General features: G+C 33.6%; 5 protein-coding genes and 2 long non-coding RNA genes across 7 annotated transcripts; 5 read left to right on the forward strand and 2 right to left on the reverse strand.

The window, feature by feature from the left end:
• Window positions 1-1,582: 1,582 nt before the first annotated feature.
• On the reverse strand, window positions 1,583-4,483 carry LOC121227903 (uncharacterized). The gene is made up of 3 exons (XR_005925428.1): window positions 3,740-4,483; window positions 2,088-3,479; window positions 1,583-1,885 (listed from the first exon to the last, which is right to left on the reverse strand). It is a non-coding gene; the product is annotated as an uncharacterized lncRNA (long non-coding RNA).
• A 3,001-nt stretch (window positions 4,484-7,484) lies between these two features.
• On the forward strand, window positions 7,485-8,732 carry LOC107947974 (probable disease resistance protein At4g27220). Its single transcript, XM_041111146.1, has one exon. The coding sequence runs from the start codon at window positions 7,485-7,487 to the stop codon at window positions 8,730-8,732; it is 1,248 nt and encodes a 415-aa protein (XP_040967080.1).
• Window positions 8,733-13,887: 5,155 nt separating this feature from the next.
• LOC121227904 (uncharacterized) lies at window positions 13,888-17,195 on the reverse strand. Its single transcript, XR_005925429.1, has 2 exons — window positions 16,798-17,195; window positions 13,888-14,365 (listed from the first exon to the last, which is right to left on the reverse strand). It is a non-coding gene; the product is annotated as an uncharacterized lncRNA (long non-coding RNA).
• Window positions 17,196-40,323: 23,128 nt separating this feature from the next.
• Window positions 40,324-42,301, forward strand: LOC107948682 (UPF0481 protein At3g47200). The gene has a single exon (XM_016883309.2). The coding sequence runs from the start codon at window positions 40,738-40,740 to the stop codon at window positions 42,232-42,234; it is 1,497 nt and encodes a 498-aa protein (XP_016738798.2). The 5' UTR covers window positions 40,324-40,737; the 3' UTR covers window positions 42,235-42,301.
• Window positions 42,302-46,903: 4,602 nt separating this feature from the next.
• LOC121227905 (uncharacterized) lies at window positions 46,904-47,773 on the forward strand. The gene is made up of 2 exons (XM_041110837.1): window positions 46,904-47,324; window positions 47,513-47,773. Exons 1-2 carry the CDS (start codon window positions 46,982-46,984, stop codon window positions 47,524-47,526), a joined length of 357 nt encoding a protein of 118 aa, XP_040966771.1. The 5' UTR covers window positions 46,904-46,981; the 3' UTR covers window positions 47,527-47,773.
• A 2,955-nt stretch (window positions 47,774-50,728) lies between these two features.
• Window positions 50,729-52,066, forward strand: LOC107949340 (probable disease resistance protein At1g52660). Its single transcript, XM_016884044.2, has 2 exons — window positions 50,729-50,816; window positions 51,202-52,066. The coding sequence occupies exon 2, from the start codon at window positions 51,212-51,214 to the stop codon at window positions 52,064-52,066; it is 855 nt and encodes a 284-aa protein (XP_016739533.2). The 5' UTR covers window positions 50,729-50,816; window positions 51,202-51,211.
• A 3-nt stretch (window positions 52,067-52,069) lies between these two features.
• LOC107947972 (disease resistance protein At4g27190) lies at window positions 52,070-54,107 on the forward strand. The gene is made up of 2 exons (XM_041111147.1): window positions 52,070-53,393; window positions 53,533-54,107. The coding sequence occupies exons 1-2, from the start codon at window positions 52,070-52,072 to the stop codon at window positions 54,105-54,107; spliced, it is 1,899 nt and encodes a 632-aa protein (XP_040967081.1).
• Window positions 54,108-56,314: the final 2,207 nt, after the last annotated feature.

Genomic DNA, 56,314 nt, shown 5'->3' on the forward strand with positions numbered 1-56,314 from the left:
GTGGATGTGTTTGGAGAGTGATAGCTTTACGCTACACATTATATTGGTCATATTTGGAAATCTGGTTATCCAATGCAATATATTTTGTACATATGCTTCATAATCACATTGTGGCAACATATTAATGTGAATGCTATGAATTATGCTTTATTGCTCACCATGATTAATTGTGATTGTATGCTTTCTTCTAACTTTGGATATTGTGATTACCTGTGGCAATCTCTAAGCACTCACTAAGCTTGAAAAAGCTCACACTCTTTTATGTTTAACAATATAGAGATATAGCTGAATCGAGGAGGAGAAGTGAGCTGCCAAGTGATCCAAAGCAAGACAATTTAACTTGAGTATGTTTGGTGTGTTTTCAAATCAATAAGGAAGGCAATGTGGGACTAATCTAGAGGGTTTTAGACTTTGAACTGTTAATGGTTTATTAATGGACAATATGGGTTGTTTAAATGGTTTTTAGAACTTTTAAAATTGGTTTGAATGAATGCTTTCAATGGAAGATTTGAGAATGCATGTTATTGGTTGAATTAGTAACGTGTTGTGTACTTGTTTATTGGCTAACATGTAAATTGCAGGTGGATTGGCTTGTTGAGTATTGGGGTAAGTCCAAAATGACATTTAGTATGTAATATATCAATAACACTCTTAGAAATGCTTAAAATACAAAATTTACATTTTGAGTAATTGAATTGTGACTTTAGGGTTGTATGATAGCATAGTAATTTACTTGAGATGTCAAAACATGTTAATGTAAGTCATATGACATGTTAAAATAGGGAGAATAGCATGAAATCTCGATTTGGTATATGTATGAGGGTGTCAAAGTGTCCAACACAAGTATTGAAATTTTCCTGCAAATTTTCAAGTCCATATCGCGATACCCGATAGGATATGGCGATATTGGGTCGATGTTGCAACATGGGAATCATGAGGCCACGGCACAGTGATCAGAGAGTTTTGAGAATATTTGGAAACTTTTGTAAATAAGTTCTGATTTTTACGCAATAAAATTGGAAGCCTTAAACAACATGAAATGCTTTGAAAATTTACATGACTTGGTTTTGTATATTGAAATTTAATATGGTAACTTCAATTTCTTAAAATGGTTTTACTGTATATTTTGAATAAAAATAAAATTTAGTCCTTAACTTTGTTTTGAAATTAAATGGATTTTAAAAGTTGTTTTGCGCTGTAATTTTATCTAATGGTTTAAAACAAATTGCCTAGGACACTCGTAAGATTAATTTTACGAGTTATATGTTTATCATTAATGTTGTGTAAAATGATGATTGTAACCTTGGTCTTTTTCGTTATATTATGATGAATGAAGCATATTTTAGGTTTGGTTGTTTGTTTAAAAATAACTTATTTAAGCATGTTTTGATTCGTGTGTTGGTTGACCGGTAAGGAGAGTCACGTAAGTGACTAATGAGATATTCTGAATTCGAGTCGGTCCATTTCGGTCAAATTTAGGACACCACATCTCAGGTAAATGACAATTGAAATTATTTTTCATTGAATTATTTTATGTGTTTAAATTTGGTCACCCAATTATTATTTAGATATCAATATCAAGGACATTTAAATCATCTAAATGCATATACGTAAACAAAGTCCAAACAACAATACATTCTTTAGGGACCTTCTTCAACTAAAAATAGAGTCCCAAACACTCCAACTGATGTTTAAACGAGTAGAGAATCATTTAGGGATGAAAATGAAAAATTACAAAAAGGTGATAGAAATTGCAAAATAAGACCACACGGCCTTGTGGGAGGGTCTGGATTGTGTGATAGGCCTACACGGCTGTGTGAAGGAGAGACATGCCCGTGTGACTCGGTTAGATGACCATGTGGGTAGATTGTGTAACTCATTGTGCCTGTGTGACAAAATTAACATAATTTTAGAAGCAAAGAAGAGACGGTCATGTGACTGAATGACACGCCCATGTGACAGTGATACATGACTGTGTGATTGAGACACACGACCATATGCGATCGACAAAATCCCCAAATAGAGGTTACACAATAGTGTGGCCAGCCCGTGTGACCTACCCCAGGTCGTTTGACAAGAAAATTTACCTAATTTCTAATGTGGCACACGGCTGTGTAGTTCGTAAACCACCCCAAAATTGGATGAATTTCGTGAAACACACCTAAAAGGTGATTCTCACGCAATAACAATCAATTGACGCACTTCAATTCAACGAATCTGAAAAACTCAATTTTTACAACAAAATAAACCTATAAGAACTTCAATTTAAACCGGAATAAAGAAATCAAAAACCAATATAATACCCAACAAAACAACACTTACCCGATTCGATGCTTAACTAATTGGAAATTCAGAGAACAACCAAACCACATTATGCGAAAATTAACAATAACATGGACCTTAAAAGGAAAAAAATAAATTGAAAATTAAAAGAGGAAGAAAGAAAACATCAAAGTCTGAAACCTTGGAAGAAAAGAAGAGAAACTGATATGGGAGGGAGGAAGAGAAAATGAGCAAAAAAATTTGGAATTTCTTAACTTCTCTAATTTTAAAATTAAGATAAAATAATTTAATTAATCTTTAACCAACCAATCAGTTTTATTATTTTTTAAGGAAATTGAAACAAAAAACAAACAAAAATAAAATAAAACCATTCTCCCTTAGGGCCTACAAGGACTCAAACCCAAGAGCAAAGGAAAATTGATGCTTAACCACTAAACCACTGAACTTAATCTACTCTTAAAACGGAAAGAAAAACATAAGAGTCTATACAAAACCACTAACTTACTTACGAACCTAAACCCTTCTAACCCCAATTTTGGGATGTTACACAAAGTGACGAGCTTTGATCATATTATTCTTGAATTGGATTGTTTGGAGATGGTTCACATGCTTACCTCGAATCATGTTGACACCTTTGAATTTGGTATGTTAGTTTATGATTGTTGCTATTTACTATTGTTGTTTTAACATCTTTCCTTCCTTTGGATTCAAAGAAGTACTAAAAAGGCTGCTCATTATTTTGTCCGAGTGGTTTTATCTCAAGTATCTCCTCGCACTTATGAGGCTATTTCTCTTAGCTTGTTGTCGTTTCCCTCCGGATATTTCTATGATCTCTTGCGAGGTTAAACAATAGAAAATTAGTGTATGGGTGAGCTTCTTAGGTCGAGATCAGTTTTATTGTCCTCCTCTTGTTTCTTTTCTTGTACGTATTTTCCCGTTGCAAATGCCCAAATTAGACCGGGCCCAATGAACTAACACCAGACCCAAACAAAACAGACTCAACCCCAACAGCCCAAAAAAAAACTAGCCCACCTAGCCCAAAAACGAAAGCAAAATAGAAACCCTAGCTAGCATTAGGCGTCGTTCCCCTCTCTGTCGCCACCTGCTTTCCCACGTGCCTTGGCAGCACGTCCACCGCCCGAGGTGGCTCCCTTCTCACCAAAATGGTCAGACCCCCGTCCCATCGCCCGTACCACCTGCAAAATGAAAAGAAACACGCAACAGACAACACAGAGCAGTGATAGCAACTTGAAATCGGATATATAAGGCCGTAACAAAAGTTTGTAAAAAGGGGGGAAATCGATTGTATTTCAAGAGGGATTTTCAATATTCAAAACAAATACAATATATGAAAATAAAGATAGCAAAAAGATTTATAAAAAGGTAGATCTTCGTGCTTTACATACCAAATATAGTATCTATACATAGATAGTCGTATAGAAACATAATATTTTACCTTTTTTGGGCGATCGGAAAGTTGGAAACCGAATGGTTTTCCTGATTTTTCTCAACGATTGCGGGTCTTTTTGTTGCTTGGGGTTTAGATTTGGAGTGAGGGGAGTGAAAGAGGCGAAAAGGGCTTCGTTTTGCACATCCGACCGCCGCGCACGATGGTCATCTGCGACGAATGGGCCGCGATCCGATGGCCAAAAATCGCCTAGGCTGGAGAAGCCTCTCCCTCTCTCCCTCTTTTTTTCTAAATGCACTGATGAAATGAGAATGAGAAAAAAAATTTGATTTTATACATATATGGAACGAAAAAATTTGATTTTATACATATATGGAACGACGCCGTTCTGAGTTAAGTTCAATAACTCAAAAATTACGCCGTTTTATGCTACGCCCGTGTGACTCGACCCAAACCAACAAGATCAGCGTGTTTTAATCTAATGGGATATTTCCCATTTTGATCCATCCGTTTATTTGAGCTTTTCGATTAAATCCTTTTCTTTCTTTTGTTTTGTTTTTAGTTTGACCACAAGATTTTGCTTGTTTTTTGATCGAGTCCCCCGACCCATTGGTTCGCTGCGAGCGGACACGTGTCCAGATATTGGGCTTTTTTCTCGTTTAATCCTCAGATTTCTCGCGCTTTTTATTTTAGTCCTAACTTGTGCGTTTTATCATAGTTTTACACTTGTAATTTCATTTTTATTTCAATTCAGGCCCAAAAATGTTTGATTTCAATTCATTTTGTAAGTTTATTGCCTATTTATTCATTTTAAAACCTTTCTTTTCATACATTTTTTAGTTATCTTATTATCATTTACTTAAGGTCTTTCATGTATTATGTATTTAAAATCACTTCAAATTATTATCTATTTTAAGTTTCTATATTACTATATTAGTCATTTTAAATTGTTTTATATATCATTCTTTTTAATATTTTTATATACGACATTTATTTTTAAACTCCTTTTTTATATAGCTTCTTTGAGATCGTTTTATTATTATTAACTATTAGGAATTCCTAAACTTCTTTCTACATAGATTAGTTATTTTCAAACTCCTATATGCTGTTTGCTTTAAATTCTTTTATACATTATTTTATTTTTGAATATATATATTATTTATGTCAAAAATTTCCTATGTATATTTTTTATTTTAAAGTTCTTTTCCATATATATATTGCTTATTTTAAACTACTATACATATTATCATTTTGAAATTTTTATATTCCTTTTATTTTAAGTTATTTCATACATAACATATATTTTAAAATTCCGTACACATTATTTTATACCATTTTATACATTAATCATTTTAGATTCCTTTTGTTGTCATTTATTTTGAAATTTTCTGTATATTACTTACTTTAAAATATTTTATATACTCATTATCTTACATACATATATATAGTTTTTGATAAAATTGTTTTAATATATATTATTGATTTCACGTTATCTCATAACATACGTTTTTTTTTTCTCTTTTAAACCGATTTATATATGTATACATATACATTTCCATTCAAATCTATTATGTATATAGTTTACCTTTTTTTTAAAAAAAAGAAAGAAATTTTTATATATACTTTTATTATTTAAAATTCTTTCATACATTATCGTCCTTTTAATATGTTATTCATATTGAGTTCTTTATCGTATATATTATCAACTTTAAATAAACATGTTTCTTTTTTTAAAATGTTTTGTATGTTATTTGATCCAAACTCCCTCTATCACAATACCTATCTTAATTATCATTCATGTATTATTGGTTTTTATTTTACATATGTATGTTATTTCAAATTTCAGCATGTGTTATTCTTTTAATTTCCCATGTAATTCTTAAATTGTTTTATATCATTTTGGTTCTTAGTCCCATGTTGTTTTGTATGTTATATGTTTTCTTGTTTTCATATTATTCCATATATTATTGTTTCATAGTATCAATTAGTCTTTTGTGTTGCTATCTTAATTTTATCTATGTTTGACAAGTTTTACCCTGATTTGTTTCTTCAATTAGCTATACTTTTAGTTTTCATTATTTTGATTATTATTGTGTGGATGTGAGCTTATGGATATTGCGTATGTTAATTTGCTTTTCTTTATATATATAATTTTCATTCATTATCCATGTATATATTTTCATGTTTATTCGACTTTCATTCGCAATTGTCGCATTGTAGTTTTCAACTTATTGATCCAAAATTAACAATTCCACTTTATTTCAAGTCAAATTAAGATATTTTGAGTCGATCTTATAAAACAAAGACGATATTTGACATTCAACAATTCGAGGAATCATGCCTTAACGTGTTGGGTTTCGATCTTTCGGTTGTTTAAATGATCAAATGTCCTTTTAAAATTTCATCCGCGTTTTCTAAGGTAATGTTTGATATTTGAAAATTCGGGAAATAGTGCCCTATCGTGCTGGGTTTCGATTTTTCGTTTGTTCAAAATCATCAAGTGTTCCTGTAGAATTTCACTCGTATTTTCTAAATTCTAAACAAGGCAATGTTCGCGTTTTGGAACATCGAAGAATTGTGCCCTAACTTACGGGGTTTCGGTTCTCTCGTTGATTCTAAATAGCTAAATATCCTTTTTAGTTTAAAATATACAGAATTCCAATTGGAATTAAAGACAAACTTGATCTTGGGAATTCATGGTAACGTGTCCTAACTTACGGGATGTGATACTCCGATATCTCGAGATGAGAAAGTCTTTAACGATCGTTTTGAGCTAATTCAAGAATTTTAAAATCGATGTTAATAAAAAGGGTCGTACTTCAAATTCATTCCCGATTTTTAACTTTTGACATTAGGACAGTAAGTAATCAATTCGGTACCAATTTTGGGCGTGACGAGGGTGCTAATCCTTCCTCGCATGTAACTGACTTCCGAACCCGTTTTCTCAAGTTTCGTAGACCAAAAATGTCATTTTAGTAAACTAAAATGTTTTATTAGAACAAAGGTGATCCGATCACACCTAATAAAGATCGGTCGCGACTCCCCGTTTTAATTTTCGTTTTCGAATAAAGTCGATCCCCGTTTTCAAAAATAATGGTTTCGACACCCGTAAAATAAAATTTTCTTTTTATCTAAAAAATAAAAATATAAAATGTTAAAATTTGAATAAACTATTAACAAGCTTTATATATATTTATAAATGTCATCATTCGTATACCATCAATTATTTATTATTTGATATCAAACTATAGAGTAATAGATTTAAGCAATTGACATTGGCATAATGTTTAACGTCCCACATGGCAAGGCCCACATAACATTATGATTTTTAAATATATATTTTTTAAATTTAAATTACATTTTATCACTTATTTTTAAAAAAAATTAAGTCATCTAACTTTGATAAATTTACAATTTGGTCACTAAAATTTATAAAATTATTAACATTTTTTTGAGGTTATGAAAATTTCAATTTTAGTTAGAATTTATTAGTTGGTTGATGTAGTTTGTAATAAACACTTAAATATGTGATGTTTTGGATATCAAATATTTCAAATAATTAACTTTAATAATTACTAATATTCATAATTACACAATTTACTAATATTTAAATAAAAGGATGAGCTAATTGAATGCTGGATTGAGGAGGGATTCATAGATGATATAGGTACAAGACAAGAAATGAAAGACAAGGGCTATGTTATTTTGAAGAAGTTAGAAGATAATTGCTTGTCGGAAAATATTACCAATGAATTTGGTATACCTTGCGTAAAGATGCATGATGCAGTGAGACATGGCATTGTCGATCACAAGTATGATTCCTCGATATATGGTACAAGCAGGCTTGCAATTAGAAGAGTTACCAGAAAAGGAGCAATGGAGTCCGGATATTGAGAAAGTGTCACTTATGAATAACTCCATATCAAAAATTCTCATAGATGTGCTGCCTACAAAATGTCAACTGCTCACAACCATGTTGTTGCAGGATAACCCTATAAAGAAGATCTCAAATTCTTTCTTCACAAACATGCCTTGTCTTAGTGTTCTCAATTTGTCCTTTACAGAGATCGAGAGTTTACCAAATTCCATCTCTGAACTAAACTACCTCACAACATTGTTGCTTCGTGGCTGTGAAGATTTAAGAGATCTGCCTTGTCTTTCGACACTTCAAGAATTGAAAAAGTTGGATCTTACTTGGACTAAAATTGAGGAAGTCCCTGAAGGCATGGATATGCTGATAAAGCTAAGATACATTGATCTTCGAGTGAAGACTCTGAAAGAGATACCCACTGGACTTTTACCAAAACTCGTTCACCTTCAACACTTGAGTTTTCATGAGGAGAATGTAAAATTAATTCTAAAAGCAGAGGAGATGGAACCATTGAAGAAGTTGGAGTGCTTTACTGGACGTTTCAACGACATCAGTGAATTCAATAAGTTCATCTCCTCAATGCAACAAAGTAAGAAAAGTCTCATCAAGTACAAATTACAGGTGGGCTCACATTTTACGTTATTTGGGACTCCTGGAATAGATAAAATAGTAAGAATTGGAGAAGTCCACAATTGGGAAGGTGAGTTAATTATGCACCCAATTGAAATTCAAAAGTTGGATATTTATAAGTGCAACTATTTGAGAAGCTTAGTCGATGATAATTCTTCCTTCAAAAATGCGATTAACTTGAGGGTTTGTAGGATTTTGTGGTGTGAAGGGATAGAGTGTGTTGTTTCCTTGTCCTCTTTTGCCTCTTCTTCCGCTCATCCATTTCAGAGCCTCGAGGTGTTGGATCTTCACTTTCTGCCAAAGTTGAGTGCCCTTATCATGAAAGATGAAGGAATTGGTTCAGCAACAACATCAACATTGGCTCCATCTGCCACCTTTTCCCAACTTAAGAAAATTAAGATATGCAGATGCTCAAGTATGAAGACGTTGCTTCCAAATCTCCAAAACCTGGAAGAAATTTGGGTGCAAGAATGTCATCAGCTAGTAGAAATATTGGGAGCACCAATATCAGAAGTTGAAGAAAAAGGAGTGATGCATTAATTAAATTCCATCTTCCCCAATTGAGAAAGTTGAAATTGTTTTCTTTACCAAATTTGAAGGGCATTTGCAGCAAAAGTGGAGTGATGGTTTGTGGTTCTCTCCAACTTATCAAAGTTGTTGACTGTTATAAACTAAAGAGAATTCCTTCATTTGCTCCCCTTGTTGGCAATGGGCAGCCATTTGCATATGCTGCACCTTCTCTTACCATCAGGTCAAGCACAGAATGGTGGGAATGGTTGGAGTGGGATGACCATCCAAACTTTAAAAATGTTCTTCAACCCATATGGATGCTTAAGGTATGAACTATTTATAGTTTAGTTTATTTTTTCATATTTGATAAACCTAATTTCTCCATATTAATAAAATTTCAGGTATATGTTCGGAAGGAAGAGTGGATAGAAGAATGATGGAAGGAAGAGGTTAAGAGCATTGAGACTGAAAGACAAAGATAAATATGAAATCAAACTGTCTCCACTTTTTAAACATTTTCTTTTTATTCTCTTATTATTCTCTAAAAATTATATATATACTTCCCAAAATAACCTTCTAAATTTTTATTTTTTATATAGAAAACAATAACTTTTTAAAATATTTTAGATATGTACTTCCCAAAATAACCTTCTAAATATTTGTTATTAAAATATTTATATTAATCAAAATGATTTAAGGTGAGAAAAAGCTACGATTATAGTTTTATTTCCAATAAAAGTTAGGAAATTATTGTAAAAAGACATAATAATTTTTAATTTCCATTTAAATTTCTGGAAACATTAAGATTTAAAAAATAATAAATGCTTGTTTTTTTAAAGCATAATATTTATATAAAAAATATATATTTGGATTCATTCATATGTAAACGTAATAATAAAGATCAAACCAATAATGTACTTTCGTAAAAGTATGATATTAGAAATTAAAGGTGGAAATTAAATAAGATAAATTCCTTTTCTTAAGTAATATAAAAATGATAGGGATTAACATAGTTAATAATATTAACATATTTCTAAAATTAAATAATATTTTAAATTATGAGGACTAAATGAGAAAATTAAAAAGGTGAAATCCCTTTATAAAATAAATTAAAAACATTAAGGGGATTATGTTGCAAATAACCCCTCCACGTTTTCGACATTTTTCTTTTTCTTTTCATGTGTGATGGATAAGTTGGAAAATAAAAATAAAAAAACCGAATTTCCTTCTTCTTTTTTTGCTTCATTTTGTTATTTGACTTTTATTTCGAAGTTGAAAGTTTAAATTTTTTAGTTTCAAATATTGAAAATATCATAGGTTCTCAGTAATTATGTAGTTTTTAACGCCAGAAAGTTTACATTTTTAAAAAGAAAAAGTCAAAAGAGGATGTTGTTATTGTCGAGAGAGGCATAGATACAAAGGTTTTGGATAATAAAAAAAAACCTTCAACCTTTTTATTTTACATTGCCGTAATGCCCCAAATTTTATGAATTCTAATTGTTAAGTATGTCAAGTAATTTGATTTGGTGTGGTGGTTAAGTGCCTTGAATGTTTGCTTTAGGTCTTGAGTTCAATTTTTTCTTTTGAATTTTTCCTATTTATTTTGGTATTATGCTCAACTTGAGCCTTAGGGCTTATCTCTTATTTTCATTGAATTGTAACAATGATGAGTTTACTGGTTCAATGGTAAGGCATTAACTTATCACTAATTTAAATTCTATAAAATCTGGTAGGATATGTGTGTATGCATGTCATACGACTTATGATATATGTATTTATGATTTTATAATTATGATTATGCCTATGTTTTGGGATGGGTTATGATATGATGAAATGTTATATGGTAGTTTCTACTGCAACTATGGCGGTTAGATCATAAAATTTCTGTCTAACAGCTCAGTTGCATATTTATGAGTAGCATACTGCCCATATTGGTGTGATTAGATGGGTTGGCTCTTGTAGTCCTAATTGGTGAAATTACTTGGACGGAAATGGTGTGTAGCATTTGGGGGGTATGATAAGAAGATATGAAATATGCTATAACATGATATGAAAACCGATATGATATAAGATATGCTATGATACATTCTAGTTTATATATATACTACAATGCATATGGGTCAAATCATACACTGGGTGTTAAGCTCACACGTTTGTTTTTTTTTTTTTTAAAGTGATCTTCAGACTTGGGATTGAACAGTGACTCTGGAGCTCATATTTCACTCTCTCAATTTAAGTATGCATTGGATTCTCTTATGGGCTTTTCGAACTTTTGGACATTTTAAATTTGTTTGGGGCGCTAAAATTTATTTTGGCATTTATTTTGCATAAGTTTTAACTTTTACAGATACTTTAATCAATACAACTAAAAATGAACCACAGTTATAAGGTCAATTTGCTATAATGCTTTCCATTGCATTTATTGAAACTTGCTAATATGTTTTATCTCACAAACAAAGTTAGTAAATTAAATATGTTTTGGTAAAATTAAAAAATATGGTTTTCTTCAACGTACTCACGGGTTTTCAAAAATGGTGCATCTTTAACGGGTTAATCAAACTTGTTTTCTTTTGAGTTAAAGAGTATTTGCCAAAATGAAGTAATATTGTCTTCACGTGCAATGTAATCTCCACAATCCGATTGTAACATTCAAGCCGAATTTGGGGTGTTACAATTAAAGTTTTAAAAAATAAGTACTTTTTCTTTTATAAGTTAATGTCATTGTAGGGTTTAATGGGTTATTTTCAACTTTAACAGTTAAGCTTCCAAAGTCGATGATCCTATTTAAATATATAAAAAACCTTTATATTTAAAAGATGTTCTTATAAGAAAACAAAGATATTATATAAGATTGTTGCATGCAATTATATTATTTTATGATTCAGGTTATATATGATTGTTGTCTTGACATATAAGCATTTAATTAATATTTTAAATTTAAAAAAATAATAAATATTTTTAATAATTTTAATTTTTAAAAAATAAGTTATATATATTTTTAAAACCTTAAAAATTATTTAAAAAAGGATGAATCATCCATATGACCAATCATACATCATTAACGCATATTGGGAAAGCTTTTAAAAAATTGAACTCCAATACAGCTCTTACATGGTTCATCAAGGCATGGCAAGTAAGTGATAGTTGAAGCAATTTGTGTCATGATTGTCTGTATTTCTCTCATAATTTCTTTGTCACTTTGTTCCTGTGACACACTGCAAAATCTCCTACATTTCAAATTAACTGATGTAAAGTAAAACATTAAAGCCAAAGAGGATCAACTATTACCCTTTCTCAAAAACCTCACCATCAATTCCACCTCTCCTCGCCAACACCTCATTGGTAGCCTTACTCATCATAACCAACACAACCCTTCCTTTTTCCAATACATTTACAAAATATCCAAAAACATTTTACCAGAAAGCTGGGCTGTCGAGTTGGAAATGAAGGATTTTACACCTTCATCTTGGGGAAGCCCTATTTCTTCACTTTGGCAAAACTCTCTTTGGTTGATTATACAAAATGTTAAACAAAAGCACAATTTTTTTAATTAAACCCTAAATGCTAATTAAGAAAACAAGAAATCTAGACTTAAAATGTTTTATTTTCTGCGTGTTTAGAGTGTAATTTGTGATTTTCACACGGTTTGGCACATGCTCGTGTGACAGCCTGTGTGGCTCACTTAGCCGTGTGTCTAGACCGTGTGGAATGGCCCAGTCCATGTGACTCTTGAAACATGTTCCGATTTTTTAATTTTCGCTCATTTTTCTCTCTAATACTCTCCTAAATATAGAAATATAAATTTAAAGTATTAAGAGCATAAAATTCACCATTTACTTATTTTCTTTATATATTTAGCATATATTCAAACTTGGAGGCTCTACTTTGCAGTTTAGGTTCAAATATATGAACCCATGTTTTCAAAGGTATAATTTTTCCATGAACTGCCGGAAATGAAAAGAAAAAACAAATATTTAAAAAATGAAAGAAAAGAAAAATGAAAATATAGTTTAATGAGACTTACATAAATGCCGCTTAGCCGCCGCTGCACTGAAAATGACGAAGGACTAATTAGTTTAACAACAGTACCAGTACGACGTCGTAAGGACGTATTAGTTTAATAATAATTTTAGTCCTCAATTTTTTATATTTTTTGTCAATTTGACTCTAATTTTGTATAAAATTAAAAAAAAACTCAGAATTTTTTATAAAATAGAAAATGTATATAAAAATTCTAGAAAAGTAAAATCTTGAATATGTTCATAACTAAATTGTATGAGAAATAAAGAAAATCATCATTCAATAACATGCAATAACAAATTAAAATCAAAAGGAAAGAAAAGAAAAGTTAGATTATTATATGTTTCCTGAATATTTCTCGAAACTAAATTAGTAGTATTATTAAGTTCAGTTTCATGCCCTTAAAGAACATCTAGAACTGATATTATAAATACTTATGAAATTGAGCTTGATGCCATAGTTTTAGTCAAAAGAATATAAAATATATCATAATTTTTCTTTTCCAAACTCAATTTAAAATTTCATTACATTTTAATTTTTTTTTCAAAACCTAAATTGTAAAAAGAAATTATATTCAGAATTTTATCTTTTCTTATAATGTAAAAATGTAAAAGCTATGCCAAGTAACTACAAAGGTAAAAAAAAAATCAATTTGTTTAATATTTTTTGTATGTTTGTTTTTAAAGAATGAACATTGAATATTTCAATATAGATAATATAGAGAAATTCTGTAGGGTTTAAAAAATAATTATCCCTATTTCTCTCACTTTATTTATTTTTAAAATTTTTATTTTACTTTTATTTATTTTTAAGATTATAATAATATGTAGAACTCTAATAAATAAAATAAAAATATTATTGTTTGAAAGATTCTAATAATATCAAAAGAAAAATTAAACTAATTAAAAAAAAACTCGACTCATATATCATTTTATTATTTAATAAAATTTTAAATTAAATGTAATTAATATATAAAATAAAACCTATCTACTCGGTTACATCAAAATTAACGTTACATCAAGAGCTAGTTATCTTACTATATTGATAAAATACATTACACTTTTAAAGAATTTAAAAGAATACAAATTTAAATATTGAGTATGGCATTATTAAAAGGGATAATTACTAACCCCTAAATGTCAACCAATAGTAAATCAGACGTAAATGATAAAAAGATAATGTTTATCTTAACTTTGTTAAATCCTAAACTGCAAACATGGGACAAATTAATGTAGGTTGTGCTCCTTAACTCTTTATCTTCATTTTCACAGTCCCACAAACTTTGATTTCAACATTTTCATTACCACTCTCTACTATTTACATCTCTTCCTCCTGCAATGGAAGCAGTAGGTTTCAAAGCAACCATAAATAAGGATTTCATAACTGAAGAGCTTCATAATGACAGGGAAGAAGATCGAGAAAGGGTTCCTATGGGAAGAGGGGGTCCAATGATGGGTTGTCACTCATTTCTTCTGAAGTTGAAAAATCCAATAGCTCGGTTTATCGGATGCATTTGGCCGACAAAATGGAAGGCATAGTAGGAAGAGCTCGAGTCAACCATCAGCAGAAGGTGGAAGTTAGAATGGAATCAGTTCCCCATCAAAAGGGAGTCATTCCAGACATCATCAGCTTATGCTTCGTACCTTAAGAACCAAAACATCAACTTATCATACTACGGTCAGATACTGGAATTAAAATTCGATTATCCATGGAAACCTAGGGGATAATATCTGAAGGAAATTTAGATTGCTCGATACAAATTTCGAAATTTCATGGCAGAATAGGTATCTGATCAGTTGAACCGCTAAAGAGATTGAAAGCTTGGTTTAATATTATGTTCCAATGCTATAAATTCAATTTTTCTTCATTAGTTTATTAGACAGCTTCATTATGGTTTGCCTATGCATAGAAAGCTTAGGATACGACACAAAATATGTATAACATAAGAAAAGTCCAAAAAGAGTTGGTTATCGACCAGAAACAGGTGAAGTTTCCACACTTACACATCACTAAAATTTTACAACAATAATGGAAATGTCTTCCTTGTTGTTCCTTTTAATAGCTTTCCAGTGATAGGTGCTAAAATTAACATATTTTAACCTCGTTCTTAATGCGTTTCTTGATGATTATTTGATGTTAATGGTGAATTTTCTGCTCCTAATCATTTGAATTCATGTTTTATACTTAGGAGAGCATTTGGGAGCAAAAGAAACGAAAATCAAAAAATTGGAGCGAGTTACAGGAACCACACAGGTTGGACCATTCTACATGGATTGTACACACGGCTGTGTGAGCCACATGGGCTGCCACATGACCACGTGGTAGGCCCTATCGATTTTGCGAATTGCACTCTGAACAATGGAAAAACATAATTTTTAGGGTTTTTCGAGCATTCTGAGACTTGACAAAAATAAGAAAATAGGAGTGAGCCGTAAAAGAATACTCAAGAAAACAACTAAAAAAACACAATTGAAGTGGATTCTAAAGCAAATTTCCATCAAGATTGAAGGTTTTATTTTGATTTCTTTGAAAATTATTATAAGTTTCTTTTTTACATGTGGTCATACTGTCTTTGTGATGTTTTTATTTGCGATAATGAACTAATTTTCTAAATACTTAAGGGAGATAACCCTATGATGAAATTTGTCGTTTGATTTTTATTTTGCGCTATAAAGACTTAGATATTGTTCTCAATTAGGTGTACTTAATTCTTAGTTTAATATTTATAGGCTATTAATCAATGCTTGATGTGGTTAAATCATAGGAGAAATAGACTATGTTTAAAAGTATATCTAGCGTAATTGAGTGGAGTTGTATGCAATCTTAAAAATAGGACGTCATAAATTTATCGGATTAGAATGAAATCTAATAAGGGAATTCATAGATCGAGTTAATGCGATAATATGGTCTTTAATTTGAAAGAAATTTCAATATTCAACCTAGAGTCAATTGCTCTTAGTCTTGAAGATAGATATTAGCATAATTTAGAGATTTCTACAAATCAAGATACTAAGTGAAAAAATTACGTAATTTAGATTGATAGAGACAGATGAAGTCTAGGTGAATTCTTTCCAGAGTATTGTTTTGCTTCTTGATTGTTAATCGATTATTTTCTTGATTTTTTCTTTGTCACGTTCATAGCTAATTAATTTAGTTAATTTTAGTTTTCAATCAATCATTTGAATTTATTAGTTAAATAATAAAAAGATAGTAATTACTAATACTTTTAGTCTTTGTGAGAACGATATCTTTGCTCACCGTAGCTATACTATTAATTGATAGGTACATTTACCTTAGTCAAATTTTTTGTAAAATATTAATAAAACTTTATTTTTATTAATTTTAATATTTTTGCTTTAAATTTAATTATTACATTCTAATTTTTATTTTTTTTATTTTGACAGATTCTTTTAATTTATGACTAGAGGAAACTGTCGGAACCGTTAATTTTTTACAGTGAAATTAAAAAGACTGCTCCCAGATATTGTATAGAAGTTAGAAAAGTAAGGCAAGATCAACAGATTTTAATAGACGATTAAGAAAAAGATAATACTATAGAGATGGATGATAATTAAAATAATTAGCTGCCTCCTACACCTCTTACTCCTTGTACTATTTATAATTATGCTAAGCCTAATCTGATTGGGGCTGAATCGAGTATCATTAGATTCACTATTGGTGCAAACAATTTTGAGTTGAAGTTAAACATAATTTAGATGTTACAGCAGCATGTTCAGTTTGATGAGTTGCAAGATGAAGAAGTTGAACACAGTCGTGTGGTGTTGTCTATCACCTTCAATTTTTCATCCAATTTTTAGATTTCCATGATTTTTTTTTGAAGTTTTTCATGTTAGACCACACACCTTACTGCTATTGGGATGTCGGCACTAAAGTAGCAATCCAAATTCATGTACACAACATTCACAGCTAACCCAATTAACAACTAATACCAGCACCGGAACAAATATTCTACTCATACCCACTTAGAGTATTCAACGAAATACACTTGGGCAGTCGACCCTTACCAAGAATTCCACAAACCGAACCCTTAAATCAGAGTATTCGAAACACTTACCCAAGAAAAAGAGCGATTCCTACAACACCTAAATCGCCGGACTACTATCCATTCCACATTCGTCACCTGAGGAAGAACAAAAGATTGACAACACGAAAAGGTGAAAAACCGTAAAAGAAAAGAAGAAAACAAACTAAGAGATGACAAGAGAGGAAAAAGGGCTGATTATGGAAAATATAAAACAAAACAAAAGAGGGAGAGGAAGAACAGAGAAAAGGGACAGCAAAGAGGGTTTACAGTAGCAAAATGAAACAAAATAGAAAATGAGAAGAGTGGGAAGAGGGAGATGGCAGAATGGGAGAGGAATTTTAGGGATATTGTTCCTATTTTTTTTTATTTTTTTAAAATCAAGATAAAATAATATTCAAATCGTTGCTAGTAGTTTAAACTTAACTCAAAAAGCTCTACTGCTTTTGATGTCACAACAAGAGAGAAATAAAACTTAATTTCAATTTAAACACTACAAGATTCAAATTTGAGACTTGTAGGTAGGCTAAAGTTTTATAACTAAATTAATCAACAAGTTCATTATTATTAACAAATTAATGAAAATAAAAAATATCTTACACATAAACAGACAAGTGTAGGAATAAAAGCAATAAAAATTCAAGGAAAGAAATTCAAACAAAGAACCTCAAGCAGATACCAAAAACGCTCAACCACTGAAACAAATTATTTACTTGCCACAAATATAAACCCAGAAATTAAAGAATTTTGGAGAATTACATCCTTCTTTTAAAATATTTTATTATATATATATAACAATTAAATTGTAAACTTATCTGGATATAATGACAAATTATAATATCCTTTACCACATTCAACAATAGTCTATTTTTTTTGTAAATTTTATGTTAAATAAACTTTAAATTTTGTCAAAAAAAATGCATAAGCTTCAAATTTAGAGTTAAAAATATGGGATAGTAGTTTACTATAGACCCATCCATGCCTGTGCAGCTTGCATGGCTCGATAGGCCTGACCCAAGTCAAGTCGGGCTTAGTTGTAGTCAATTCCTTTTGAGTTTTCAACAAGTTGTCTAGTTCTTTAGGAACCAAGGATAATCCTTTGGTTTCTACTTGTTTAATCGACTTGAAATTTTCTTCTTTTGGAAGTGTTTTTTCTTTTCTTTTAACAATTGAACATTCACATCATACATTTGTTCCCATTTTCTAAGCATGGTCTTGTAGGTCTTCAAAAACTCTGTCTTCAAATCCTCCATCAAACTCTTCATCGGTGTCTAATTTAGATCGTGAATGACACTTGTTGTAAAGCCAAATGATTGTTTAGATAATCTTCATCAAATTCAAAGTTGCTAGAGGAATCTTCATCACTTTAACTCCAGCATAGGAACTTCTTTTTCGTCATAGTGTTAACACAATCAACTTCAATGTTTCCATAGCCATGATTCTAAAAAAAACCCAGATTTTTTCATTTTTAGTGGGCAAAAAAATTAAAATTAATTCTAAAAATAGGAAATGAGTGATGAAAATAAAAATTACTAAAGTTGGGTAACTAAAATAGGTGAACAATAATATTATCGTTAGCCAAATTAACAGTGAATAACTAAAAAAATAATAATAATAAAGTTAGGTGATTAAAATGAAAAAATCATCTAATAGTAGTGCTATATTTGAGATTTTTTTTATTTTCAATTACCAAAATAAAAATATACTAAATTTGAGTGACTAACTATACAATTTACCCCATAAAAAAACTCATCAAAGACATTTTAGATCGCCCCTTCCTTTAGCTCTCAGCAGTTTGCGACATTGTGAGCAGATCAATTTTTATTATTATTACCAAATATGAGTTATTACAAGTTTGAAGATAAGTTAATACTCGTTTGTATAAACTACTATACCTCTTCGTTTACCAAATTGATAAACGGCTATTTTACTAAATTCACCCAAAAAATTTTGATATTTATAAAAATGATCCAGGTTGAAAAATAATCACCAAAATGACTTGAAATGAACAATAGACTAGGGTTTTGGCCTGTCAATAGCCGGCGTCAACTCGTATTTTGCACCCATAATTGTCTGATGATTGTGTCAGGCTTTTAAAAATTGATTTTTTTATTTTGGCCTGTCAATGGTCGGCACCAGGGTATTTTTTTTTAAATCGTATCATACTGTTATACAAAAATACCAGTATTTAAAAAAAATTGGTGCTAGCCTGCCAATGGCCGGCACCAGTATTTAAAAAAAATTTAAATTTTTTTGGTGCTAGCCTGTCAATGGCCTGCACTAGAATACGAGTTTTAAAAAAATATTTGGTGCTGGCCAGTCAATGGACGGCACCAGTATTAAAAAAAATCAAATTTTTTTGGTGCTAGCCTGTCAATGGTTGGCACCACAATACGAGTTTTCAAAAAAAAAATTGTTGCTAGTCTGTCAATGGCCGACACCAAAATACGAGTTTTTAAAAAAAATTCAATTTTTTTTGTGCTGGCCTGTCAATGGCCGGCACCAGAATACGATTTTTTTAAAAAAATTAATTTTTTTTGGTGTTGACTTGTCAATGGCCGGCACTAGTATTAAAAAAAATTCAAAATTTTTTGTTGCTGGCCTGTCAATGGCTGGCACCAGAATACAAGTTTTTTTAAAAAAAATTTAGTGTTGGCCTATCAATGCCCGGCACCAGTATTTTAGTTTTTTTTTTGTTTTGGTCTTCTAATGGCCGGTACCAAGTTTATCAAATATATATATATGTATGTATTTTATCTTTCATTTGAGTTTTTGTTTGCTTTAAAAATTTTAGTTTTTTCTTTGTTGAGAAGAAAGCAAATTTTTTTTAAAATGAATTCTCAAATTTTGTTTGTTTATGTTCATTTTGATGGAGAAATGATAAATACAACTGAGGAAGGCTGTGTATTTCGAAGTTGGAAAAAAATAGGAATGAGATTCAACAGACGTGTTTCGTTGTCGGATTTAAAACGGAAAATCAGTACAAAGATAGCAAGCCATTGCGGAAAGTAAATGGTGAGACTGTTTTACAAATTTTCGGTTTCAACTGATCCGCTAAAGTTCACAGAAATGGAGCTTGAAGATGATGATGATCTAGGGATAATGATAGCAATTTATTGCCCCCATGAGATAGAAAATCTCAACCCGATTGAGTTGTTCGCGAAGATAGCTGAACCAGATTCGATTCAAGTTGTAATTCCAGCAAGCCAGCGCTCTGGAATTGATTTTGATCTTAACGTCTCCTAGAAAGATTAGTCGAGTTTGGAATGGTCAATGCCAACTCTCGAAAATCCAAACACCGGTGGATGTTCGTATAACATCTCAAACTCGTGTCCTCGTCTAGAGATCTATCCAGAGGTGTTGGCCACCATAGAAGATGGTGATGAAGGGTCTGATAATGATGATCAGTCCCACTGTGATCCTAACGATGATTTCAGTGACCTCGATTTGGATGATATCCCTAAAGACATAGACGAGAAAGGTGAAAATGCAAACCCCCATTCCGCCGGGAACACGGGCCCTGATTTAGTTATAAGAAATAATTTAGGGTATTTCATGACCGATGTGGATCCTGATACGGCTCTAGCACCTGAGTTCCCGAAATATACAAATATTGTACCGGCTCACCTACTACACGAAGAATTCGGCCATGAAGAGTTGTTTGTAGGACAACAATTCGATAACAAAAAAAAACTGTTTACATGCTATAAAACAACTTAGCTTGAAGTTAGGTGTGGATTATAAAGTAACGAAGTCGACGCAGTCTCTGTACGTAGGAGAATGTTAGAAAGTGTCAAGTGGTTGTAAAAGGCGTGCCGAGCTGCGTTAGTGCAGCGGACGCAGATGTGGATGATAAGGAAACTGGAAGGTCCACACACATGCATATCCACTCGTATGTCGCTAGACCATGGAAAGTTAGATGTAAAAACTATATGCAACTGCATCATTCCTTTGGTGAAAGAGTCGCCCACCATTCAGGTGTCGGTCCTTACTGCGGACATGCAAGCTCTATTAAAGTATAAAGTGTCGTACCGAAAGGCATGGTGGGCAAAGCAAATGGCGATGCGAAAGTTGTATGGTGACTGGGATGCGTCATACAACGAGCTTCAAGGGTGGATAGTCGGGATGCAGGAGTATGTGCCTGGAACAGTGACTGATTTGCAAACACTGCCGTATAAAGTCTCAGACGGGGAGATACAATCGGGGAAACGAGTTTTTCACCGATTGTTTTGGACGTTCGAGCAGTGTGTTAGAGCCTTCCCTCACTGCAAGCCGATGGTGCAGGTGGATGGGACATGGTTGTATGGAAAATACACGCAAATACTCCTGATTGCTGTTGCATAAGACGGCAACTGAAATGCACTTCCGATCGCTTTCGCTATTGTGGAGCGTGAGTGCTTCGAGTCTTGGGAATTTTTCCTCACAAATCTACGGAGACACGTTGTTAGAGAAGACAATATTTGCATTATATCAGATAGATCGAAAGGATTACTTGCTGCGATAAGGCAATCGGGGGTTCCGTGGAGGTCTGTTTATTGCATCCGGAACATCGTGGCAAACTTTCATAGAGATTATGAGAATAAATATTGGAAAAAAGAACTCGTGAACATGGGTAAAAAAAATTTGTTTGTCTTTATTTAAAAATTTACTTTTCAAAATTTTTGTTGTTTTTAAAATGATGGTTTCAAATTAAATATGCAGCTCGTGAGTTAGAACCGCGAAGATTTAGGCAGAGGTTCGCGAGGCTTGAATCTCAGATGTCATCTTTACCAACAAATCTCCAGACATGGTTGGGTAGCATGGAAAACTGCCAATAGACTCAAAGTTACGATGAGGGGTTTCGGTATGGGCAGATGACGACCAACTTGGTAGAGGTGATCAACTCTGTATTGAGGCGCACACGCAATCTCCCGATTTCTGCTGTGTTCTCGGGAACATTTTATAGGTTGGCAACATTAATGTCTAAGATGGGCTTGAGACATGCTAAGCAGATTGAGGCCGGGTACGTGTATGTGAGGCCGTCCGAAAGGCCATGGTGGTAAATAGTCGAAGGGCACAAACAATGAACGCTGAATTGTATTCGCGCGACTTGGAGACTTTTTGAGTTCAAGAGCACATCAGTCGTTGTTCGAGTCTTCCACCTAGGTCGTACGTGGTTGATCTGCGAAACAGATGATGCAAGTACAGGATATTTTAGACTCTTCGATATCTGTGTGTGCATGTTTATGTAGCGTACGCGAGAGCAAACTTATATGTTGAACAATTCATAGACGAGATCTACACGTTGGAACGCACATTACATATGGGGGAATGAATTTCTTGTAATGCCCGATGTCTCAAACTGGGAAGTTCCACCGCCTGCTTTCGAGATGGTGCCTGACCGTAGTCTCCGCAGACATCCTAAAGGTCGACCACAATCGACGAGAATTCGAAATGACATGGATGTCAGGAAGACGGGTGAACCCACACTGTGCACTGTGTGTCGAACATCCAGACACAATCGATCAACATGCCCACATTGTGTCTATGTTTCCGGTCAATCGTCTCGTAATGCTGGACTCCAAGATGACGAGTGATATATTATTAAGCACATGTTCTTGTAAAAACATTGTAAATGAAATAAAATTAGATAAATTCTATGAGAAAAAATTGAAAATTACATGGAAAAATTGATCATTTAAATGGAAAGATTGGTCATTTAAATGAAATGAGAAAAAAATTACATGAAAAAAATTGGTAATTTAAATGAAATGGCAAAAATAAATAAATTGGAATGAAATGGTACAAAATTTAAATGAAAATTGAAAGAAAAATAAATTTAAATGAAATGAGGAAAAAAATTAATTAAAATGAAATGAGAAAAAAATTAAATTAAATGAAATGAGAGAAACTTTTAATTTAAATAGTATGAGAAAAAAATTAAATGGAAAGATAGATAATTTAAAAGAAATGACAAAAAAATTAAATTTGCATTGAAAAATAGAACATTTAAATGAGATGAGGAAAAAATTAAAATTAAAATTAAAAATAATATAAATGAATTGAGAAAAAAATAAATTAGAATGGAAAAAAATATATAATATAATTTAAATGAAATAGAAATGGGAATGGAAATGAAATTAGAATGAAACGAAGTTGAAATGAAATAAAGTTGAAATGAAATAAAATGAAAATAAATGAAAAAAAAAGTTTGACAAGACTAATCTGCAGGCTTGGCTTGCATCACCTAAGTATAGGCCTGACAATGGCCTTGCATTGGCCGACTTCAGTTTGTCAAACTTTTTTTTTCATTTCATTTTAATTTTATTTCATTTCAACTTCATTTCATTCTAATTTCATTTACATTCCCATTTCCATTTCATTTAAATTATATTTTTTTTTCAATTCCAATTTATTTTTTTCTCAATTCAGTTATATTATTTTTAAATTTAAATTTAATTTTTTCCTCATTTCATTTAAATGTTCTATTTTTTAATGCAAATTTAATTTTTTTGTCATTTCTTTAAAATTATCTATCTTTCTATTTAATTTTTTTCTCATACTATTTAAATTAAAAGTTTTCTCTCATTTCATTTAATTTAATTTTTTTCTCATTTCATTTCAATTAAATTTTTTCCTCATTTCATTTAAATTTATCTTTCTTTCAATTTTCATTTAAATTTTGTACCATTTCATTCCAATTTATTTTTTTTGCCATTTCATTTAAATTACCAATCTTTTTCATGTAATTTTTTTTCTCATTTCATTTAAATTACCAATCTTTCCATTTAATTCCTTATAATTTTCAATTTTTTCTCATAGAATTTATCTAATTTTATTTCATTTACAATGTTTTTACAGGAACATGTGCTCAGTAATATATCACTCGTCATCTTGGAGTCCAGCATTACGAGACAATTGACCGGAAACATAGACACAATGTGGGCATGTTGATCAATTGTGTCCGGATGTTCGACACACAATGCACAGTTTGGGTTCACCCGTCTCCCTGACATCCATGTCATTTTGAATCCTCGTCGATTGTGGTCGACCTTTAGGATGTCTGTGGAGACTACGGTCAGGCACCATCTCAAAAGTAAGTGGTGGAACTTCCCAGTTTGAGACATCGGGCATTACAGGAAATTCATTCCCCATATACGTAATGTGCGTTCCAACATGTAGATCTCGTCTATGAATTGTTCAACATATAAGTTTGCTCTCGCGCTTGCTGCATGAGCATGCGCACACGGATATCGAAGAGTCTGAAATATCCCGCACTCACATCGTCTGTTTCGCAGATCAACTGCGTACGACCTAGGTGGAAGACCCGAACGATGGCCGATGTACTATTGAACTCGAAAAGTATCCAAGTCGCGCGGATAAAGCTAAGCGTTCATTATTTGTGCCCTTTGACTATTCACCACCATGGCCTTTCGGAAGGCCTCTACGTACACGTGCCCAGTGTCAATCTGCTTAGATTGTATTAACCCCATCTTAGGCATCAATGTTGCCTACCTATAAAATGTTGCCGAGAATACAGCAGAAATCAGGAGATGGCCTGTACGCCTCAATACAGAGTTGATCGCCTTTACCAAGTTGGTCGTCATCTGCCCATATCGAAACCCCTCATCGTGACTTTGAGTCTATTGCCAGTTCTCCATGCTACCCAACCATGTCCGGAGATCTGTTGGTAAAGATGACATCTGAGATTTAAGCCTCCTAAACCTCTGCCTAAATCTTCCCAGTTCTAACTTACGAGCTGCATATATAATTTGAAACCATCATTTTAAAAACAAGAAAATTTTGAACAGTAATTTTTTAAATAAATACAAACAAAATTTATTTTACCCATGTTCACGAGTTCTTTTTTCCAATCTTTATTCTTATAATCTCTATGAAAGTTTGCCGCGATGTACCGGATGCAATAAATAGACCTCCACGGAACCCTCGATCGCCTTATCGCAGCAAGTAATCCTTTCGATCTATCTGATATAATGCAAATATTGTCTTCTCTGACAACGTGCCTCCACTGATTTGTGAGGAAAAATTCTCAAGACTCGAAGCACTCACGCTCCACAATGGCGAAAGCAATCGGAAGTGCATTTCATTTGTCGTCTTATGCAACAGCAATCAAGAGTATTTGCATGTATTTGCCATACAACCATGTCTCGTCCACCTGCACCATCGACTTGCAGTGAGGGAAAGCTCTAACACACTGCTCGAACGTCCAAAACATTAGGTGAAAAACTCATTTCCCCGATTGTATCTCCCCGTCTGAGCCTTTAGACGGTAGTGTTTGCAAATCAGTCACTGTTCCGAGCACATACTCCTGCATCCCGGCTATCCACCCTTGAAGCTCGTTGTATGACGCATCCCAGTCACCATACAACTCTCGCATCGCCATTTGCTTTGCTCACCATACCTTTCGGTATGACACTTTATACTTGAATCGAGCTTGCATGTCCGCAGTAAGGACTGACACCTGAATGGTGGGCGACTCTTTCACCAAAGGAATAATGCAGTTGCATATAGTTTTTGCATCTAACTTTCCATGGTCTAGCGACATACGAGTGGACGTGCATGTGTGTGGACTTTCTAGTTTCCTTATCATCCACATCTGCGTCTGCTGCATTAACGCAGCTCGGCACGCCATTTACAACCACTTGACGCTTTCCAACATTCTCCTACATACAAAGCCTGCGTCGACTTCGTTACTTTATAATCCACACCTAACTTCAAGCTAAGTTGTTTTATAGCATGTAAACAGTTTTTTTTGTTATCGAATTGTTGTCCTACAAACAACTCTTCATCGCCGAATTCTTCGTGCAGTAGGTGAGCCGGCACAATATTTGTATATTCTGGGAACTCGGGTGCTAGAGCCGCATAAGTATCCACGTCGGTCATGAAAGACCCCGAATTATTTCTTATAACTATACCAGGGCCCGTGTTCCCGGCCGAATAGGGGTTTTCATTTTCACCCGCCACCGGCCCTTCCTCGTTTATGTCTTTAGGGATGTCATCAAAATCGAGGTCACTGAAATCATCATTTGGATCACGGTAGGACTGATCATCATTATCGGACCTTTCATCACCATCTTCTATGGTGGCCAACACCTCTGGATGGATCTCTAGACTAGGACACAGGTTTGGGATGTTATACAAACATCTGCTGGTGTTTGGATTTTCGGGAGTCGGCATTGACCATCCAAAACTCGACTGATCTTTCCAGGAGACGTTAAGATCAAAATCAATTCCAGAGCGCTGGCTTGCTGGAATTACAACTTGAATCGGATCTAGTTCAACTATCTCCGTGAACAACTCAATCTGGTTGGGATTTTCTATCTCAGGGGGGCAATAAATTGCTATCATTGTCCCTAGATCATCATCATCTTCAAGCTCTATTTCTGAGAACTTTAGCAGATCAGTTGAAACCGAAAATTTTTAAAACAGTCTCAACATTTGCTTTCCGCAACGGCTTGCTATATTTGTACTGATTTTCCGTTTTAAATACGACAACGAAACATATCTGTTGAATCTCATTCCTATTTTTCTGACTTCGAAATACACAACCTTCTTTAGTTGTATTTATCATTTCTCCATCAAAATGAACATAAACATACAAAATTTGAGAATTCATCTTAAAAAAATATTGCTTTCTTCTCAACAAAGAAAAAACTAAAATTTTTAAAGCAAACAAAAACTCAAATGAAAGATAAAATACATATATATATGATAAATTTGGTGCCGACCATTAGAAGACCAAAACAAAAAAAAAATTTAAAATATTGGTGTCGGGCATTGACAGGCCAACACTAATTTTTTTTAAAAAACTCGTATTCTAGTGTCGGTTATTGACAAGCCAGCAACAAAAAAATTTGAATTTTTTTAATACTGGTGCCGGCCATTGACAGGCCAGTACCGAATTTTTTTAAAAAAACTCGTATTTTGGTGCCGTCCATTGACAGGCAAGCACCAAAAAAATTTGATTTTTTTTTGTACTTGGTGCCGGCCATTAACAGGTCAGTACCAAATTTTTTAAAAAAAAACTCGTATTGTGGTGCCAACCATTGACAGGCCAGCACAAAAAAAAATTAAAATTTTTTTAATACTGGTGTTGACCATTGACTGGCTAGCACCAAATTTTTTTTAAAAAAACTCGTATTCTGGTGCAGGCAATTGACAGGCCAGCATCAAAAAATTTTGAATTTTTTTAATACTGGTGCCGACCATTAACAGGCCAGCACCAAAAAAATTTGAATTTTTTTTAAATACTGGTGCCGACCATTGACATGTCAGCACCAACATTTTTTTTAAATACTGGTATTTTTGTATACTAGTATGATACGATTTAAAAAAAATACCTTGGTGTTGGCTATTGACAGGCCAAAACTAAAAAAACTGACACCATCATCAGGCAATCATGGGTGCAAAATACAAGTTGGTGCCGGCCATTGACAGGCCAAAACCCTATTCTACTGTTAATTTCAGGTCTTTTGGTGATTGTTTTTTAACTTTTCCCAAGTTTATTAATTACATATTTTATATTTTAAAATAATATTGAACTACTTATCATATTTTTCAATCATTATTGCACCACTCACATTATTATTAAATTTAAAAATTAATTTAAAATAATGTGTTAATATTATCATATTTGAATTTTCATGATTTTTTTAAATTTTTTGTTTTTATTTTGTTAAATACAGCTTGATTGTTGCGATTACTTCAAGTTTTAGAGTAAAATTGATCAAATTTAATTATTAATATTATTATTTAATTATAATTATTCATTAAATTAATTCTAAATCTTAATTTAAACACTAAAAATTCAACAATATTACCTTCAAACATTAAAATGTATAATTTTTACTAAGTATCACATTGAAAAAAAGACAAACACTACATTAAAAAAATGTTAAACCCAAGTATAAATAATAAATTAAGCCTAAAAAATTATATTTATTTTTAAATTTAATGATAATTTTTTAGAGGTGGTTTTGATAAAAAATTGTTAAATATATCTTATTTTAATATATTATTTAATGAAAGTGTTTTAAAAATATTTATTAATTTTAATATTGAATTTTATAGTTGCGAAAATATATTAAAATGCTAAATACAATATCTAAAATTACCGTAATTGATACTAAACTAGTTAATTTTCAAATAAAAAATAGTTAAATTTAAATTTAATATGCACAATTAAATTATATTTTTTATAAAATTAGAAAATGCTTTAATGATTTTCATCTTTTATAATAATTTAAATAAATATTGCTAAATTATTGTTTCTTTTATTTTAAAAAATAACGAGTAATATATTTATAAAATATGTAGTTCAATATATTTTAAATTTAATAATAGTATGAGTGATGCAATAATAATTAAAAAACATGATAAGTAGTTTAATATTATTTTAAAGTACAAAATATGTAATTAAATTTGGGAAATAAAAAAGATGGGAAAAAAAGGAGGAGTTATGTTAGAACATTCCCAATCTCTTTTGTTGGGTGACTTTGGCCATTTGCTGGCCGGCACCACACACCGAAATTTTTTTTTAATCAGATAAATGGGTGTTGGCCATCAGTGAGCCAACATCAATTTTTTTTAAAAAAAATACATGGATATTAGTCATCTAGTGTCTAAAACCTAGATAATTATTTTTTTAATAGTAAAAATAATGGTGCTGGCCATATAGTTTCAGTAACCCAATTTTATTGGTCATTTCAGGTCATTTGGATGAATATTTTGGACAGAATCAATTTTATAAATAATAATTTTTTTGGGTTAGATAAGTAAAATAGGGCTATTTTACTAAATTGACCCAAAAAATTTTAATATTTATAAAAATGACCCAGGATGGGAAAATAAGGAGGGGTTATATTGCAATATTCCTAAACTCTTTTGTTGGGCGACTTTGGCCGTTTGTTGGCCGGCACCACATACCCCAAAAAAATATTTTTTTTATCAGATAAAAGGGAGTCGACCATCAGTGTGCTAGCACCCAAAAAATTTAGAAAAAATACATGAGTACCAGCCATCTAGTGTCCAAAACTTCAAAAAACAGTTTAATAGAAAAAATAGTGGTGCCAGTCATCTAGTTTTCATAACTCAATTTCACTGTTTATTTCAAGTTATTTGAATAAATGTTTTTGAATAAAATTATTTTTGTAAATATTAAATTTTTTTAGGTTAGATGGGTAAAATAGCTTCGTGTTTTTTTATTCACTTTCTTCTTATTATTAATTACTAGTCATTAAATACGCTTAAAAAACTTATATAGACACATACAATTGTTGAGAAAAATCAATCTCAAATACTAAAGTTGTACCAAAATTGTCAACGTTAAGGGCAGAAAAGAAAACAAGGGAAAAAAATAAATGTCATTTAATTCTGTTCTGCAGTACAACGAAAGTGGCAGGCGAGGCTATTAATATTGACTCAGAATTTTGCTTGCTTTTATTTTCACTTTCTTCTTCTTATTATTTACTAGTTTTTTTCACAAGAATTTACTATTTTGAATATATTAAATACATAAATTTCGTGAGAAAAAATATTAAAATTTAAATTGTAATTTCCTAAATTTGATCTAAACGTTACAATCAGATTATGAAGATTACATTAACTATCGAAATAACCCAGTAAAACAATAATAGTAGAAGAACTTAGATCAAATCGAATACATTCAAATTTTATTCTCATTCTCATTGCTTATTTTGAAAGAAAACAAATGACTAAGAGGTAGAAGTAGGCAATGAATTAGATCATGATGAAAGGGTCTGTTAAGATTCTTCGAATCTTCTACAAATACAAATCCCGTTTGAATTAGTGAGAGATAAACAACTATAATATCTCCAAGGGTGGTGATAGAAACTGAATTACGGAGCGATTGATGCCATAATAGAAACTAAACAAATTCTGAAGACAAATATCTAAAGGTAATACTCTGTATTTCTTAGCTACTTCATTCAGTACATAGGCATAGTTTATATACACTGTAGACACTCAATTTTGCCCGAGCCCAGAAATAAGTCCAAAAATAAAAATAATAAACCCAAAAAAAAACGAAGTCCAAGTTCAGTCCAGAATTACAAATATAATTTGGCCCAATGGCCCATTACTTGAAAAGATTTAAGGTCCATCTACAAGTTTGACTCATATGAAAATATAATCTTCAATGATATGCAATCTTAGATATGATTGCAATCTTAGATATGATAATCTTAGATATGATTGCAATCTTAGATATGATATATAATCTTAGAAGATATGATTTTGTAATCTTGGAGATTTAATTTGTAGATATCCTTTAATCTTAACCGTTGATGTAATTGATCTGTACCGTTGGATTTGAGGAGGCTCAACTATAAATAGAGGCCTCTCCCTTCATTATAAATCACTTGAGTTTTGGGAAGCAATAAGAATTCTTGAGAGCATTCACTCAAATTTCTCTCCCTCTTGCGTTCTTACTCTCTGTGGTTTGTTCTTATTTTATTCTTTGTCTATCTTAGTTTTTCAACCCTTTTTTATTTTAATTTCTTCATTTTTCAAATATGTATATTTATTCTTATCTTTTATACATTTGATTATGTATTTTATATATTATAATATTTAACCTTTTTATATAGTTTATTTTCAAATATATATTTTCTATGCATGTATATATATATTATATTATCATTTCATGTATTTTGAACTATTGCATTATATTTTTATAATTTGTAAATGTTTTATTTATTCATTTTTTTAGTGTATGTCATTTATCTTATTTGTGCATAGTTTCATTTTTTTATATGCTATGTTTAATTATTTCTTTTATGTGCTATTTTATGATATATATTGTTGTATAATTTTTGCATGTATTATGTTTTTCTTTTAGTTTACTCATGTTTTTATTCATTTATTATCTTATATTTACCCTAGTATGATTTTTTTATTAAACGTATGTTCATGTTATTTAGTTTTGTCTTAATGATATTATTTATGTTTGTATGGAAATGTTAGAATATTTTGTACATCTATGCTTCATGATGCATTAATATGTCATCCTAAAACATCATTTAAAATAATATTCCAAGGTTTTTTTTTTAAAAAATAAAAGGCAATGCTTGATGTTTGGAAACTTCGAGAAAAGTAGTGCCCTAACTTATTGGGTTGTAAATTTTCTCGTTGAGTTCGAATAGTCAAGTACCCTTCTAAATTTTTTAAGATTTTTAAAATACGAGCAACTGTCTTGGAATTTCAAAGCGTTGTATCCTAACTTATTGGATATGGCGTTTTGTCGTTTCGAGATAAGGATCTCAAAAGAAAAAGGGGCTAACTTAGTGTCAATATTTTGATAAAGTGAATCTCAATTTTCAAAATCAAAATATTTTAAAGAGGATTGCATCTTAAAATTTTTAAATTTCCGACCTTAAAGACATTTGATAATTAATTAGGTACCAATTTTTGGGCGTTACGAGGGTGCTAATCCTTCCTCGAACGTAACCGACTCCCGAACCCGTTCTTTTATTTCGTAGACCAAAACTGATGATTTTAAAACAAAATGTTTTAAAGGTGATCCAATCACACCTAAAAAGATTGGTGGCGACTCCCGTTTTTGATTTTAAAGTCGATTCACATTTTCCAAAACTCGATTTAAAAAATGGTTTCGACAGCTTGGCGACTCCGCTGGGGACTAATAAGAGAGTCAAGCCGTGTAATTGATTATCTCTTGTCTTAATGTCGGAAATTAAAAATTTTAAAATTTAATCCTCTTTGCAGTACATTTGTTTGTATTATTGCATATGTTGCTATATTCTGATACGCATTGCATTTGCATGACCGTTGTGGTCACACCCTTAAGTGGAAGTGAGAAGCTACGCCTTTGTGAGGTTTTCGCCTCCGTGCAGGATAGTGGATCACTTTCGGGATACATCCATACCTATGGTTTCGTGAGATTTTCATCTCCGTGTAGCCATAGGGAAATGAATTCCCCTGAACTGAACTCGATTCAAATGAGCCTATAATGGGTGAGGATCGAGGAATCTACTAGTTTGGGTACCTCAAACTTTAGAAACAAACCACATATAGGAAAACCGTAAGAGCTCAACCTAGATAGAATTATACCGTAATTATTACCGTTGCAGGTTATCTTTGAGTTTATTGTTATCATGTGATACTAACTATTTCCTTTCTTTTGTTGCATATCATTTCGCATTTAAAAGGTATCGATTTTCGGTCAGTTTCTAAGTTAGAGAGTTTTATTATGGAGAACGGACTTCTTGATAGAGTGGAAGACAACGCTAACGTCCATATATGGTCACAGCAAACTCAGTTAGTAAAGAAAAATAGTCTAGCCATGGGATATGTGTCAGAGTTGTCAGACTACATTCGTATCAGCGTCACACAGGATAATCAGTATGAGTTAAAGGAAATATGGGATCAATGGGGTAGCAAAGCCAAGCAGTTGTTCTACAACAACCTTGGGGATTTGCAGTACTTGCTTGACTTGGGAATAGACAAGAATTTGTTTCGGGCCATCACTCAGTATAGGAATCTTGAATACAGTTGCTTTACGCCGATATGGTACCCGTGGTGGAGGAATATTCAGTTTTGTGGTGTTGTCCTATGATTCAAGTTGATAAAGTTTACTCAATGGCTGACTGTATTCCAACTTTTGTGAGGAAGTTGATGAACGTCATGGGGAGAGGGAGTGAGCTAAAATAGAAAGAGCGGGAGGGAAAAGGGCCAGTCTTGGAATTCCCACTTCTTTCGCCACTGGTGCATCTCAATGTTGTTTCCAATCAAAGCAGAATTGGATACGAGGAAGATTGTTCGATACCCTATGGCAAGGCGTGCTGCAGGAACTAATGGGCAGAAGGTAATGTACTCACCAATCATTTCAAGGTGAACAAGAAGAGTATTGATGGACACTTCTACCTTTACAACATTTCTCTTTCATAAGAAGATGGTCAATGGTAAGAGTGTTGAAGGAAAGTGATCGACAGAATGCATGGACCTACAAAAGTGAGTTGGATGGAAAAATTAAGCCTATGATGGTAAAAGGCTTATTTACTATAGGACCGCTACCAAACAACAAGCATGAGTTTACTCTGTTGTACCTATCAGAGACAATGGAAATGCAAGCCTTGATGGCCTGCCCAAATGGACGCAAAAGAAAGAGATTAAAGAAGACCATATCATTTAAAGACCTTTAAAGTAGAGATTAGCTATGCTGAGAAGATACCCATGTAAGCATTTCAAAATGCTTTGCATGGACAGGAATCTGAAAGCTCTCAAGAAACATTGAAGGTGCTGGATATCATTTTAAGGCAGCATGCTGAGAAGTAGGAATGCCTACTTGTTCGCCAATCTTCCTTTCAATATAATCGGAATAACCTTACAAACACTGGATGAGGTGTCCATGGCTGTAGGGATTATCTCATGGGTAAAGCTATAGCTCAAATTCGAGATGGTAGTAAATTATTTACGGACCCTGAAGGTACAAGTTGATACATTGAGCGCGAAATACAAGCTACAGCTAGATCGTGGTCAAGAGTTAGCTCTGTTGTTTAGGAGAGTTAAAGCTTTGGTCCATAGGGCGAAGGCGTATTTGTAATCCATTCATATGTAAAGATATTCTTTTTCTAAATAAAATTTTCTAAATTAAATTGAATCGAGATCGATGCCTTTTTGCATTCATGCATTTGCATCACATTGCATCATATGCATTTAAAATTTTAGAGAGCCCTGATTAGTTAAAATTATTATAGTAAGGGCTAACCTAGAATCTACACATCCTTAACGGTACCCGCACTAAGACTAAGAATATTGATCAGAGATTTGAGCAATTTCAGAAGGAAATGCAAGACCAGTTGCAAGAGCAGTTGGTGAAGATGCAGAAGGATATGAGAGAACAGATGCTAGAGTCCTAAAGGAATATGATGGCTAAAATGACTCAGCTGCTGAGAGCCACTGATAAGGGAAAAACCCCTATGGCTATCATTGGACAGGATGGCGAGGATCACCCTCTAGGTTTTACCCCACCCCATGTGCCAGCACAAGCTGAGGTACCCCCTAGGAGGCCATCAGTCACTATAAGGCCACAACATGAGTCGGTCGATACCGGAATCCCTATGAATTTCCCAACTAGTTTGGGACTTAATTTGGGAGATAACTCTGCTAATCCTATCACCCCTGACCTTGATGTGGTTGAAAAAGAAATAATAGCAATGGAATCCTCGAAACAATTGGAGGATCGCTGCAAATGGTTGGAAGAAAAGTTTCGTGTTTTAAAGGGTGCTAGTAGTCATCATGGGATTGACGCTAAGGATTTGAGCTTAGTCCCAGATCTGGTGCTTCCCCATAAATTTAAAATGCCGGAGTTCGAGAAGTATAATGGGGCTACTTGTCCGGAGGCCCATATTACTATGTTTTGTAGAAGGATGATAGGCTATGTAAATAATGATCAATTGTTGATCCATTGTTTCCAAGATAGTTTGGTTGGGGCAGCGGCTAGGTGGTACAATCAGTTGAGCCGTGCCAGAATTAGTTCATGGAGAGATCTTGCGCAGGCCTTCATGCAGCAATATAATCATGTGACTGACATGACTCCTGATAGGATTACGCTGCAGAACATAGAGAAGAAGCCTAATGAGAATTTTAGGCAATATGCACAAAGATGGAGGGAGGTTGCTATGCAAGTTCAACCACCGCTCTTGGAAAAGGAGACTACTATGTTGTTCATCAATACTTTGAAAGCTCCATTCATTACTCACATGATTGGAAGTACCACCAAAAGCTTTGTTGACATAGTCATGGCAGGTGAAATGATCGAAAATGCCATAAGAGGTGGCAAAATCGAAGGGGAAGCTACTAAGAGGCCCATTCTCAAGAAAAAAGAGAATGAAGTGAATAATACGAGTACATATAACAAAGGGTACTCAAAAGCCATTACTGTCAGCCAACCTAGAGTAACCACTGTGGGGCAACAGGGTTCGACAAGGCAGGAATCGGACACAAGGCAAAACTCTAAAAAGTTTCAATTTACGCCAATCCCAATGTCGTATAAGGAAGTATATCAAAGTTTATTTAACGCGCATGTGGTCTCTCCGTTTTATATAGAACCGTTGCAGCCCCCATACCCCAAATGGTATGATTCAAACGCTCATTGTGATTACCATGCGGGAGTACCGGGGCATTCAATAGAAAATTGCACTGCTTTCAAGAAGACAGTTGAAAGACTTATCAGGATGGGGATTGTGAAGTTTGATGATACCCCTGGTACAAAGAGCCCATTACCAAACCTTGGTGACAAAGGGGTAAGTGCAATTGATTGAAGGATTGTGAGAAGGTTCAATGGAGGATATTGCAGAAATAATAACCCCATTGAAGATGAAATGAAGAGGGTTGATGATTAAGAAAAAAAATCTGTTGGGCATTAGCTTTTACATATTAGGGAGTGTTTTGAATAATGAAACCGCGGAAGTAATTCTTGTATTTTTAGGACTAATTTGAGTAATACTCAAAACATGCTTGTTGCCTTAAGCCTAGAGGCAATAAGAATCCTTTTGTGAAATAGGCTTGTGTCCGAAATTTTTATTTCAATAAAATGTATCTTTGGAATACGATATTCTTTTATTCTTACCATGTATAAATTCTTTTATCCTCTAGACTTTCTTTCAAACATTTTTTATGTTCATACCTATAACAATCATTCTTTGAATCATTTATTCTTTGGAATATTCCTTTGAATCCACAATGGGTCCCCAAATATCAATGATATGAGCAATGCTGCTGTTGACTCAGAATTTCCTTTTTGAGTGAGATGTGTGCTTTGGGGGATCTCAGAACTTTGAAGATAACATAGATTATAACCTATCTCCTGATTTGTTAAGAATGGTTGAATAAAGATGAAAATAGATCCTACTTTACAAAGGGTCAGTGGATATTATTGAAGTCTAGCTCATCACAAAAATAAAATAAGACATTTTCGAGAATTCAAGGGTCTTTTTGCACGATCATATCAAGGACATGTTTGGGCTATCGAGACGCGAGTATGTCAAAAGCTTAAAAGAGAGCCATAGGACGTATGTAGGAGTTTACAATGGTAAGACTAAATATGAGGTTTGAGTATTGTTGGTTCACCATGGAAGGGGATCGCATGAGCTATGCTATAAAGGACGAATTACAAGAGACAAGGGTTACGTGACTTCTTCATTTCCTTCATATATGGGGCATGCATGTTATGAGGCCAGTTGACATCAAGTTATCAAGAGGGTGAATGTTGCTTTTTATGCCAATATTGCAAAGTCAACAGTCACCAAATTTCAAAAAGAAAAAGAAAAAAAAGAAAGAAATTTTTCAAAGAATGCCAAAAATGATCATGTTCAATAAATTCACAACTGTAAAACAACAAAATTTACAGTCTGTTCAAAGATCAAATGGCATATTACAGTACAGCAAAGGATGCTAAAAAGAAAAAGCACAAAAAGAAAGAAAATAACAAAAATTATTGAAGGTGACCTAGACTTGCAAGGATTGGCATGAGAAGCTATCACTTACCCTCTATGCTTACAATGACTAGGACTTTCGCTGGGGCAACACTTTTCCATTTAGTTTATAGAATAGATGTGGTTCTGCCTATTGAGATTCCTTTTCAAACTTTAATTTAGTCAGGAGTCAGATGAAGTTGAAAGAAAGGGCTTGAAAGTATGCACAGTCAGAAACGAATGAGGCTGATTCATGATGGACTTGATATTGAGGAAGATCCTTTCTATTCAAAAGGATTTCAAATGAAGGAGAATGCCAAAATGAGGAAGGACCTTATGTAGGGTTTTCCGCAGAGGAGCATTGAGTTTGACTGAGATAAATTCTTGCAAACTCGGATTCAGATATCTAAAAGAGGAGGGGCCAAGGTGAAAACCCGCAAAGGGCACTTTGTGACCTTCAAAGAAAAAATAAAAAATAAAAAAAATAAAGAGAAAAAGAAAAAGAAAAAGGAAAAAGAAAAAAGGAAAAAAGAAAATGGAGAGGCCAAGGTGAAAACCCGCAAAGGGCGCTTTGAGACCAAAGGGGTTTTGAGTTGAAAACCCGAAAAGGGCGGCTCAAATTTCGATCAAAGTGGGGCGAATGGTAGTCTCGCTATACCTAAATTGACAAAGAAGAAGTATGTTATGACTTGGGGCATCGACAAAGTACTCCGGATCCCTTAAACACATATTGAACTCAAAATGGTCCTCAAGAGGTTGGTACAACAAAGTTCAGGCTGCGACATCTGGGGCACCTAATTTTCATCTTACCTATTTTTGAAGTTGCTAACTTTAATTACTTTATTCTTTCCAAGATACGCCCTAATTAGTTTCTTGGCTATCTTTGATTAATTATCTCGAGCTATGCTCCTAATTAATTTCTTTCTCGTCCATTATTGTGACCTTTTTCAAGCATTTTATATTGAAGTATCAATTAATGGACTGATAATATTTTCACAAAAGAAGTTTTATATATTACTCTGGAAGTTTCTAGATAATACAAGAAACTGAAACGGGACATTTGTTTAAAGGATTCCTGTGTGTAGAAGTTAGAGGTACTTAAAGAAATTAAGATTACTTCTGTTGTCCCAAACGGTGGGATAAATTAAGCAAAGTATTGACCCTAAGAGAGGGTCATTTCACAAATATCTCCAGTGGGTCGTAACATTTGGGGAATGGTACAATGGACCAAATTGATGGGAGAAATACAAAACACACAAGTAGAGTATGATTGATACGTCGAGAACAACGAAGTGGAAATCTCGATAGATGAATGAGTGATAACATATGAAATAGGAATCATTCTTATGACATTTATTGCATCATAGTATGTTTAATTAGGAAAGCATTTGACTCATTTCAATCATGGCATCCTAATCATTAAGCATAAGCATTCTACAGGTTATGTCCTCTAGGGGACAATGTAGATCGAAAATTTCAGCGTGGCATTCCTCAGTTTGCAGGAAGCAGGTTGAAGATTTCAACATGGCGTCCTTGAGTTTGCAAGGAGCAGGTCGAAGAAAGCAGATCTTGACTTTCTGAGTTCGCAGTAAAGCAGATCAAAGATATCAGCATGACATTTCTGAATTTGCAAGAAGCAGGTTGAAGATATCAGCATGGCATCCTTGAGTTTGCAAGGAGCAGGTTGAAGAAAGCAGATCTTGACTTCCTGAGTTTGCAGTGAAGTAGATCAAAAATTTCAGTATGGCGTCCCTGAGTTTGCAGGAAGCAGGTTGAAGATTTCAGCATGGCGTCCTTGAGTTTGCAAGGAGCAGGTTGAAGAAAGCAGATCTTGACTTCCTGAGTTCACAGTAAAGCAGATCGAAGATATCAGCATGGCGTTCCTGAGTTTGCAGGAAGCAGGTTGAAGATTTCAGCATGGCGTCCTTGAGTTTGCAAGGGGCAGGTTGAAGAAAGCAGATTTTGACTTCCTGAGTTCGCAGTGAAGCAGGTCGAAGATATTAGCATGGCGTTCCTGAGTTTGCAGGGAGCAGGTTAAAGATTTCATCATGGCGTCCTTGAGTTTGCAAGGAGCAGGGTGAAGAATGCAGATCTTGACTTCCTGAGTTTGTAGTGAAGCAGATCGAAAATTTCAGCATGGCATCCCTGTGCTTACAGGGAACACGTTGAAGATAACAGATTTGGCATCCCTATGCTTACAGGGAACTGATCGAAGACATAGGTGATTTGGCTTTCACGTGCTTACGTTAAAGCAAATCTAAGATGATTTGGCATCTCTGTATTGTCAGGGAACAAATTGAAGAAGTTAATTTGGCATCTCTGTGTTTGATAGAGAGCAGATTGAAGATATCAACATAACAATCCTGAGTTTGCAAGGAGCAGATTAAGGACCATGAAGTCTGAAGCTGGCAAGCCCGGGCAAAATTGGTCATTTTATAGTCTTTGCTCTATTCCTGTTACACAGCAATGAGCAAAGAGGGGCAGCTGTAAACATTCAATTTTGCCCGGACCCAGAAATAAGTCCAAAAATAAAAATAATAAACCCAAAAAAAAAACGAAGTCTAAGTTCAGTCCAGAATTACAAATATAATTTGGCCCGATCAGAATGGCCCATTACTTGAAAAGATTTAAGGTCCATCTGCAAGTTTGACTCATATGGAAATATAATCTTCAATGATATGCAATCTTAGATGTGATATGCAATCTTAGATATGATATAATCTTCGATATGATTGCAATCTTAGATATGATACAATCTTAGATATGATTGCAATCTTAGATATGATATATAATCTTAGAAGATATGATTTTGTAATCTTGGAGATTTAATTTGTAGATATCCTTTAATCTTAACCGTTGATGTAATTGATCTGTACCGTTGGATTTGAGGAGGCTCAACTATAAATAGAGGCCTCTCCCTTCATTGTAAATCACTTGAGTTTTGGGAAGCAATAAGAATTCTTGAGAGCATTCACTCAAATTTCTCTCCCTCTTGCGTTCTTACTCTCTGTGGTTTGTTCTTATTTTATTCTTTGTCTATCTTAGTTTTTCAACCTTTTTTATTTTAATTTCTTCATTTTTCAACTATTTATTTATTCTTATCTTTTATACATTTGATTATATATTTTATATATTATAATATTTAACCTTTTTATATAGTTTATTTTCAAATATATATTTTATATGCATGTATATATATTATATTATCATTTCATGTATTTTGAACTATTGCATTATATTTTTATAATTTGTAAATGTTTTATTTATTCATTTTTTTAGTGTATGTCATTTATCTTATTTGTGCATAGTTTCATTTTTTTTATATGTTATGTTTAATTATTTCTTTTTTGTGCTATTTTATGATATATATTGTTGTATAATTTTTGCATGTATTATGTTTTTCTCTTAGTTTACTCATGTTTTTATTTGTTTATTATCTTATATTTACCCTAGTATGATTTTTTTTATTAAACGCATGTTCATGTTATTTAGTTTTGTGTTAATGATATTATTTATGTTTGTATGGAAATGTTAGAATATTTTGTATATCTATGCTTCATGATGCATTAATATGTCATCCTAAAACATCATTAAAATAATATTCCAAGGTTTTTTTTTAAAAAATAAAAGGCAATGCTTGATGTTTGGAAACTTCGAGAAAAGTAGTGCCCTAACTTATTGGGTTGCAACTTTTCTCGTTGAGTTCGAATAGTCAAGTACCCTTCTAAATTTTTTAAGATTTTTAAAATACGAGCAACTGTCTTGGAATTTCAAAGCGTTGTATCCTAACTTATTGGATGTGGCGTTTTGTCGTTTCGAGATAGGGATCTCAAAAAAAAAGGGGCTAACTTAGTGTCAATATTTTGATACAAGTGAATCTCAATTTTCAAAATCAAAATATTTTAAAGAGGATTGCATCTTAAAATTTTTAAATTTCCGACCTTAAAGACATTTGATAATTAATTAGGTACCAATTTTTGGGCGTTACGAGGGTGCTAATCCTTCCTCGAACGTAACCAACTCCCAAACCCGTTCTTTTATTTCGTAGACCAAAACTAATGATTTTAAAACAAAATGTTTTAAAGGTGATCCAATCACACCTAAAAAGATTGGTGGCGACTCCCGTTTTTGTTTTTAAAGTCGACTCCCATTTTCCAAAACTCGATTTAAAAAATGGTTTCGACATACACAAACAGAGAGATGTAAATGCTGTTAACAACCCTTAACAATAAAACTAATTTATCAACTGCCTAACCACCTTATTGAAACGTGTGTATTATTTACATACTGTAACAGGTGGAAATGCCTACCACCCAACTTCTGAAATAATGGTGTACCAACCCCGCTCTAAACCAAGCATAGGAGCCATTGCAATAACTGTTGCTTTTGCACACTTGTTGAGGATAGATTCAATTAATAGACAACTTAACCTTACTGTTTAAGAGTTGAACTATTCTTCCTTGTCAATTTTATCCTAAGTGACTCAGTTACTCTTTTTCTTGTAACATCTTCACATCTGGAAATGAGAAACTGCTCCCTTACAAGGTTGCTTTTGCACAAGACAAGCAGAACCTTTCATGACACTGCCAAAGCTTGGAATCAACAAAATTTATCAAAGTGGAAAGCCACATTGGAGGAGGAGTTGGCAATTAATGTTCCCAATGATAGAGAAAATGCGTGCATATACAACGTCCCCGTTAACATGCGTAAGGTGCAACCCGACGCCTATGCTCCCACTATCATCTCAATCGGTCCTTGCCATCTTGGACATGAAAGGTTACAAGCAATGGAAGAGCTAAAATGGAAATTCTTTCACCGCCTCTTTCGTCCAAAACAGCCTAATGGGGTGGAACTAGACCCAGCGATGAAAGCCATGGAAGATTTGGAGCAGGATGCTCGTAGATGCTACTGGGACAATGCTGAACAACATAGTAAGGATAAATTTGTTAGGATGATGCTGGTTGATGGCTGCTTCATTGTGGAGCTCTTGAGAGAGTTGAAGCACAACAACTTTCAGTGTGCTCCCTCTGTTCAAAGGTGGATGCTGCCTACTCTTCGTCGGGATCTGATCATGCTTGAAAACCAGCTTCCTCTTTTTGTTTTGCAGAAATTGTTTGAGCTGACCAAAAGATCAGATGAATCAAGCACTTGCTTGGAACAGCTTGCCCTTTGTTTTTTCAATCCTCTATTGCAGTCTCAAAGGGATGTGCGGGCCATGAATGCACAAGGAATTCAGAACACGTTGCATTTTCTTGACCTTTTCAGGCAAAGTATCCTCCCATTTCCTATAAACTTATCACAAGGACTAAAAAGTATCAAGACGAGCGGTTCGAGCAATGCAGCAGAAGAGGGGATTGACATGGTGCGGTCCATGACGGAGCTAATGGAAGCTGGTGTCGTGATTGAGAAAGCTGTTAATTGTCCTCCACTAGATGTAAGCTCTGAGGGGAGGTGGCTAAAAGTCCCTCCTCTCTACGTCGATGATCACAAGGGAACCCTGTTTCGAAACATGGTGGCCTATGAACAATGCCATCCCAAGTGCAAACCTTATGTCACATCGTATTTGTTCTTTTTCGATGGTTTGATTAACTCAGCTGAAGATGTGGGATTTCTTCACCACAAAGGAGTTCTTCACCATTGTTTAGGTAGCAACAAAGAAGTGGCAAAACTTTTGAATGGACTGTGCAAGGAAATAGCAATGGATTGTGGGGAGTCTTATTTATGCAAAGTAGTACACGATATGAACACTTATTGCAATGGCTCCTATGCTTGGTTTAGAGCGGGGTTGGTACACCATTATTTCAGAAGTTGGGTGGTAGGCATCTCCACCCTTGGAGCTATTATAGTTGTTTATCTCTCACTAATTCAAACGGGATTTACATTTGTAAAAGATCCAAAGAATCTTAGCAGACCCTTTCATCATGACCTAATTCATTGCCTACTTCTACCTCTTAGTCATTTGTTTTCTTTCAAAATAAGTGATGAGAATGAGAATAACATTTGGATTTATTCGATTTGATCTGAGTTCTTCTACTATTATTGTTATTGTATCATATCTCAAATGTACAATACAATAACTTTTTTTACATCTCTCTCTTAAGTTAATCACATTAGTTAATCTTAAAGGATTTGAATTTTTCTTACAAAATACCTAAACTATTCATAACTTATTATTGACTGATATATGATAACTTGAAAAACAGAAAATCCTAACTTGTTGGTATGGCATTAATTTGATTTTTTTTAGTTGATTTTGTGGACATCATATAAACTTATAAATCAAGAGAAATGCTTGTGACAAATCAAGAGAAACTTATAAATCAGTTATAGTCAAGGGAGTCAGCTTCACTGCTTCATTTTCAGTTCTAATCTCTCAAGACTTTTCTAAGTTAGATAATTTGTGCTTCCCATTCTTTGATCCTTAAATATGCAATTCAGCTCATTGGAAAATTTGTTTGCTTATTATCAACTCATGACATCATTTCCTTTGCTTTTACCTAATGACATCTACCACGAACCTGGCAGCCGAGACCATAAATATTGACTCAGAATTTTGCTTGCTTTTCTTTTCACTTTTTTCTTCTTATTAAATATTTATTTAGTTAGTAAGGAAGTTGTTAATTTGATTTGAGCTCAATTGAGTTTTAATTTTCAATCTGAGTTCAGTTGAATTATAATATCTCCAAAATATCAACACTTTAACACAACTTACCTCAACAATTTATATAATATATACAAGTGTACACTCAACACAATATATTAGTTTTAATTTAGTAACATAATAAGTCATTCTTATGCGCTGCTTTCACATACTTTCCCATTATTATTTGTTACAATTGAGCACCAAGATCACTTCAATACTTGTTAGTATTGTCCAGAATTAATGCAATGGACATTTTGTAAGCAGATCAAATTGTTTATTACCAAAGTGAGTATCAAGTATTGAATTATTATTACAAGTTTAAAGCTGAGTTAGATTGTGCCCCATTTACTAGTTTTGTATGAACTAATAGACCTCCTCGTTAACCAAACTAAGACACACATACAACTGTTGAGAAAAATCAATCTCAAATACTACAGTTGTACCAAAAATGACAACATTAATGGCAGACCAGGAAACAGAGGGAAAAAAAGATGTCATTTAATTCAGTTCTGCAGTTGAGGAACGTACCACGAATGTGGCAGCCGAGACTATTAATATTGACTAAGAATTTTGCTTGTTTTTATTAGGCTATTTTACCTATCTAATCCAAAAAAAATTAACATTTATAAAATTAACCCTATTCAAAACATTCATTTAAATAAACCTGAAATGACAAGTAAAATTGGGTTATTGGAATTAGATGGCCGGTGCCATTATTTTTCTATTAAAAAAATAATTTTTGGGGTTTTGGACACTAAATGGCTAGTACCCATGTATTGCAACATAACCTCTTCTTGTTTTCCCATTTTTTTTAATGTTGCAATATTCCCAATCTCCCTTTGTTGGGTGACTTTGGCCATTTGTTGGCCGGCACCACACACTCAAAAAAATATATTTTTTAATCAAATAAAGGGGAGTCGGCTATCAGTGTGCCAATACTCCAAAAAAATTTAAAAAATACATGGGTGCCGACCATCTAGTGTCTAAAATTCCAAAAAGAATTTTTTTAATAGAAAAAATAGTGGTGCCGGTTATATAATTCTCATAAGTCAATTCTACTGTTCATTTTAAGTCATTTGAGTGAATGTTTTTGAATCAGAGTTATTTTTGTAAATATTAATTTTTTTAAGTTTATTATTAATTACTATAAGCTTAAAAAACTTGTTGAGAAAAATCAATCTCAAATACTATAGTTGTACCAAAGATGTCAACGTTAAGGGCAGACAAGAAAACAAGGGAAAAAAAAGATGTATGTCATTTAATTCAGTTCTGTAGTTGTAGTGCGTACAACGAAAGTGGCAGGCGAGGCTATTAATATTGACTCAGAATTTTGCTTGCTTTTATTTTCACTTTCTTCTTCTTATTATTTACTAGTTTTCCTCACAAGAATTTACTATTTATATAAATTAAATACATAAATTTTGTGAGAAAAATATTAAAATTTAAATTGTAATCTCCTAAATTCGATCTAAATGTTACAATTAAATTGTGAAGATTATATTGACCATCGAAATGACCTAGTAAAGCAATCGAATTTTTTAAAGCAATCTCTTAAAAAAATATTTGTTTGTTTTAGAAGGAAAATTAGGAAGTTAACTCTTTCTGACAAAACTTACGAGTTACAACAATAAATTTCGGTAATTCAATTAACCTACCGAAATATTTTGATTTGGTTAATGTATTTAAAAAAAATTTAATTCAGTTAACGATTAAAATTATTTACATTTTAAATAATTTGATTCAGTTAATTATTTGAGTATCCCTATTCACCACTATTCTATGGCACATGCATAGGCAAAATATAGTTTGCTCATTACTTGTTCATAGCTTCCTTGCTCATTACATGCAAATGCAAAAGATTGATCCACCAACAACGTGCCATAATTTAAAACAAATTTAAAATTTTTAATAATGTATTTTTAAAAATAATTATTTAAAATGTTGTTAAATCAATTTATAATTTATAACTAAAATATTTTTTTTTGTGTGATCAGGATTAAACAACTCTAATTTTTATTCTTAATTATAGAAACAATTAAATTTCTTCCAAAAATAATTGTAAAAATTAAAATTAGTGTTAAAATGTTGTTAGTTGTTTAGCAATAGAATTAAAATATTTTAAAACAAATATTAAAAATCAAAAATAATTTCAAGCACAAATGTGAAAAAAATTCATTGGGACATTCCATTTCCCACATTCTACCCTTTACATATGTTTCAACCCACATAAAATATTATATTCCTTAGCAAATTAAGAAGAAAAAAACCAATGTAGTAACCAAAACCAAAATACTCATATTTTATTATCTAATAGTTAATAGTGTAACTTTGGTAAAATAAGACATTTGCTACTATGTTCTACCAGTGTCGCGTGCCATATTGATAATACCAAACTAAAATGTGATGACTTAAAATTTTCAAGGACTTTATATGCAAATTTCTCATTTTGATTGGCTGCTGGAACTAAGCTCTATGAGTGTTGCGGATAGTGTAGCGGCACAAAATTTTAAATAGGGTTAATTTCTTTGAAAACCCCTATTGTTTATTATTTTATTTTTCCTCCCCTTCAACACCAAAATACAATAGACTTCTTATCAATTAGTCCACTTCAAATTATGTTTGGCATAACAATTAACACTATTGATAATAATTTTATATTATATTTAATAAATTATAAATTTAACTAATAATTATAATTTATATATAGTAAAACTTTTATAAAGTTTTTATAATTATAATTTCATACTATGCCGTATATCAAATTGATAATAAGAGTAATTATAATGACATCTGTAATGGCAGACAGCAAAGAAAAAAGCTAAAAGAAAAAGTTATAAAAATAGGATTTCTTACTAATAATTCTGCCTTTGTGGAACCTACAACTGGCTTCATAATTTCCCTGTTTTTATCTTCACTCTCTTCTTATTTCTTACCCACAACATTCTTTCTTCTCACTGCTTTTAATTTGTTTCCATCTCCAAGGTCTATCACTAATTTTTATTAGTATAACTAAGTAACAGTTAGTTAGTTATCAGTTGTTAGTAGTTAGTTAGATGGTTAGTCGGTTAAACCTATTGCTATAAATGTGTGTACTGCACGTATGATTCAGATAAGTTCAATGATAACAATGCTTGTTTTGTGAATATCATAATATGGTATCAGTTTTTCTTTCTTTTTTGGTAGATCTTTGAGGGCCTGTGTTCTTATGGCATTTCCTACCAGTCCGTCTCCTGTGCATTCTGATACGCTTGGAATGGCATCTAATGTCTCTGAAGCTGCTATTGACAGCCGATTTATTACTGTCAAGAAGATTAATATTTTGCTTGATGATACTAATTACTTGCTATGGCGTCAGCAGGTGATTTTGGCAGTTAAAACTCACAATCTACAACAGTTTCTTGATTCTAGTACGACTCCTCCTCCTAGACAGATTCTGAGTGAAGATGGTGTTCTTCAGGATAATCTTGCTTTTTCAAGATTTCAACAGCAAGATTGTGCTTTAGCCTCTTGGCTGTTGTCGTCCGTTAGTGCAGCTGTCTTACCGCATCTCATTGGATTGGAATCTTGTGCTCAAATATGGAATGCAGTTGTTGCGGTGTATGGTAGCAAAACCACCTCGCGATTAATGTCCTATCGCAGAGCTCTCCATTCTCAGCGAAAAGGTGAGCTATCCATGAAAGATTACTTGATGAAAATTAAAAACTATTCTGATAGTCTTGCTAGCTGTGGTGAGGTAATTAGTGATCAAGAATATATCACTGCCGTTCTTAATGGTTTACCACCGGACTATGAAGCAATTTTTGCTATTATTACTGCTAGCCAAGTACCTTACAGTATACAAGGAGTAACTACGATCTTGCTTGATGCTGAAGCTAGACAAAATGTTGTTGTGAGTGAAACTCCCAGCTCTGTTAATCTTGTATCTCATCAAGAGTCAACCTCGGTGCCTGAGACTGTCAATACACCCAACTATCGTCCCTCATCAAATGGTAGAAGTAGAGGGCGTGGTCGCTCATTTGGATCCCGTATACAGTGTCAATTGTGTGGTAAGTCAGGCCATCTTGTTGATCGGTGCTATCATCGATTTGATGCATCGTATAAAAATATTGGTTCTAGACCTTCTATGATTCCTCAAGCAAATATTAGTATGTTTGGACATGGTGTTGCAACTGCCTCTTGGCCACCATCTGTACCTACTGCCTATGTGTGCCCAGTTCAAGTCCATCACCGGGGGTCGGGTCCATCTGTCTCAACTGTTAATTGGAATAATCCATTTGATGCATCTGCTTCATTGCACTCTGGTATGTCTCCCAATATATCTTTTAATACAGCTTCAATGCCGCAAGCCTATGTTGCAACTCCTGCAACGGTAGCAGATAATACGTGGTATCCCGACTCTGGGGCTACACATCATCTGACGAATTCAGCATCATCCTTAGGAGAACCTTTGGCTTATAACGGTCCAGGTAAAGTGTATGTGGGCAATGGTACTGCTCTACCAGTTCTGTCTATGGGTCAGTCCACACTGTCTACTTCATCTCGACCTTTATATATGAAGTCACTGTTACATGTGCCTGGTATTACTAAAAATTTGCTATCTGTATCTAAATTCACAAAGGATAATCAAGTAATGGTTGAGTTTTATCCTACTCAGTGTCAGGTTCGTGATCTCAAGACTAAGCAAGTTCTCCTGAGTGGTTCAGTGCATGACGGGCTATACAAGTTACATTTAAAGGGTTCGGGTGCATCAATGACAGCTGATAGTCCTTCTCAATGTTTTACTGCTAGTACAATGATCCCGTTAACTGTGTGGCATTCTAGATTAGGACATCCATGTGATGTAACTCTCAAGAAGGCTTTAAATCATTGTAACATTCAGTTTGAAACTAATAAAAATGTTTCTTGTTGTGTTGCATGTCACTTGGGTAAAGAGCGTAAGCAGCCTTTTTCTTGATCCTTGACTGAGTATACTGCACCTTTACAGCTCGTTGTGGCTGAAGTCTGGGGGCCAGCTCCAGTTGTGTCAAATGGATTTCGATACTATGTTGCATTTACTGATGCTTACTCCAGGCATACCTGGCTTTATTTCTTGCAGAAAAAGTCCGAGGTTCTTACTGTATTCCCACTATTTCATCGTCAGGCTGAACGTGTCTTGGGGTGTAAACTTAAAATGTTACAGACAGATGGTGGAGGTGAGTTTCGCGCCTTGAAGCCGTATGTGTCTCAACAAGGAATTATACAGCGGTTTACCTGCCCGTATACATCACCACAAAATGGTCTTGTTGAGCGTAAGCATCGCCAGATCGTTGAAATTGGGTTGTCCATGTTGGCGCATGCAGCTATGCCAGTCACTTACTGGAATGATGCATTCAGTAGTGCTGTTTATTTTATTAACAGGTTGCCTACGTCTTCCCTTGGCATTTCACCTTATGAAAAGCTGTTTCAGACTAAACCAAACTACTTGTTCCTCAGAGTGTTTGGTTGCCTCTGTTTTCCTTGTCTTCGACCATTCAACACGACCAAACTGCAATATCGGTCAACACCGTGCACGTACTTAGGGTATTCTCCAAGTCAGAAAAGGTACCGTTGTCAGGCTGCTGATGGGAGGATTTATGTCTCTAGACATGTCACATTTCATGAGCATGAGTTTCCTTTTTCAACTCTCAACTGTAAAGTGAAAGGAGCTATACCTAATGCCACTCAAGCAAGCTCTAAGCTTGTCGTGGTACAGCCGAATTCAACAAGTAAAGGAACTGGTCTTAGACGACGTCCGGATGTTCAGTTGGCTCGTGATCAAGGTGTCTCGACTTCTAGTCAAAGTCAGCCCGTACAGGTATCATGTGACCAGGCTGGGTCAAATTTGTCTGGTTCAAATTCTTGTGAACAGGCTGGGTCAAGTTTGTCTGGTTCAAATTCATCCAGCTCTACTAGTAGGCCCGTCTCTATGGAATTTCAGAATCTCCCAGTCAACACTCATGCGATGACGACTCGCAGCAGGGCCGGAATTTTTAAACCGAAGGTCTACGTGAGCAAGGTTGATGGCTTGGTGAATAACTCACCAACTGATATCCATGATGCTATGCAATATGATTGTTGGCGAGGAGCTATTCAAAATGAGCTGCAAGCACTTATTCACAACAAGACATGGGAACTTTGTCCTATGCCTGCTAACAGGAAAATCATAGGGTGCAAGTGGCTGTTTAAAGTGAAGCATAAAGCTGATGGGACGATTGAGAGATATAAGGCCAGACTAGTGGCAAAGGGGTTTTCTCAACATGCAGGTTTTGATTTTAGAGACACTTTTAGCCCGGTGGTTAAGGCGACTACTATCCGAACAGTTCTCGCCATAGCAGTTATGAAGGGATGGCCCTTAAGGCAAGTTGATGTGAACAACGCATTTCTCAATGGAAATTTGACAGAAGAAATCTATATGGATCAACCACCAGGATTTGAAGTTGTCGGTGCCAATGGTCAGAAGCTGGTCTGTCATTTGACTAAGGCCTTTTATGGTCTTAAGCAAGCTCCCCGAGCATGGTTTCAGACCTTGAAACAGTACCTTGTAAACCAACTTGGTTTTCGAGCATCACAAGCTGACTCTTCTTTATTCATTCGAGGGTCTACTGATAATCTAGTATTACTCATGGTATACGTAGATGATATAGTGGTGACCGGTAGTTCAGTTACTGAAATTGACAAGGTGGTGCGTAAGTTGCATGAAAAGTTCGCACTTAAAGATATGGGCAGGCTCAATTATTTTCTGGACATTGAGGTACAACACACAAGTCAAGGCTTACATCTAACTCAGAAGAAATATGCTGCAGAAATTCTAACTAAAACAGGCATGTTGGGTGCGTCATCTACACCTACTCCCATGGTGAGTTCTTCAAAGCTTGTTGCTTCAAATGGTGATTCATTGTATGCAGATATTCATTTGTATCGTAGCACAGTTGGTATGCTTCAATATTTGTGTGTTACACGGCCGGATCTAGCCTTCTCGGTCAATAAGTTAAGTCAGTATATGAATGCTCCGAGTGAGGCTTATTGGAAGGCTGTTAAGCGAGTTTTGCGGTATCTTATAGGTACTATGAATTATGGGTTGTTCTTCAGACCAGGGAAGTTTCAATTAGTTTGCTATTCTGACGCCGACTGGGCTGCATCTGTTGATGATAGAAGGTCTACTTCTGGCTATGTAGTTTACTTGGGACAAAATCCGATTGCCTGGTGCTCCAAGAAGCAAGCAGTGGTCTCCAGGTCAACTTCTGAAGCTGAGTATCGAAGCCTGGCAAATTGTGTGTCGGAGTTACTTTGGATTAAACAGTTGATAAACGAGATTGGCATGGAAGTCTGTCAGGTACCAGTTGTATGGTGTGATAATACTTCTACCGTAAGCATGGCTGCAAATCCAACTCATCATGCTCGGATGAAGCATGTGGAGATTGATCATCATTTCATTCGGGAAAAAGTTCTGGATGGTATGCTTCAAGTTAGTTTTGTTCCATTAGCTAGTCAAATTGCTGATGTTCTCACCAAGGCTATTCCACCTAAGAAGTTTGCTGAGTTTCGACAAGGTCTGCAAGTTTGTGCTGCTGATGAATGTTTTTCAAACAAAGAGAACCAGAAGAATATTAGTATAACTAAGCAACAGTTAGTTAGTTATCAGTTGTTAGTAGTTAGTTAGATGGTTAGTCGGTTAAACCTATTGCTATAAATGTGTGTACTGCACGTATGATTCAGATAAGTTCAATGATAACAATGCTTGTTTTGTGAATATCATAATAATTTTCAAGCATCCAGTCAAGGTAATTTTCTATCATTTGCTTAATTTATGACATGTTTTTCTTTGCTTTTGATTATCTGCAACTGTTATTGCAGCTAGCTTTGTAAGATAGTCAACGAAGTCAACTTAACTGCTTCATTTTCAGTTCTAATCTCTCAACACTTTTCAGCCACTAAGTCAGGTAATAAGGCAATGATTTCCTCTACTGATTATCAACAGTATTAGATTTTAAGACAGGATAGCAGACTTAATCTATCATAGATAGAAATTAATACAAAAAGAGCTACCCAGAAGCAATATAATGTTGAAATCTCAAATTGTTGAACATTTTACCTCTTAATATTCTGTAATGAAATCTTGCACACTTGAATCTAGCATTTTATATGCATTGAGAGCTTGATTCTGGTGACCAGAATTTCATCATGTTTCTGTCTGCCACCCATCCATAGCTCCATCTAATTAACGCCATTGCTTGAAACTTGCATTTACACTGACATATCAATACTTCATCCAATACATTCACAGATTTTCATTATCTGCTACCGTTATATATGATTGCATTGCAGGGACATAGCAATGGAGTATGTAGAGCCTGTTGTTGGTATTGCAAATTGTCTTGGAACTCCTGTTTGTAAATACTTGCAATATCACAGAAAGATGAACGATTATGTGAGAAACTTCAAGAGGATGAGAGATGAATTGAATTGCAAAATGGAAGATATAGAGCTGCAATTGAAAGCAGAGCTTCTTCGTCCTCTGGGGAAGATACCAAAGAAGGGAGTTGAAAATTGGTTGAAAGATGTGAAAGAGATGATTAGGGAAGCACAAGTTGTTGAAAACAAAGTCAGGAACGGAAGATATCTCTGTCGTGCTTGCAACGGGAAGCTGGTTGATGAAAAGACTCGAGAAATGAAGGGATTTCTTGATAAAGCTCCTAATGCCTCTGAAGGTCTTGCCATGGATGGTCCAAGTGCTGGGTTGCCACTGCCAACATCAGAACTAGTTGGAGAGGAAGCTCTCAGAAATGAGATTTGGGCATGTTTGATGCAGGAGGAGGTGAGCAAGATTGGGGTTTGGGGGATGGGCGGTGTGGGTAAAACCACTATCATGAAGCACATCCACAATGATCTTTTAAAGCAACAAAGATTCGAAAGGGTAATCTGGGTTACCATATCAAAGGAGTTCAATGTAATGAAGGTACAAGATGATATTGCAGGTGCTTTGAAGTTGAAGGAAGATTGGCCCAGAGAAGGAGACATGCTCAGGCGAGCAGCAATATTGTCAGAAATGCTGAAGAACACAGGAAAGCATGTTCTAATCCTAGATGATGTGTGGGATAAAGTCTCTCTAGAGGAAGTTGGGATCCCCGAGCCGAGTGGCAGCAATGGCTGCAAATTGATGCTGACAACCCGTTCAGAGCATGTTTGCTAGTATATGGGTTGTAAGGTGATAAAAGTGAAGCCCCTTTCAGAAGAAGAGGCATTGATACTATTCTTGAATAAAGTTGGACCTAACATAGTTCAAAGTCCAACTATAATGCCTACTTTGAAGCTTGTTGTCAAGGAATGTGTGGGTTTACCTCTTACAATTGTTGTGGTAGCTGGTACCATGAAAGGAGAAGATAACCCTCTCATTTGGAAAAATGCACTCGAGGAATTGAAAGAGAGAATAGGGAAAGTGGAAGGAGTGGAAGCTGAGGTAATCGAGCGCTTGAAATTTAGCTTCGATCACTTAAAGGACAAGCAAGCGAAACATTGTTTTTTGTATTGTACAGTGTATCCCGAAGATTTTGAAATTGAAATGGATGAACTAATTGAGTGCTGGATTGAAGAGGGATTCATAGATGATATAGGTACAAGACAAGAAATGAAAGGCAAGGGCCTTACTATTTTGAAGAAGTTAGAAGATAATTGCTTGTTGGAAAATATTATCACTAAACTTGGTCGGTTTGGCGTAAAGATGCATGATGCAGTGAGAGACATGGCATTGTCGATCACAAGTATGAATCCTCGATATATAGTACAAGCAGGTTTGCAATTAAAAGAATTACCGAAAAGGGGGCAATGGAGTCCAGATATTGAGAAAGTATCGCTTATGCATAACTCCATAACGGAATTTCCCGCAGATATGCTTCCCACAAAATGTCAACTGCTCACAACCTTGTTATTGCGGGGGAACCCTGTAAAGGCGATACCATATTCTTTATTCATGAACATGCCTTGTCTTAGTGTGCTCAATTTGTCCTTTACAAAGATCGAGAGTTTACCAAATTCCATCTCTGAACTAAAGAACCTCACAACATTATTGCTTCGTGGCTGTGAAGAACTAAGAGGTCTGCCATGTCTTTCGATGCTTCAAGAATTGAAGAAGTTGGACCTTTTTAGGACTAAAATTGAGGAAGTCCCTGAAGGCATGGATATGCTGATAAAGCTAAGATACATTGATCTTGAAGTGCCCACTCTAAAACAGATACCCGCTGGACTTTTACCAAAACTCGTTCACCTTCAGCACTTGAGTTTTGATGTGAACAATGAAAAAATAAGTCTAAAAGCAGAGGAGATGGAACCATTGAAGAAGTTGGAGTGCTTTACTGGACGTTTCAAAGACATCAGTGAATTCAATAAGTTCATCTCCTCAATGCAACAAAGTAAGAAAAGTCTCATCAAGTACTATTTAGGGTTGGGCTCAGATTTAATTCCTATGTTTAAGACTCCTAAAATAGATAAAATAGTAACAATTGGAGTCCACAATTGGGAAGGTGAGTTAAATTATGCACCCAATTGAAATTCAAAAGTTGAATATTTTTAAGTGCGACTATTTGAGAAGCTTAGTCGATGATAATTCTTCCTTCAAAAATGTGATTGGCTTGAGGATGTTGCATATTATGTACTCTGAAGGGATAGAGTGTGTTGTTTCCTTGTCCTCTTTTGCCTCTTCTTCCGCTCATCCATTTCAGAGCCTCGAGGTGTTGGCTCTTTTTAATCTGCCAAAGTTGAATGCCCTTATTATGAAAGATGTAGAAACTGGTTCAGCAACAACATCACCATTGGCTCCGTCTGCCACCTTTTCCCATCTTAAGGAAATAACTATAGAGAGATGCTCAAGTATGAAGACGTTGCTTCCACATTGGTTGCTTCCAAACCTCCAAAACCTGGAAGAAATATCAGTAGATAGTTGTGATGAGTTAGTAGAAATATTGGGAGCAGCAACATCAGAAGTTGAAGAAAAAGGGAGTGATGCATTAATCAAATTCCATCTTCCCAAATTGAGAGAACTGAAATTGTGGGAATTACCAAATTTGAAGAGCATTTGCAGCAAAAGTGGAGTGATGGTTTGTGATTCTCTCCAAGTTATCGAAGTTGGAAATTGTGATAAACTAAAGAGAATTCCTCCATTTGTTCCCTTTGTTGGCAATGGGCAGCCATTTGCATATGCTCCACCTTCTCTTACCATCAGGTCATACGCAAAATAGTGGGAATCGTTGGAAGGATGAAAGGTATGAACCATTTATAGTTTAGTTTATTTTTTTATTTTTATAAATCTAATTTCTCCATATTAATAAAATTTCAGGCTGACATGTTGATCCGGAGATTTAAGTTGCAACTAAGGGAAAGGAAAGTGCAAAAGAGAGGAGAAAAGGAATGATGGAAGGAAGAGGAAGAGGTTAAGAGCATGGAGAATGAGAGGCAAAGGTAAATAAGAAATCAAACAGCCTCCACTTTTTAAATATTTTCCCTCTCTTACCATTCCTCCTATTCTCTTATTCTTCTCTAAAAATTATATATGTACTTCCCAAAATAACCTTCTAAATTTTCATATTTATAATTAAAACATTTAAGTTATAAACTTAATTTGATATTATGATATCAAATCAAATATTATTATGGTCTTTTACTACATTCAAAACTAGTCTATTATTTCGTAAATTTTAATGAATTTTAAATTATATATATATACAAAATAGAAGTTGGCTATAGTTCCCTCCATATCTTGAGTCGGTCCAACTCGAATTCAATTTAAATAATATAAAGTATTTTTAAAATTAAATTAAATTATAAAAATATATATATTAATATAAAATTGTTTTTTAAAATATTTTTGTACAGTAAAGTAGAATTTTTGGATCAACCAACTTAGGCCGAAAATGGGCCTAGGCTTGAAAAAGTATTAAAACTTAAATAGTATTAAAAATTATTTTACACGGAATGATAATGTGTGTTAATTAAAATATATTTTATTTTTATTAATATTTTAATAAAATATAAACATATACTAAACAAAATGATTTAAGGTGAGGCAAAGCTATGATCTTGGTTTTATTTACAATAAAAGTTAAGAAAGTTTTATAAAAATTCAATTTTCAATACATACAATGTAGAGAAAATTTGGAGGGTTTAAAAACAATTATCCCTCATTTTCTCCCACTTTATTTATTTTTAAAATTTTTATCTACTTTTATTTAATTTTTTGTTTTATAATTTTCTAAAATTTTAAAACTAATTTCAAATTTTTACCATTTAATATTTTATCAAGATTAAATTGACTGAAAGTAGAAAATTTGACGACTAAAATTATTATTATACTAATTAAAAAAGTGTCATTTAACAGCCGAGTGATAAAAAAAATACAATTTCGAAAACATTAATATCAAAATTGTAACATTTTTAGTTAAGTGACCAAAATGAAAATTCTTATAGTTTAGTGACTAATAGTGTAACTTTTTTTGATACAATAACTCTAACTATTCCTAAAAAAGGTGAACACCCGACCAATAACGACAACTTAAATTTAATAATGTAAATTATTGAGAAACTTTTATATAATTAATTACTTATTTTAACTTAAATAAATTTATTTTTTTGAGTATGTCAAATATAGATTTTAACTAGTATGCAACGTGAAAATTAATAATTTTAAATACTCATTTTAAAAGTAATATTTTTTTTTAAATTTTGTTTCTTTATTATATTAGATATAAATTTTAGATTCAAACTTTTTATATAAATTAATCACTTTAAATATAATAGTTAAACATTAAAAAAAGACATCGAATTTCTGTTTTAAGTATTAATTTTTTTCTGTAATCAATGGTTTGAGATTCTAAAAAAGAAATGAAATAATTTAAATTCAAAATTGGTTTAATTCAATTTATTAAAAAAATTTAATGAATTTGATGAATTTATTTCCAATTATCCAAGATTTAATGTGAATAAAGACTTAAACAACATAAATATAAATAATTGACATATAAGATTATCTGTTACCTTGCATGCACAAAGCAAACATGGGACTAATTGACCCACCAACCTCTTCTCAAGTTGAAAAATCCAAGCTCAGTTAATCGGGTGCGTTAGTAGGAAGAGTTCGGGTGAACTATCTGCAGAAGATGGAAATTGGAAAGGAAATCGCAAAGGAGTTATTACAGACTTCATCAACTTATGCGACAAAAACACCAACTTACTATACTATGAACAATCTCGGTATTGGAATTAAAATCTGATTATCCAAGGGGATCTAAGCCATAATATCTGTGTAAATTTTTTTTTTTTTTGTAAAAGCCAATTGGAACAACAATCTGAAGATTTCATGGCGGTAGGATTAGGTATCTAAATTTAGGTTCATTCTCTAAGGTGGAGCATGGAGAAGGCTAAAAGAATTGGAATCTGAGGCAACATGAAA

Source organism: Gossypium hirsutum, chromosome A04 (genome assembly GCF_007990345.1).
Source record: "Gossypium hirsutum isolate 1008001.06 chromosome A04, Gossypium_hirsutum_v2.1, whole genome shotgun sequence".
NCBI lineage: Eukaryota > Viridiplantae > Streptophyta > Magnoliopsida > Malvales > Malvaceae > Gossypium > Gossypium hirsutum.

What these genes read in the sequence shown, in the direction of transcription:
- LOC107947974 (XM_041111146.1), top strand. Translation starts at nt 7,485, where the DNA reads ATGGCATTGTCGATCACAAGTATGATTCCTCGATATATGGTACAAGCA.
- LOC107948682 (XM_016883309.2), top strand. Translation starts at nt 40,738, where the DNA reads ATGAGAAACTGCTCCCTTACAAGGTTGCTTTTGCACAAGACAAGCAGA.
- LOC121227905 (XM_041110837.1), top strand. Translation starts at nt 46,982, where the DNA reads ATGATTCCTCAAGCAAATATTAGTATGTTTGGACATGGTGTTGCAACT.
- LOC107949340 (XM_016884044.2), top strand. Translation starts at nt 51,212, where the DNA reads ATGGAGTATGTAGAGCCTGTTGTTGGTATTGCAAATTGTCTTGGAACT.
- LOC107947972 (XM_041111147.1), top strand. Translation starts at nt 52,070, where the DNA reads ATGGGTTGTAAGGTGATAAAAGTGAAGCCCCTTTCAGAAGAAGAGGCA. An exon ending in TGGAGTCCACAATTGGGAAG is followed by an intron (nt 53,394 to 53,532) that starts GTGAGTTAAATT and finishes TGTACTCTGAAG; the next exon opens with GGATAGAGTGTGTTGTTTCC.